The sequence below is a fragment of the Apium graveolens genome, chromosome 10 (genome assembly GCF_009905375.1).
Source record: "Apium graveolens cultivar Ventura chromosome 10, ASM990537v1, whole genome shotgun sequence".
Taxonomy (NCBI): Eukaryota; Viridiplantae; Streptophyta; class Magnoliopsida; order Apiales; family Apiaceae; genus Apium; species Apium graveolens.
Window position 1 is genome coordinate 38,807,605 of NC_133656.1, and position 72,089 is coordinate 38,879,693.

At 38.5% G+C, this 72,089-nt stretch overlaps 2 protein-coding genes across 2 annotated transcripts; both read left to right on the plus strand.

The window, feature by feature from the left end:
- Window positions 1–3,250: 3,250 nt before the first annotated feature.
- Window positions 3,251–4,435, plus strand: LOC141690526 (uncharacterized). Its single transcript, XM_074495318.1, has one exon. It carries the CDS (start codon window positions 3,251–3,253, stop codon window positions 4,433–4,435), a length of 1,185 nt encoding a protein of 394 aa, XP_074351419.1.
- A 1,752-nt stretch (window positions 4,436–6,187) lies between these two features.
- Window positions 6,188–7,563, plus strand: LOC141690527 (uncharacterized). Its single transcript, XM_074495319.1, has 2 exons — window positions 6,188–7,413; window positions 7,533–7,563. Exons 1-2 carry the CDS (start codon window positions 6,188–6,190, stop codon window positions 7,561–7,563), a joined length of 1,257 nt encoding a protein of 418 aa, XP_074351420.1.
- Window positions 7,564–72,089: the final 64,526 nt, after the last annotated feature.

Consider the following 72,089-nt stretch of genomic DNA (forward strand, 5'->3'; position numbering starts at 1 on the left):
AGACCGGACAAGCCAGCACCACCAGATCCTGGTCACCTTTGGTCCGGACTAGCGGTTCACAATAACCAAGCCCGTTGGAGTCCCAGCACGTAAGGCGTATGCCCGAGCGCGTGATAGTGACAACTGTCATTGATCAACAATGAGAATAAACAGGGCACATGTCAAAGGATCCTTAGAACATACCTCAACAATTCTCATCTAGAGACGTGTAAGGCATCCATCCCAACCAGAAGTCCTCCGCTCCTAGATCCAACGACTACGATTCAAAGATACCAACACCTAAACCCTACCCTTGGTCTATAAATAGCTGAAGTAGGAGATGTTTTGGGGTTAATCACTTTCATACACTCATATACACACACAACCATATTGCATTCATATCTCTCTTAATCTCCTTCAAAAATGAGTTCTTACTCTCACACCGGAGGCGCCGCGGGACTCAAACCTTTCTCCTGATGTTGTTTTACAGAGACCCCACAACAGCTATCCCATAACCGCTATGAAGGATTCAGGAGCGATGCCAGAGAAGCATCCCCGCACATCGGAATCATCAAAAACCAGTTCTAGCACCTCACTGTCATTTATTTTTCATGTAAAACTTTGTTTCTCTCTTTTTTGAATTATAATTTCATTGTACTATGGCTTTTGTATCCTGCTTAAAGTTTTATATACCTATTATCATCGTACAATGTGCTTTATGGTTTTTACATCTCTGCTTGTGTTCAAGATTGATTAAGGTATATCTATTGTTTTATACAATTATGTATCTAGATTTGATGGTCAAATCAGGCCATCATTTTTCTTACCTTTTCAAAGTTAGTTTACTTTTTTTAAATAAAGCATTTCATAAATAAATCAATGTGTGTTTTTGTTTATTTTATTTCAATTCCCCATAATTTAGAAAGGTTTGTTGAGGTTAAACGGAAAAATATTGATATGATGAAAGAGCCCCCAAGAGTTTTGTGGGTTTTCAGGCTAATCCCACTAATCTGGACAAAAGTTCTACTGAGGCCCAAGTATATGAAATTCCTTATGGTCCATCAAGAATAATTTGTTCTCTATATAGTCAAAAGTTTTACTGAGTTCCGGTTATGTTAAATTCCTTGTAGTCTTTGTGAAATGATTTGTTTAAAGTGTCCCCAACCGTTTTAGACTCGCTAAATAAAAGCCTCACCTTACAAGCTGCATTACTATTTCTGATATGCATTTAGCTGTTGAATTCACACAAACACGTGCGAAACATATAACCCTACGAAGCAGACCTGATCGGGAATTAGTCAATAATTCCAACTAAAAACTAGGTAACTCGTACAAACATGTGTTTGCGCGGCTAGGATTTTTTATTATAGATACCAATAAATAGACATACTTTTTATTTTAAAATACGAAACTATTTCGTTATTATAAAACCCAAATTTGCTCGTGTTGTAAATGCGAAAAACCCGAAGACATGCGAAGCCTCAAATTTTGAAAGCCCACAATTCGCAACACATAGGAGATGGACATGATGAACATAATTTGACACTACATAGATGTTGATAGTACATATAGCTCATGGGAGGACTACTCCTAGGCCTTCAACTCTATACAGCTCCTAGAAGGACTAACATGATAGTACATATAGCTCTTGGGAGGACTACTCCTAGGCCTTAAACTCCATACAGCTCCTAGAAGGACTACTCCTAAGCTCCTAACTTCGTGCAGCTCCTGGGAGGGCTACTCCTAGGCCCCTAACTTCACGCAGTTCCTGGAAGGAGTAGCCCCGCACATTACCACTCCTAACTAGCTCAGTCCCGCAAGCATAACCTTGACAAACCCCAGCACGTTAGACGTTGGCCCAGGCGCGTGACGGGGACAACTGTCACACATCAATCATGGGAATAATCAGGGCACGTGTCAGAGGATCCTTAGAACATTCCTCGGCCAGTCCCGCACTGACACGTGTATAGCATCCTCTCCCGCCAGGTGTCCTCCGCTCCCCGAACCAATGGCTACGATTCAAAGGTACCAACCCCAAAACCCTATCATTGGGCTATAAATAACCCAAGAAGGTGAGGTTTTGGGGTTAATCACTCTCTCACATACTGACATATACACAAAACCACCTCTCATTTATATTCATCTTCATCTTCCCAAAAAACCAGTTCTTACTCTCACGCTGGAGGCGCCGCGAGACTCCAACCCCCTTCCGGTGTTGTTTTGTAGGAGCCCAACCACAGCTACACCTCCACAGCGACGAAGGATCCAGGAAGCCGTCGAAGGAGCAGCCCCGCCAGCAGGAGTTATCATTTGGTGCTAGAAAGAGGGGCTCTCCATCCTTGGGTCTCGGTGCCCCTGGATTCACCTTCATCAACAAACTCTTCAGAGAGTCCATTTATTCAAACTTGTAAGAACCCCAAGCAACTAACCTTTTCCATAAGCATGAATATTATTTATTCAGCCATGTTTGTGTGTGCTTGTTATTTTAGGCCACGTTTGTGTGAGCCCGTTTTGTTTAGTTAAGTCACGTTTGTGTGAGCTATCGTTAGTTTTAATCATTATTGCTCTAGTTTGAGTATGGCAGTTGCGTTGTACTTCATCGTTGAATAGACCCATAAGATTGTTTGAACTGCTCCCAGGAAGCTATTTGTTACTTTTTGTTGATATTCTGGGTAGTTTTTGCAAATTTCATATAGCAACCATAGACTGATATTCCCGTTGGCATATTATTGTTATTTGTTGTTGGTATTGTTGAGAAATGGCAAGACCAGGAAAGAATACCTCTGGAAGACCATCTGCTAGTGCTCATGTCCAGGAGCCGGACCACTCCCAGGCCATCGACCCGGGAGCCGAGAGAGAAACATTCCAGGAGCAGCCACTACACACTCCTGTAGTGGAAAGAATTGTAAACACCAGGGATGCGAGGACCCTCATAGAGCTCAATCAGTACAAGTACACCAACGTCCCAGTAGCCGAAGATCACATGGCTAACCTTACAAGTGATGAACTAGCAGAAGCAATCAGACTATACAGACATGAGCAGACCCGGCTCCAAGAAGAAGCCGAACTAGAGGAGGAGCCGCAGGAGTCCAAGGACTCCCAGCAATCAAAGAGGTCCGTGTTCGACCGCATTGGAGCCAAAGGGAAGAAAAGCAAAAAAGATCAAGGCAAGAAAGAAGCAGAAGCTGCTAAACAGAGAAAGTTGGAAGAAGTCAGGGAGCAAATCAGGAAAGAAGAAGAAGCAAAGCTTGAGCTAAAGATCCAAAAGAGAATGCAATTAGAAGAAGAGAAGCTGTTGGCCAAGTCTAGGAGGAAAAGAACCCGGAGAGACCCTACTCTGGAGTTGATTTCTGATGATGAAGAAGAGAAGCAGAAGGACCTCAAAGACATGATCTATGAATTGCAGAGGAAGATGGACAAAGACTCAGGAGTGGAGATTGGAGAAACACTCACTCCTTTCAGCCACTCTTTGGAAGCTATCCCCCGGCAGCGGGACTTCAAACATTACAACTTTGACTCCTTTGATGGTCTAGGAGACCCGGAGGAGCACCTGAACTACTTTGAGCAGATAGCGCATATATACTACTACAACGACTTGACAAAATCAAGGTTCTTTGCTTCAACTCTTAAGGGAGGGGCCCAGAGATGGTTCAGCAGAATCCCCTCCCGCAGCATCCACTCTTGGAAGGAGTTTCGAGCCTCCTTCCTTCGGAGATTTCGGGCAAACAAAACGCACGAAATGCATATGTGTCAACTGGAGACAATCCGGCAGCATGACAACGAGTCCCTCTCTGCATACATGCGCCGGTTCCAGGAAGCAATCAATAAAGTTTCAAGTTTAGATGAGAGGGAAGCTTTAAGCATTTTCAGAAGAAACTTGGATCCAGAGCACAATGAGAGATATATAGTGGAGCTAATCAATAAAGAGCCGCAAAGCCTGGCAGCAGCTTATTCAATGGCTGCCAGATTCATTAAGGAAATAGATGTGCTCCAGGCAATGAGGATGACCCGGAATGGGGGGTCCAGGAGTAAAAACACTGATGACCGACCGAAAGGGGGTTACCATCAGGACAAGAAATTCAAGCAAAACAACCAAAGCCAAGAAAGACAAGCCAACCCAGTTTTCCAAAGACTTGGTCCTAAGAAGGAGTCGAACATCGACCCAGGACCCGTGAAGCAAGCTCGGGAGCCGAAGCAGGAGCCGGACTGGACTCCTCTCAACAGGACCCAGGAGGAAATCTTGAAAGAAGTCAAAGACAAGCCTTTCTATTATCCTCCAAAGCCAATGCAAACTCCTCCGGAGAGCAGGCCCTACAATAGGCAGTGTGATTATCACGAGACTCATGGCCACAAGACCGAGAATTGCTTATCACTCAAGTACTTCATTGAGGACCAAGTGAAGAAGGGGAACATGAACAAGTACTTAGTTCGGGACAACAGCAGAGGGGAAGCATAGAAGAAAGGAAAGAATGTAGTCAATGTGGTCCTAGGCGGATCCTACTCCTCACCCCGGAGCCCGAACTTCGGCAAAGAAGTGCTCTCAATCCAATCACTCCCTGACCTGGTGATATCCTTCGGCACCAAGGACTACGAAGGAGTCAACCCTCATCATAATGCAGTTTTGGTTGTCACTCTGGACATCTTTGATAATGAAGTGAGAAGAATGCTCATAGATAATGGTTCCTCAGTAAATATTCTCTTCAAGCACACAGTGGATAAAATGCAGTTAGGAAGCGTCCGCTCAAATGAGTGCCGGGAGGACCCACTCTATGGTTTCGGGCACAACTTAGTCCCGATCCAAGGAAATTTGTACCTGCCAGTCATTTTTGGAACTGCGCCTAACCAAGTGACTCATGTCATCAAATTTTATGTGATCAATGCTCCTTCTTCATACAACGGAATCATTGGCAGATCAGCTCTAACCATGATGCAAGCAATAACTTCAATCTCCCATCTCAAGATCAAATTCCCAACCCCGACAGGAGTCGGAGAGATTAAAGGAGATTATGGAGTTGCTGAAACATGCTACAACCAGGGGTTAATTATGGCGGAAACCCATCAAGATAACAAGAGGAAGGATACGGTCCTTCGCAAGCAACAAAGCATGAAGAAGCACCGACCCCGGACAAGGGAAGAAGCAAACAAAACAAGTCCAGAAGAACTGGCAAGCAACCAAGTCATGGTGCTAGACAAGACAAGTCAAGTCCTAGGCCAACCTTGTCCTACCATGCAAGCAACCAAAGAACCTGAACAAGCAAACAACTATCTAAAGAAGAACTCTGAAGCCCGGATTCATCAAATGATTTCAAACTAAGAACAAGCAAAAATTGAAGCCGCAATTGAAACAGAAAAAGTCCAGGTAGATGAAAGCAATTCTAGCAAAAAAGTGAAAGTTGGGTCAGGACTCGACGAGTCCTTCAAGGAAAGATTAGTATCCCTGCTCCGGGAGTACAGAGATGTTTTCGCCTGGAGTCCAAGGGATATGCCAGGACTACATGAGTCCATAACAATGCACAGCTTGGATGTCAACCCCAACAGAAAACCAGTAAAATAGAAGAGAAGAAACTTTGCTCCGGCGAGGCAAAGAGCCATTGATGAAGAAGTAGAAAAGCTACTCAAAGAAGGGATCATCAAAGAAATCAAATATCCGGAGTGGCTAGCTAATGTGGTCATGGTGAAGAAGTCCAACGACAAATGGAGAATATGTGTGGACTACACGGACCTGAATGATGCGTGCCCGAAGGACCCATACCCTCTCCCAAACATTGATCAACTGATAGATGCCACCTCAGGATATGTCATGCTAAGTTTCATGGATGCCTTCTCCGGATACAACCAGATAAAGATAAACCCAAGGGACATTCCTAAGACAGCATTCATAACTCACATAGCAGTCTACGCTTATGTGATGCTACCCTTCGGGCTTACCAGCGCATGATCCACTTACCAAAGAGCCATTAACAAGATATTCAAGTCCCAGATTGGGAGGAACTTAGAGTGCTATGTCGATGACATGATTTCTAAATCAATAACTATACCAAGGCACGTGGAAGATCTGAAGGAATGCTTTGAAAACCTAAGAAAGAATCAACTCAAGCTGAATCCGGAGAAATGCATCTTCGGAATAGGAGCACGCAAGTTCCTAGGATTCATGATCAGCAACAGAGGCATAGAAGCCAATCCGGAGAAAATAAAAGCAATCCAGGAGATGAAAGCTCCCAAGACCCAAAAAAATGTGCAGAATCTAGCAGGATCACTAGCAGCACTCAGGAGATTTGTCTCAAAGCTAGCAGAGAGGTGCCTACCATTCTTTGATTTACTCAAAGGAGCAACCAACAAGAAAGAGGTGAATTGGAGCCCTGAGTGCCAAAGGGCATTGGAAGAAATCAAGTCCTACCTCTCTCAGCCACCAGTCCTAACCAAAGCTCAGCCAGGAGAGCCTCTCTACTTATACTTGTCAGCAGGAGAACAAGCAGTAGGAGCTGCCCTAATCAGGGAGGAGAATGGAATACAACAACCAGTCTACTATGTAAGCCAAGTCTTAAAAGATGCAGAAACAAGATACCCAAGATTGGAGAAGTTTGCCTTCGCCATAGTCACAACTTCGAGGAAACTCAGGCACTACTTCCAAGGAAGGGAAATCAGAGTAGTGACTAATCAACCACTAAGGAAAATAATCCACAAGCCAGATATCTCGGGAAGACTTGTAAATTGGGCTGTGGAATTGAGTCAGTTCAACTTAAGCTTCATCCCCAGGACTGCCATCAAAGCTCAAGCACTTGCGGATTTCATAATCGAATGCAACTTCCCAGACCAAGATCCGGAACCAATGGACATGGATCAGGAGACAAAAAAGGAAATGAGTCCGGGAGCCTGGACCTTAAAGGTAGATGGTTCTTCAACAAGCGATAGGTCAGGAGCCGGACTCATACTCAAGAGTCCAGAAGGATTCAAGATTCAGACAGCTATATCTTTCAGCTTCCTAGCAACAAACAATCAAGCAGAATATGAGGCGTTGATCGTAGGATTAAAGCTTTCCCGGACTCTAAGGGTCCAGGATTTAAAAATCTACAGCGACTCCCAGATAGTGGTCAAGCAAACAAATGGAGAATACATAGCAAAGGACCCTACTCTGGCGAAGTACCAAGCACTGGTTCAGAGCTACTTAGCTTCAATTCCAAGCCACCAAGTCCTTCAGATATGCCGAGAAGAAAATGAAGAGGCGGATATCCTATCCAAATTAGTCCGGAATTCATCAGATCTGGACTGCTCAGTCTACTTCGAAGAACTCCTCAAACCATCCATTGAATTCAGAGATGTCTTGAAAATAGAAAGCACTCAAAATTGGATGACTCCCTTCATAAACTACTTGGACAAAGGGGAACTCTCAGAAGACAAAGGAAAAGCTCAAAGATTGAAAGCAAAAGCAGCCAAGTTCTTCCTCGAAGAAGGGGTACTCTACCGCAGGACCTTCTCATCTCCTATCCTGAAATGCATTGGCCCAGAAGAAGCAAAGTACTGTTTGGCAGAAGTGCATGAAGGGATATGCGTAGACCACATGTCTGCGAAGGCCCTAGCTCATAAGATTATAAGACAAGGCTACTACTGGCCAACCATTCATCAGGATATAATAGAATTCATCAAGAAGTGCAAGGAATGCCAGTTCTTCAGCAATGTATCAAGGATAAGCCCAATTCTACCATCCTCAGTCCTGTCACCTATCCCCTTCGCTGTCTGGGGTATTGACATTATGGGACCCTTCCCTCGAGCAAAAGGAGACCTCAGGTACCTACTAGTCTCTATTGACTACATGACAAAATGGGTTGAAGCAAAAGCAATGAGGACAATCAATCAGCAAGACTGCATAAAGTTTATGGACAACATTTTGATGAGGTTCGGGATACCACGAGTCCTAGTATCAGACAATGGGCCCCATTTCATTGGATCAGAGTTCGAGTCCTACCTCCAAGAGCGCAGGATCAAGCACAAAAAATCATCAGTGACATATCCCCAAGGAAATGGCCAAGTAGAAGTAACCAACAGAATCCTGTTCCGAGGTTTCGAGAAAAGACTCAAAGAAAGCAAAAGCAAGTGGCCAGAAGAACTACCAAGCGTACGTTGGTCCTACAGGACAAGCCCAAGGACAAGCACCGGAGAAACTCCATTCAAACTAGCTTATGGAACAAAAGCAATGCTTCCTGTTGAAGTGGGCTCTCCTTCTCACAGAGCAATAAACTTTGAAGAAGAAGCAAATGAAGAAGGACTCAGAACAAACATGGAGCTAATTGATGAGGTCCAGGACCAAGCTGTGGAAAGGATGGAAAAATACAAGGAGAAAACAAGAGAGCACTTCAGCAAGAAGTCAAGAGTCAAAAACTTCCAAGTTGGAGATTTAGTTCTTCGAGACACTGAAGCATCAGATCCCACAAACACTGGAAAGCTAATGGCCAAATGGAAAGGACCATACAAGATCAAAGAAGTCCTCAGGCCAGGAACCTACAAGCTCCTGAACATGGATGGCTCAGAAGTCCCAAACACTTGGCATGGACTAAGGCTAAGGAAATTCTACCAGTAGGAAAGAAAACAAAGCAACCAAAAATCTTGTAGCCAATATGGAAAGCAACCAATATGTCTCTCCTTCTATATTGTTTGAATGATTAATGAAAAGCTTTTTCCCCTTACATACTTTTTTAAAGCAAACACTAGTCCGGACAAGCTACTAGTCAGGACTAGAGCAACCGTTTTTTACTTAGAATTATTTTCTAAGCCACCACTAGTCCGGACAAGCTACAAGTCAGGACTAGAGCAACCATTTTTTACTTAGAATTAATTTTCTAAGCCACCACTAGTCCGGACAAGCTACTAGTCAGGACTAGAGCAACCATTTTAACTTAGAATTAATTTTCTAACTAAAAGCCACCACTAGTCCAGACAAGCTACTAGTCAGGACTAGAGCAACCATTTTTTACTTAGAATTATTTTCTAAGCCACCACTAGTCCTGACAAGCTACTAGTCAGGACTAGAGCAACCATTTTTTACTTAGAATTAATTTTCTAAGCCACCATTAGTCCGGACAAGCTGCTAGTCAGGACTAGAGCAACCATTTTTACTTAGAATTAATTTTCTAACTAAAAGCCACCACTAGTCCGGACAAGCTACTAGTCAGGACTAGAGCAACCATTTTTTACTTAGAATTATTTTCTAAGCCACCACTAGTCCGGACAAGCTACTAGTCAGGACTAGAGCAACCATTTTTTACTTAGAATTAATTTTCTAAGCCACCACTAGTCCGGACAAGCTGCTAGTCAGGACTAGAGCAACGATTTTTACTTAGAATTAATTTTCTAACTAAAAGCCACCACTAGTCCGGACAATCTACTAGTCAGGACTAGAGCAACCAATTTTACTTGGATTGAATTTTCTAGCTAAAAGAAAACATTAGTCTGGACAAGCTATTAGTCAGGACTAGTGCAATAAATTTTACTTAGAAAAATATTCTAAGGCAAAAAACAAGCAACAAAAATAAAGCTAAATAATAGCAAAAAATCAAGAGTTTCCGGACCCAAACGACCCCGGAGCAAAGTACATATTACAAAAACCAAATTTATCAAGTCTCAAATCAGCAGCAGAGTTATAAATCAAAATTACAAATTCAAGGCTCCGGAGCATTACGAGGTAGGAAACTAGGGCAGGGCCCGTCAAACGGCTCCGGATCCCCTAGCCCCAGCTCAAAGTCCTCCTTTGCCTTGATGAATTCAGTGACAAATCTATCCCAATCGGCCTCCGGATTGGTCTTGATGTGTCATTCAGCAACCAGCCAGCAGCGAGCTATCTCCAGAGCACCAGTATTGGCAAGGGCCCTATCGTACTCCTCAGATCTTTTAAATTCGGCTATAACTTCAGACTCCGGACGCACAGCAGACATCTGTCTCCGGAGCTCAGCTAACTCAGATTTCAAGTTAGAAACCTCCTTTTCAGCATTTTCTGCTCGGATGGTCACTTCATTCAGGTGCTTGTTCAGTCCGGACAGAGAATTGTCTTTCACAATTATCTGATCCCGGAGCCGGCTAATCTCAGCATCCTTATCGGCAACAGCAGTCCGGAATCCTTTGAGCTCATTATAGTCAAGAGAGGCTGAACCGGCCATATACCCACCAAGCTGCAAAAAACAGAGAAACTTAAAAAATTTTCTAAGGCAAATCAAAGCAACAATCAATAACCAAAAGAAGAAGTACCTGACCCCAGAGCCGGGAACACTCCTTCATAGTCGCATCGAATCCGGACTCATTCATCCTCCTCCACTCAGTTTGAGTAGGAATCCCAGCCATGAAGCGAGCTACTTTTTCCTCCAGCCCCGGACCATCTTCATCCGGACTCTCTCCTTCAACATTCTTCCCCTTGCCAGCCCCGGACCTGGAACCAGCTTTAAAGTTTTCAGCCCGGGGAGGCTTACTCCCAAGGGTACGAAGCCTCTTCCTCTTCTTCACAGATTCTCCACCCGGAGCCTCGCCTAAAGGACCAAGGTCCTCTAGGTTAGCAAACTCATCCCCAAATTCAACTTCAGCATCCAGCTCCGGACCAGCAGGATTCACAGCAACTTCAGGTTCCAGATTTGGAACCGCATTGCTCTGGGATCCCTCCTCCGCCGAGGCGTTAGATCCGGACCCAGCAGCAGCATTCTTCTTGGGCAACTTGAAAGCCTTGCCCAGACCTTTCAACGCATCGCTGTATGCGGAAGACGACATGTCCGGATTGTAATGTGGCAAACCTGCAAGAAACAAAGAAAAAAACACAAGTCAAAAACAATAAACAAAAGCAAAGGGAAGCAGATAAGAAACATATGAAAGGTCCGGACAGGAAGCAAAACTACTTACAGCCTAGCCTATGCAAAGTTCTGTGATTCATAAAAGTATCTCGGGTCATTTGGAAACCCAGAGATTCACACAATGCAAAAATTAACCGGAGGGCATAACCCCGGAGCACATCCCTACGGAAGCGAGTCCGGACTCCTTCCAAAGCGATATGGGGGAGATAATGTAGGTCTAAACCCCGGAGCATGATCAACTCCCCATTCCAATACTTTGGCGAAGATTGCTGAATAACAGGCCTGTAAGAGCCACCGTAGCCGCACTCCGGAGCCCGGAACCGAAGCTCATATAAATGAAACTGGCTGGACCGGACCAGGTGAAAGATGTGATGCCATAGCTTGAACGTGGGCTGAACTTTAAATTGATTGCAAGTAGCAATGAACCAAGTCATCCACTTTATTCCATTAGGCGTTATCTGCATTGGAGAATTCTTGTATACGTACTTACACAAATGCTTTAGAAATAGATGTCAGTGTGGATTCCATCCAGACCGGAGATGCTCCAGCCACACTGGAACGAAGCCATCAGCCGGCCTATGATGAACCCTCTCATCCGGAGTCGGCCACCTCCACTCAATCCGGCGATCCAACTGAAAAGCAGCCCAGACCGCGGAATCCTAAGCTTCATAATCTAACCCAGAATACTCATCCTTTAACTCATAGTGCTCCTTAGCCACTATGCTATTCGCAAACTTCCTATCAAACGCTTCCCTATCGTAGGGCCCCGGACCAGCATTTTGCTGCCTAGCATATCCGGACCTAATACTCCTATAATAAAAACTATCCTCAATCTCCTCACTCTTCGTAACGAAATATCCGAGATTCTCAACCCAGAGCCCCTCCGGACTACATGGTACCTTCCTGAAAGAGATCTTAGCAACCCAAAGCTTCGTTATGGCCACAGAGTCTGAAGTAGAAGCTTTCTTCCCCATCTCAACTCGTTCAGAATCACAAGAAGACTCAGACTCCGAACTAGACGGCCCCAGATAGTAGGTTATGAAGGCCTTTGCAAGAGCTTTAGTCCGGACCATAAACCTAAAACAAGCGACAAAGGTTAGTCTAAAATCCTACATGTTATTTATCTTGAAAGCTACATGGTCCGGACTACCCTATGATTCATTTTTATTACAAGTTAAAAGCAACAGTCCGGAGACCCAATGAAAAATAAAGCACTAAACAGGCACTCCGGACTGCAAAAACCCCGAAGTCAAACAACCAAACCTAGCCTACTACTCCGAACTCAAATGACACAGAAACAAAAAAACACCAACAAACTACAAACTCCAAATCCTAGACTATGAGTCCGGACTAGGTATCCAAGTCCGGACCCTAACAGAAAACCCTAATTCCAGAAACACAATTAACACAGATCAAAAACCAAAACATGCCCACAAACACATATATGTACACATACATACAACAAAACAACAACAACAAAATGCAAGAACACAGAAACACTACAACCAAACAATGAGGGTCAAGGAAGAATCAAAGTAAAGACAGAATCAGAGAAAAAGAGCAACACTTACGAGATTGATATAACGGACCGACTGGGGACAACCAAGAATCAACCACAGGCCAAGCTACAGCGACAGGAAATGACGGCAATAACAGCAAAGAAAGACCTCGAGAGAAAGAAATAAAAAGAGAAGAATTGAAGAAGCAATAAAAAGAAAATAAAGAAGGCAGCGCCTCCTTTTATAGGGGGGTTAAAAGCTAAACAGCCACGCCACGTGGCACGATCCTGGATGTCAATCATAAGCAGTAATTATTAAAGAGTAATTATTACGGCACGTCTCTCCATATCCTTACAACTGTAATAATTCAAATAATTGGGGGGAAAACCCCCAAAACCGTTTCAACTTCCAAGTCCGGACTCCTTCGCACTCAGCAATCTGGACTGGGGGCAAGAAAAGCTCAACTCCTGACAAGGACAACCAACTTAGTCCCGATTAGCCGAACTCAGCGCAATCCGGACTGGGGGGCAAGAAAAGCTCAATTCCTGACAAGGACGACCACCTTAGTCCTGATTCGCCAAACTCAACGCAATCCGGACTGGGGGCAAGAAAAGCTCAACTCTTGACAAGAACAACCACCTTAGTCCTGATTCGCTGAACTCAGCGCAATCCAGACTGGGGGGCAAAAAAACCTCATCTCCTGACAAGGACAACCACCTTAGTCCTGATTCGCCGAACTCAGCGCAATCCGGACTGGGGGCAAGAAAAGCTCAACTCCTGACAAGGACAACCACCTTAGTCCTGATTTTCCGAACTCATCGCAATCCGGACTGGGGGGCAAGAAAAGCTCAACTCCTGACAAGGACAACCACATTAGTCCTGATTTGCTGAACTCAGCGCACTCCGGACTGGGGGCAAGAAAAGCCCAACTCCTGACAAGGACAACCACCTTAGTCCTGATTCGCTGAACTCAGCGCACTCCGGACTGGGAGGCAAGAAAAGCTCAACTCCTGACAAGGACAACCACCTTAGTCCTGATTCACTGAACTCAACGCACTCCGGACTGGGGGGCAAGAAAAGCCTAACTCCTGACAAGGACAACCAACTTAGTCCTGATTCGCTGAACTCATCGCAATCCTAACTGGGGGCCAAGAAAAGCTCAACTCCTGCTAACGACAACCACCTTAGTCCTGATTCGCTGAACTCAGCGCACTCCGGACTGGGGGGCAAGAAAAAGCTCAACTCCTGCTAAGGACAACCATTTTAGTCCTGATTCGCTGAACTCATCGCAATCCGGACTGGGGGCCAAGAAAAGCTCAAATTCTTTTAACAAAACAATCAAAAGCTCATGTTCTATAAACATACCCCAATTCACTCCCCCATCCAGAAAATTTGCATAAGGGAGTGGGGGGCACATGATAGTACATATAGCTCCTGGGAGGACTACTCCTAGGCCTTCAACTCCATACAGCTCCTAGAAGGACTAACCTGATAGTACATATAGCTCCTGGGAGGACTACTCCCAGGCCTTCAACTCCATACAGCTCCTAGAAGGACTACTCCTAAGCTCCTAACTCCGTGCAGCTCCTGGGTGGGCTACTTCTAGGCCCCTAACTTCACGCAGCTCCTGGAAGGAGTAGCCCCGCACACTACCACTCCTAACTAGCTCAGTCCCGCAAGCATAACCTTGACAAACCCCAGCACGTGAGACGTTGGCCCAGGCGCGTGACGGGGACAACTGTCACACATCAATCATGGGAATAATCAGGGCACGTGTCAGAGGATCCTCAGAACATTCCTCGGCCAGTCCCGCACTGACACGTGTAAAGCATCCACTCCCGCCAGGTGTCCTCCGCTCCCAGAACCAGTGACTACGATTCAAAGGTACCAACCCCAAAACCCTATCCTTGGGCTATAAATAGCCCAAGAAGGTGAGATTTTGGGGTTAATCACTCTCTCACATACTGACATATACACATAGCCACCTCTCATTTATATTCGTCTTCATCTTCCCAAAAAACTAGTTCTTACTCTCACGCCGGAGGCGCCGCGGGACTCCAACCCCCCTTCCGGTGTTGTTTTGTAGGAGCCCAACCACAGCTCACCTCTACAGCGACGAAGGATCTAGGACGCCGTCGAACGAGCAGCCCCGCCACCAGGAGTTATCAGATGTCTTTCTCTATAAAACCATGAAAGGCTCTTTAGATATTCGACGCGGGACTTATTTATTTTCCAATTTTTCCACAACCAAAAGACCAATTATTGCATAATTATATCTTATCCATCCCACAATCATTTTGACTAATTAAATGTGCCCCTGGGAACTCTCTTGGTGAAGAATGCACTCCAAGCATCGCTGGTTACACGCACATACAATAATCATCTATTTCAAATATGGCTCAAAATTACTTAACAATACGGGACTTAAAACCCACATTTTCCACCACATTATTCCACAAATGACAGATGATTTTTGTGAGATGGAGTAGACTGATTCTATTCTGATTTGTTTCTCTCTTTTCTCAGTTATAATTTCATTGTACTTTGGCTTGTTCTATGTTCATGTTAATTACAACATTTCAGAAGTTCATTATTAAGATATACGTCATATTTGTATTTATTATTGTAGTTCTCACAATTTAGACAAGTTTGTTTGAGGAAACTTTTTATATGCCGAAAAAGCTCTAAAGAGTTTTGTGGTTTTTATAGGCCAGTTCCTATATAGACAAAAGATCTACGAAGTCCCAAGTACATTGAATTCCTTGTAGTCATTACATAATAAATTGTTCTTTATATGGTCAAAAGTTTTATGGAGTGTCGGTTATATTGAATTCCTTGTAGTCCTTGCAAAAAGGTTTTTTAAAAATCTGAACATGTTTATAGAATGATTGTTCTGCAAGAACATATGAATATAACTGAACATATTCGAAGGTTATAAGAAAATTGAGACCTGAGCTTGGCACACTAAGCTGCTGTTTCTAGCTCTACTTAAGCTCGATGAAACAAGACCAACAGATTATGTTTAATGACTTTGAATAACACATGGAGCTTAATCTTGGTTGCATTTCTAATGAAAGTCATTTTAGGCCTCTTAGGTTATTGGTATTAATCGTAACTAAAGTTAAATATAGTTTTCAGCATAGGTATTGGAGGGTATGACCATTAAAGAGGGTGTCTACAACATATTATGAGTGGTGTTATATCTCATGGTGCACATCCGACAATGTCTTCTGAGCCTGCGAGTGTTGGGAATCTAACAAATAATATTTTTCGAGGAGTTGCAAGTTTAGGAAGATGACGAGGAGGACGATTAATTTTCTTGAAGAAAACATAAAGAAGAAGTGGCTTTTAAGAACACTCGAGTAGACCAAGCTCCAAAAATGGCACTAGAGCGGATCGCAGGTTGAATACACTTATGATGCCATGGTAGTCCAGGTAAACATTCATTGCATTAAACTCTACTGCAGTACACTTGAATTTTCCTGCAATTTAAGTTCACATGCAAGTGCTATAGACCAACTTTTTTCTTGAGTTCTTGTTAACTAATGTGTAGTTGATAGCAGCTATTTCAAGAAACGGATTAAAAAGGTAAAACATGTAAACATTTGTTATATAAATTTTTAAAAGATTAAAGATACACAAAAATTTGGTTTTTGAAGTAACATCAATGAAAACTTTCTTTAGACACCACATCTGATTAATTTGTTATTTTTTATAATTTAACAAACCTAGCATGCAACCGTGAAAGTTTAGTAAACAATTTCTGAAATTAAATATATAAAAACAGTAAGATAATATCATATGAGAATTCAAACAACGGGTTTGACCTCTAATTTACATTGAGAGGAAAGGTACCTTTTTAGGAAGAATTTGGGAGATAAAAGAGTAATTGGCAGTTTGTTAACCACTTTTATTTTTATTTTTGTGATTTGGGTCTATATTATTTTTTCAGTCAATTTACACCCCATAAAATTAATTTTGCTTCTATTTGCACCCCATTGACGAATTCCCATCCAAGATGACCGTTAACTTTAACGGAAGCGGGGGCATTTCAGTAAATTACTAATTAGAACAGAAGAAAATAAGAGAGTAATTGTCACTTTGTAACCCATTTCTTTGGGAGTTTTTTCAATTCAGGTCTATATTATGTTTCTTTGCAAGTTGCATCTTTAACTTCGAATTTCCCTTTGTTTTGCACCCCCTGTACCATTTTTAACTTTTATATCAGGGGTAAATTCAGAAATTTCCGGTCTCCAAGAACAAATCGCCGGATACTTAGATTTTCCTGTCCATACCAACAAATAAATACATGAATCGATTGCAAATAGGGCTGAGCAAAAAATAAAATTATGTTCAGTCCGGTTCTTTTAAAAAATATTTCGGTCCGGACCGAATAAACCGAATAAACCAAATCACAAATACTATAACTTTATATTATATATTTTACATATATCTTAAAAATTGTAATCATAATTTTTAATTTGTAATTATATTTATACACTCTTAATGTTAGGTCACATAACACTATAGAAGGGGGTTGAATATAGTGTTGATACAATCAAATCGATTTAGAACACAAGTATGTAACAGTAATCAGGTATATTCAATATAATAAACTCTGTTACAATATAACAGTTGTTCTCTCTCAGTGATGAACAATATCACTAAGAACTGCTAGGTTACAATGAATAATGTTCTCGTGTGTATTAACATATATAGTGTAAACCCTGAGCTGTGTTTATATAGTACACAGTTACAAGATATCTTCTAATTGATATGGAATATAATTCTGTCTCCTAAAATATATCAATCAGATATTATCTTCTACAAGTTTTCTAGCTGTCCAACTCTTCATGCATATCTTCTTTTGTTTTAGTCCAGATCCTCCCCTGTAAATCAGCTGCACTCCTTATCTGAAGTACCCGCACTTAAGTCCTGATATAAATCCTAACGGCCGTAAGTTCTGATATAAGTTGTGACTTCGGTAAGTTCTGATTTCCAGTAAGTCCTGATATAAAGTTCTGAAACTAAACACTTCAGATTAGACATGACATCTCAAATATATCTAACAATCTTCACCTACTTGTAAATTATGAAAAATATACAAATTAATAAATTTGATGATGTCAAAAACATTTAAGTACAAATGCAATGAGAGTTTATTTAGACAACTAACTACAACTTACAGTCCTTGCAGCTTTTACCAATTTTACTGAGTCAATCTGAATCCAAAGTGATTCTTGACAAAGTTTGATATCAGCTCCTCTTCTTCATTCCTCGGAACTTGAGCTATTATAACCTTGACTTGCTTTATTTCTTCATCTTGACTTCCAATCTGATAGATTGCAGTCCTAAGTGCTGAGATGTGATTTCCTTCTAAGCCATCACCAAGTCTGATTACCCTTGGGTGAGATGAGTCTTCATTATAGCACAGACATTTCTCTTTCAGAATAACTTCAAGTTTAGCAGAATCCTTCTTATGGAAAATTCACTTCTATCATCTTCAACTATATTTGGAATAAATTCTCCAACCCTTGATCCATAGATTCTGGCTTTATCCCTTATGGTTTTCATGATGAAATTTGACCATCTCCTGGTAATCTCAGACTTTATCTCCAAATGATAATAAAAGAATTGAAGTTCTTTCAAAGATTTGTTCAGCACATCTGATTCTGACATTCTGTATGTTCTTCTATCTTCAAGAAACAGAATCAACTTTTCTTTGACATTACTCTTATCATGAGCATCAAGTACCACTTGAACAGATATAACCTTGTCAAGGTGTCTCTGTGTAACTTTCTCAAGTGGTTTGTCAGTTAATAAGAATGGATCTCTGGTGTTATGGATAAAAAATGTAAGGTGTATTAACTGCTATATTTATTACTAAGGTTCGAGAGCTCAAGGCCTTTTATGGCTGCTCTCGTATTTCGTAGCTTAACTCTGCCTTTACGAGATGCCTACATATCTCTTTGAATTAGAGAATCAAGCCAAAAAATGTAGTTCTGATTTGTGGGGTGAGGCCCCTTAGATAGATATGGGGAGTCCATGAATTGGACTTGGGTTAGGAGACTTGGTGGTCAAGTCTCAGAATTAGAATGGACTTTGGAGTCCTAAGAAGTAGGAAGCTGATCCCTTATCCCACCAGGTTCCTTGGAGGTCAATCTACAAGGATTTATTCCTCCACTAGGACTCATCCTATCAGCTGAATTATCCCTTATTAATTAATTATGAATTTTATTAATATTCAGGGTTTTGGGCCTTCTTTGTTCCATTAGGTCTGATCTGGTCCATCAGGCCTAATCAATGTGTTAACCTTTTTGGTCTGAATGTCATACATCTTCTTATTGGGCCATGTGGCCCAAATCATGTATAATTAATGCAATATTAATTATGTAATCAGGAATTATTTATTCCCTATCATTTGCCCCCCAACTTTTGGGAAACAGTGACTAGATTTCACATAAGTTAAGTTAATTCATTCCCTTACAGAGTATTGTTCCGCGTAATGTGTGGATCGAGCTATACATTTACAACGACTTTCCTTGTATACGGCTTCAGGGTTGTTTTAAAAACTTTCCCATTATCTTCTTACCTTTTTCCCTCTTTTTAGGAATTTTCTGGTATTTTTCAGGAATTTTCCTTTAACTTCCGGGACTTTTCCGAATTTCTGGGACTTTCCAAATTTTCTGCAATTTCTCAGAAACTTTTTCCAATTTTCAACCCTTTTTCGACCAGGATTCTAGTCAAAAATTCGACATGGATCCTAGTCGAATTTTAGGCTAGCTTTTTAATCCTGGTCAAAGAATTATGACTAGGTTCCACGACCTGGACTTCGACCAGGATCTTAGTCGAACCTTCAACCTGGATTTTGGTCGAATTTTCGGTCTTTCTTTGATTCCTGTTCGTGATGTTTTGACTAGGAATTAAGACCAGGGTTTCGACCTAAATCCTAGTCGAACCCACGACCTAAATCTTGGTCAAATTTTTGGACCTTTTTTGATTCCTGTTCGTGATGTTTCGACTAGGAATCATGACCAGGGTTTCGACCTGAATCCTAGTCGCACCCACGACCTAAATCTTGGTCAAAATTTTGGACCTTTTTTGATTCCTGTTCGTGATGTTTCGACTAGGAATCACGACCAGGGTTTCGACCTGAATCCTAGTACGACCTGGATCTTGGTCGAATTTTTTGTCCTTTTTGGACTCCTATTCGAAAAATTTCAAGCTTGATTCACGATCAGGGTTTCGACCTGAATCCTAGTCTTTTTAATGGGTGCTTTTCTGGCTTTTGCTCGAAAGAATTCGAACTGGATCCCCGACTTCAAATTCGACCTCCATCCTGGTCTTTTGAACGTGCATTTTTTAGGCGCCTGTTCGAAAGAATTCGAACAGGATTCACGACCTTAAATTCGATCTCAATCCGGATCCATAGTCTTTATTGGGCTTTTCCTAGTCCAACTTGGATTGGGCTTTTATTGGGCTTATTTTTCCAAATCCTTTTTGGATTTGGGCCTCGTTTTGTGGCTTTTCTTTCTCTAAGTCCTAATTGAATTTGAGATGGGCCTTTATTGGGCTTATTTTTCCAAATCCTTTTTGGATTTGGTCCTCGTTTTGGGGCCTTTATTTCTCTAATTCCTAATTGGATTTGAGATGGGCCTTAAGAATTATTGAAGATAGTCTGGAAGGTTCCAGAATTTAACAAGTTCACAGATATTCTGGAACATTCCAGAGTTTGGGCTTTTTCTTTGGGCCTTCCGCTTAATGGCCTTTTCTGCCCTTTCGTCTCCCCTTTTTCTGCCTATATAAAGGAATGAATGGAGTCACTCACTTTTCACTTCTCATTTCTTACCTCTTGAGCTCTCCTCTTTTCTCTCACAAAAAACCCTAGGTCTTTTTCCAGAGTTTTTTAAGATTTTGCTCGCTTTCTCTCCAGGATTTTCAAATTCTCAAGTATCTTTCTTGCATTCTCTTTTTGTCTTCTCATGCTTAGTTTTTGCATCAAATTTGTGTTAAAAGTTTACGCCCCTTTTTCAGATGGCTGATAAGAAAATGACCCGTTTGGCCAAGATGAATGTGGCCAAGAAGTCAAATGAAGTCCCCATTCGGTCAAGGTACACTTCATTGATTGACATGATCAATACTCGAGGGGATGGGTACCCATCTAACGCGCATCTGGACGCGCATGATCACATCAGTATCTTCCAGGATGCAAAGGAGTTGGACAAGATACAAACTTATTTCAAGATCAAGGAGCCCTTTAAGCTGGTTCTTGCGGGTCCGGCCGACAGGGCCTGCCAATGGAAGAAAGACTCCCTATGCGTCTTTAGGGATACTTTAAGGGCAGGTATCAGACTCCCCTTTCATCCTTTTATTCCTGTTCTGCTAGCTGATGTGGGCATCAGCCCTTGCCAACTCCCTCCAAACTCTTGGAGGCTGATTCTTTGTTACCTATCGTAATGCGCCAAGCACAACCTTCCTACTTCGGTTGCGTTGATCAGAAAAAATTTTCAGTTCAAGAACAGCCCTGACAAGAATCTGGGGTGGGTTTCTTTGAACCAGCACCCCACTGTTCCTCACATAGTGAATAGGAAGTCCATCCCTAACAATAACTTGGGGTGGAAGAAGGAGTTTCTATACGTCTTTAGGAGGGCGGCGACTGGGGCACCCTCTTTCGTTCGTCTTTTGGGCTAGCTTTGGATGGGAGCCCAAATGATATAGTTTTATCTGAGGAGGAGACCAGGGCCTTCAACCTCCATACTCAAGATAATGGGACTTCCCACTCTTGGGATCTTATCAGGGAGACCGTTCTCGTGGAACGTGGGCTTTCTTCCGTTCCTAAAAAAGGTATGTTTTCTTCCTTTTCTAGTCATCTTCGTTTCTTTACTAATTTCTCAATCCACTTCACTTATTCGTTACAGTTGCTGAGAAAATTGAAGAGGCTACTAGGCTTAAAGACCTGGAAACGACCAGGATGAAACACGCCAGGAAGGTCTTCAAGGACCCGCGCCTTGGGGATCGCTTCCCAGAGTTCCTTCTCCAGGCGAAGGAAAGAGACGAGGAGGGCCCCAGCCAACTCTTACGTACGAAACAGAAACCAGGGGCTTTCTTCTAACCTTCCTGGGGAATCCGGGGGAAGGACTCGATTGTGGGCAACACAGCACTTGCCAAGGAAAGGTCCATGCATTTCATTTCCCTTGTAGATTATCATGACCTTGTCCTTCAACAGGACTTGGAGGCCAGTGAGCTTTTCGGAGCTCAGGCCTTGGTGACGGTACATCTTTTTCTTTTGGTATCCATAGCTTTCTGTCATAATTTTTCTTTTTTCTCACTTTTCCTTTGTCTCTTGTAGGCGAACGTCCACTTTCAAGGGGCAATTTACCAAGCCAAGGCTTGGAAAGTTGGCCTAGAAAACACAAACAAGAAGCTAGAGGAGGCTAACCAGCGGATAGAGGCTCTTCAAGCCCAACTTGCCTCCTCAACTTTCGATCTTGAAACGGCCCGAGCTGAGATTGTTATTCTCAAGGCCCAAAAGGACAAGGCCTTTGATGGATGGATGGATACTCAAGAATTCAAGGACTTAATGTAGAGCACGATGCCCTCCTTCATCCAGTCAGCTATAAGGAAGGTTGGGACACTGCTATGGAGGCTATCCAGGATGAGTTTCCTGAGGTTCTTGAACAATCTTCCTTCCCTTGCCTTGTGCAAGTCCCTGCACTTGGAGGCATTGCAGATAAGCTCGCTGATCTTATTAAAGATGGAAATTCAACGTCCCCGATCAGAGCGTCATCAGGAAGCCAGGGTCAAGGCCAAAAAAGGAGGGAGCCCGAATCGAGCTCTGAAGAGGAGGAATCTTCTTCTGAGGAAGAGGCCGAGCCCCTTATTAAGAAGGCGAGGGTGGAAGAGCCTCCAAAACCAGCGTCCCCTAAGGCATCTAAGCCGTCCGAGGGTAGTTCTGAGGAGACCTCGGCGGAGACTTCTGAAGAAACTTCCGAGGGGCCAACTCAGGAGACATCCGAGGAGACTTCAGATAGCGGTTTCGAAGAATCTGAGCCATCTAAGGCCTAACTCACTTGCATTATGTACTTTTCTTTTCTTCAGTCATTTTTGAATTTTATAATCGACTTTGGATGTTTTGATTTGTTTTGTCTAAGTATTGTCATAGTTTTTCCGAACTCAAATTTATGATTTGGTTTTACCCTCATAATACAACAATTCAGCAGGCTAAATCAAACTGAATAATTTTCATTATGACTTGGTATTATCGATACATTACATGGGATGGGTTCAACCCTGATAAAACCTAAACATATCTTCTATCAAATATATAAGAATCCTAAGCAAGCAAAGCTTCAAGGTACTTTTAAACCTACTTGTCATTCCGACAAGTGAGAATCGTGCTTTAACTATTTTACACATAGTACACCTTCAGGTTTTGTGCATGCCAAGTTCTCGAGACTTCAAAACCATCCATAGTCTCAAGCTTGTAGGCTCCTCTACCCTGAACACTCTTGACCTTGTATGGCCCTTCCCAATTTGGGACAAGTGTCCCTTTCTGCCCTACACCAGAAGCTTCCACCTTCCTCAAGACTAAGTCACCCTGTTTGAAGAACCTTTCCTTAACCCTTAGGTTGTAGTAGAATGAAGCATTTTTCAGTTATTCCACTATCTTCGCATGTGCCTCATCTCGCACTTCATCAATTAGATCCAGGGCTAACCTTTTCCCTTCCTCATTTTCCTCAGCATTGAAAGCTTGAATCCTGGGGGAGGAATGTGATGTCTCTATAGGAACAACTACCTAGGCCCCATATGCTAACATGAAGAGAGTTGCTCCAGTTGTGACTCTACAGGTAGTCCTATAGGCCCATAATATTGGGTGTATTTCATCCACCCAGTTACTCCTTGACTTCTCGATCCACTTCTTTAGTCCATCCAGGATTATTCGATTCGCCACTTCCGCTTCCTATTGGCTTGCGGGTGAGCCACAGAGGTGAATCATAATTCAATTTCATTCTCCTCACAATACTTTTTGAATTCCTCATTGTTGAACTGTGTTCCATTGTCAGTGACTAGGATGCGGGGAATTCCATACCGGCACATAATATTTTCCCACAGGAATTGTGCAACCTGCTTAGTTGTGATTTTGGCCAAAGGCTTGGCTTCAATCCACTTAGTAAAATAATCAATGGCTACAATCAGAAACTTCCTTTGTGTTGTGGCCATGAGGAAAGGCCCAAGTATATCCATTCCCCACATAGTAAAGGGGATAGGTGAGTTGATGGAGGTCAGCATCTCGGGGGGTTGTCTAATGACAGGTGCATGCTTCTGACAACGGTCACACTTCTTCACATACTCTTTGGCATCAGCCATCATTTCTGGCCAATAGAAGCCTAAATGGGTTATCTTATGAGCTAGTGCTCTGCCCCCCAATTGTTTCCCATAGATACCTTCATGTACTTCTTCAAGAGCCAAGCGTGCCTCATCGGGCCTGAGACACCTTAAGTAAGGAACCACATAAGATCTTTTATACAAAATCCCATCTATCAAAGAGTTTTTTAGTGCTCGAACAACCAACTTCCGTGCTTCAGAGGCATCATTTGGCAACCAACCGGTTTGAATATGAGTCTTAATGGGATCTATCCATGACGTCCCCAGATCTATAGGAGCTATAAGCTTAACATCAATGCTCCGTGTCTTTAGAATGCAAAAGTATACACTTCCTGAACTTTCCTCTATCTCAGATAAAGCAAACTTCGATAATGCATCTGCCTTAGCATTTTCCTCCCTCGAAATGTGCTCAATATGGCATTCATCAAATTGGGTCATCACAACCCTTACTAGGCGGACATACTTAGCCATCGTATCATCCCTTGCCTCAAACTCTCCCTTAACCTGAGATATGACCAACTTCGAGTCTCCACAGACCTTCAAGTTCTTGACTCTCAGTGTCCCTACTAGGCTGAGACCAGCTATCAGAGCTTCATATTCTGCCTCATTGTTTGTGGTCGGGAAGTCTAACTTCATGGCATACTTAATCAAGAACCCTTCAGGGCTTTGTAAAACTAAACCTGCTCCACTTGAATTTGTTTTTGATGCTCCATCAAAATAGAGAACCCAATATTCTTTCTCCTTATTATCCTTTTCTTTGTCCCCCTTATCAACTTCCTTGTCTTGAGGTATGGTATCTTCCTGCCCCCAACTTCTTGGTTGGGTATGGTACATTCCACCACGAAGTCAGCTAATGCTTGGGCTTTTATTGCCGTTCATGGTTTATACTGGATGTCGAATTCTCCCAGCTCTATTGCCCACTTGATCAACCTCCCACTAGCCTTGGGACTGTGAATGATATTTCTCAGGGGTTGATTTGTTAGCACCTCAATTTTATGAGCCTGGAAGTAAGGATGCAGCTTTCTCAAAGCCATTACCAAGGCTAAAGCAAACTTCTCAATAGTTAAATAATTGAACTCAGCTCCATGCAGAATTTTACTGACATAGTACACGGGTTTCTGGATTTTCAGTTTCTCCTTAACCAATACAGCGCTCAAGGCACTCTCTGAAACGGCCAAATATAAGTATAAAACTTCATTCGAAGCTGGATTGGCCAGCAACGAGGCCTGAGCCATATATTTCTTTAATTCCTCGAATGCCTTCTGGCTCTCTTCACTCCATACAAAATCCTTAACCTTCTTTAAGGACCTGAAGAATGACAGGCACTTGTCTCCAGACTTGGAGATGAATCGTCCCAACGCAGAAATCCTTCCAGTGAGTTTTTGAACATCTTGAATAGTTTTTGGTGGCTCTATGTCCAGGATTGCCTTTATTTTATCGGGATTGGCCTCGATTCCTCTCTTGGAGACCATCAATCCCAAAAACTTTCCAAACACTACTCCGAAAGCACACTTTGTAGGATTTAACATCATCTTATGGTATCTCAGGACCTCAAAAGCTTCCCTCAAATGGGTTATATGGTCAGTCTTCACTAGACTCTTGACTAACATGTCATCAACATAGACTTCCATGGTCTTGCCAATAAGATCCTTAAAAATTTAATTTACCAACCTTTGATAGGCGGCTCCTACATTCTTAAGACCAAATGCCATAACAAGATAACAATAAACACCAAAGTCACTGATAAATGATACCTCTGGGATATCGTCCTTATGCATCTTGATCTGATTGTATCCACTAAATCCATCCATGAAGCTCAGCATCTCATGTCCAGCAGTGGCATCTATCAAAGTATCTATCCTTGGCAACGGAAAACAGTCCTTAGGGCATGCGTCATTCAGATCAGTGAAGTCCACACACATCCTCCATTTTTCATTGGCCTTCTTCACCATTACAGGTTTTGCTAACCATTCTGAAAATTGTATCTCCTTCATGAAACCAGCCTCTAAGAGCTTCTCTACTTCCTATCTTGTAGCTTCTTGCCACTCTGGGACAAAACTTCTTTTCTTTTGCTTCACCGTCTTCCGACTCGGATCCACATTCAGCTTGTGAGTAATTAGTTCCGGGTCTATGCCTGGCATATCAGCTACCAACCATAAAAATATATCACTATTTTCTTGCAAAAATTTCACCAAATTCCCTCTAAGGGGCTCCTCTAGTGTGGCTCCAATGAAAGTCACTTTCTCAGGGTCCTTGTTAGGCACAAAACACGCGCTAATAATTCACACAAGTATACGCGTTCACAAGTAATATAGAATAAATTCTAGTTCGTTCCCATAGAGACTCAGACTAATTATGTTCAATTAACACTTACTCACCAATGTATGATTACTTCTCAATGTCAAGACAATAACACTTAAATTTGATTAACTAATTATTAACTACAATTAACTACGAGAATTAAACACTTAATTGACACTTGAATTAACAATATTAAACACACATGAGATCATAACTTTATTACTACTTCCATCAATAGTTATCGTTATTACCCTTAACATGTAACGGTGATGATATTAATCGAACAACACGAAACTGATAAAAGCCAACTTTCGTTGTACTAATACCATTCTACCAAACATCCAAAATTAAGATAGAAGCTGAATATGCAACAATTATGTTGAGACCCTATATGTTTACAGAATTTGACAATATAACGATTTAAGCATAAGTTATTCTTTATGATTACACAGGGCAAGTAAAACGGTTAGAGTTACCCACTAATCATGCATACACATACATGAACCTATGCTAGCATGGCAAGTTCTAAACCTCGAGATCCACTGTCGCTTCACAAGATATTAACAGCCTATCTTATATGTTCGCGACGCACATAAGACGAATAAGCGCAACCTATACTAGATATCATACAATCATCACACACTAAGTTATTAACCAACTAACTAAAGAAATCCATAGTAAATCCGTTACGACCCCATGATCACGATTAGCCCATGATAAAACTCATCGTCACCATGGGTTCATATGAAAACATGATAATAAGACACAATATAAACTGATAAAAATACTTATTAAAACCAGAGTACGTCACAAGAGTAATAAGGTTCAAAGTAAAGAAAACTAGCATCCACTGATATAACGAATAAAAGAATCACAAGAAAACGTATGCTTTCTCTTCTTCATTGCGATGTGCTAAAACGGTCTTCTTCCTTCTCTCCCTGCTCCTTGCTTGATACCACACTTATGTGAAACGTCTCTGAGAACTACTTATATAGAAGCCCACAAGAACCAGCCGTCTCAGAAGTCCATCAGAATAAGGATTATAAAATTCAGTATTAAAATTCTCGTCCCTGAGCGGCCACCCCAGATTCCTGAGTGGGCGCCCAAGCTCCCAAGCGGCCGCCCAGTATCCTGAGCGGGCGCCCAAGCACCTTCTGGAAAATTCTGAATTCTGCTCCTAATTTTTGCTGCGTTCTGCCTCCAACTTTCCACAACCAATGCCAAGCACTTCCCTAGGCTTATTTCTGATGAATTCGTCCTACATACGCAAGTTATACCCTGAAATGCAAAAACACTAGAAAAACGCATCAAATACACAAAATACCTGATTTCAAGACATCAATTCAAGCCATTATAAGACGTTCTAAGTGGTATAAAATGCCACTTATCACACCCCCAAACTTAAATCGATGCTTGTCCTCAAGCGTCACAGACTCAAAAATAAAACAAAAATATGCATAAATGCAATCTACATGAAATACAGCGATCCCCCTCACAATGACTAAACCAACCAACTCATGATATCTCAACAAATGCAATTAGGCGAATAAAGATCAATCAAATTATGCAAACTAACATACAACCAGAAACGTGGTGTGTGCGGATGCTTAACCGATATGCTTCGAAACTAGATCAATTATCATAACTCGATTATCCTCAAGGCAATCACATGATTATACGAAGAATAAATTCTAGGCACAAAATGACTTATAACACTTCAAGATTACTGGAGCTTATTAGAGAATCATGCTTTTATTCAACACAACAACAAATGCTTATTTGACCGTGCAATGAGTGAGGTCCACAAAAGACTTATGCAATGGCATCCATTTAGCGAGCGTTAGGTTAACGGATCCCAGACTATAAAAGCCTTAGGTCACTAGGCATAAAGTCCCCTAAGAACTTAATAACTCGAATACCAAAGAGCCCACTCGTGATCAATTATGCATTAACTCTTTATTTTTTTCCTTTTTTTCTTTTTTTTTTCTATTTTTTCAAATTTCTGAGCAAGTGTGTTTCGCTCCATCTTGCTCAACCCTAGACTACTCGCATAAAAATATGAGCCGACTACTAGCCATTTGACGCCTAGCCACAATTAGCAATGAATTCTAATTTTTACTCCAATTTTTTTTTCTTTTCATGCCTTTTATCATTAAGAGCCTATCATAAATTCTAAGTACAATCAATAGATTAACCTCAAAAACCATCAAACCATGACAACAATCTAGTCCTTAAGCATACTCTAAGACTTAGTGAGATTACAAGTGTTTCTAGCATGCATGTCAACCTACAAGACTCAATCATCACTCTAACGCTATCACTACACTTGCATCAATATCATAATTCAATCGGTAAAACAACGCAAAAGGGATCATGGTATATGCATGAGCTAAATGACATGATAAATAAAGCTATAAAAAAACAAAAAAAAAACTATATATGGCAAAAATATGCAATTATATGAACTAAACTATCATGAATATGCAACTACATGACACACACACAAAAATATTCCTTAACTACCACCCCCAAACTTAAAATCTTCACTGTCCCCAGTGAAGGTAGTAGAAAGGAACACAGGGTATACCTACTCGGAGAAATCATCATCATCACCCTCAGAGGGTGGAGTGTCAAGAGGCGGATAAGCAGAGTCCTCACCAAAAATTGGCCACTGGATGTCAGATCCAAGGCCTCTGAAAGCAGTCCCAAGTGCATTCTTGAGATCAGTAGTACCAAGAGATTCAAATGGCATGCCTAGCTTTTACCTCCAAGGAGAAGCATTTAGATATTGTAGTTGCTCATTGCCATCCTCATCTTCACTGTCAAATTCCCCCACTAAGGCTTTCTCCAAGGCATCAGACATTCGCATATGATCAAGTTTTGAAGTTACCGCAAAATCAATCAAATCCACCTTTAAGCACTCTTCGTCTTCTGTAGGGAATTTCATCGCCTTGAATATATTGAATGTCACATCCTGATCCTGCACCCTCATAGTAAGTTCACCTTTCTGCACATCTATCAAGGTACAGCCTGTAGCCAAGAAAGGTCTTCCCAAGATTATGGGAATCATCTTATCTTCCTCAAAATCCAAAATGACAAAGTCTGCAGGGAAGAAGAGCTTATCCACCTTTACTAACACGTCTTCCACGATGCCTCGTGGGTATGTAATAGAACGATCAGCCAATTGTAGAGACATGTAGGTGAGCTTTGGATCGGGCAAATTCAACTTTTTGAATATAAACAATGGCATCAGATTGATGCTTGCTCCTAAATCGCACAGGTACTTGTCGAAAGACAACTTGCCAATGGTGCAAGGAATGGTGAAGCTACATGGATCTTTAAGCTTTGGAGGTAATTTTTGTTGTAGCACATCACAACACTCTTTCGTTAGAGCAACAGTCTCAAGGTCATCCAATTTCACCTTCCTTGAAAGAATACTCTTTATATGAATTTTGCATAACTAGGCATTTGCTCCAGAGCCTCAGCGAAAGGTATGTTGATGTGAAGTTTCTTGAACACCTCCAGAAACTTACCGAACTGCTTATCCAATTTTTGTTGTTGCAATCTCTTAGGGAAAGGTGGTGGATGATAAAGCTGTTTCTCCCCAATATTACCCTCAGGCAGAGTGTGTTCAACAGTAGTCTTCCTTGGTTCCACCGCTTTCTCCTTTTGCTTCTCTTCTTCATCAACAACTTCAGCTTCTCCATCTTTCACTTTTTCAGCATCAACAACTTTTCCAGACCTTAAGGTGACAACCTTTACTTTCTCCTTAGCTTCCTTCCTGCCTGGCACTTTAGTATCGCTGGGAAGTGTGACAGGTTGATGATTGAGCACAACATTGGCTAATTGACCGATTTGATTTTCCAAGGTCTTGATAGAAACAGCCTGACTTTTGCACAACAGCTTGAGCTCCTCAAAATCAGCACTACAAGGTGGAGCAACACCTCCTTGTTGAGGATATGATTGCCTTTGAGCATAATGTTGTGGTTTCTGGAATCCAGGTGGATTAAACTGCTTACTGATAGGCTGCTGATATGGTTGCTGAACAGTATTCTGATATTTGCTCCAGCTGAAATTGGGAAAATTTTTGTTGTTAGGATGATAAGTAGCTGGCACAGGCTGTTGCGGTCGCTGATAATTATTCACATACTGAACAGATTCATTAACAAGAGAACACTGATCCGTAGCATGAGAACCTGCACAAAGCTCACAGACCATAGCTATCAGATTGACTCCATAGTTGGCTAAAGAATCGACCTTCAAAGACAGCGCTTGGAGCTGCGCTGTAATAGCTGTAGCTGCATCAACTTCCAGAATACCTGCTACCTTCCCAGACATCATCCTTTGAGTTGGATTTTGATGCTCATTTGCAGCCATAGTTTCAATAAGATTATAAGCCTCAGTATAGCTTTTGGCCCACAAGGCGCCTCCAGGTGCTGCATCGAGCATGGGCCGAGATTGGGCCCCCAAACCATTATAGAAACCAGTGATCACCATCCAGTCAGGCATACCATGATGTGGACACTTTCTCAACATCTCCTTGTATCGCTCGCAAGCTTCGCACATAGATTCTCTTAGTTGCTGCGCAAACTGAGTAAGAGCACTCCTCATAGCTGTAGTCTTCGCCATTGGATAAAACTTCACCAGAAACTTTTACGCAAGATCTTTCCAAGTAGTGATGGACCCAGCTGGCTCAGAATGTAGCCAGTGCTTAGCTTTATTTCTCAGAGAGAATGGGAAAATTCTCAGCTTGATAGCCTCATCAGTCATACCATTAAATTTGAAAGTACTACAGATCTCGACAAAATTCCTAATATGCATGTTGGGGTCTTCAGTCGCAGCATCTCCGAAAGAAACGGAATTCTGCACCATCTGAATAGTGCCCGACTTGATTTCGAAAGTATTAGGCTGAATAGCCAAATAAAGGATGCTAGATTGAATGTCATCAATTTTAGGCCGAGAAAAGTCCATAAGAGCTAGATCTGCTGCTGGAACTATACGATCACCCATGATTACTGGTTCTTTATGCTCACTCTCTTTATCCGAATCCGTAAAATCTATCTTCTCCGGAATATCAAGAACTGAGTCTGTCTCCTCAGCCGTATATAGAGTTCTCTTGCGAGTGCGAGAACGTGTTTGCATAAACGCTTGCTAGAGTACCTGAAACACAACTGGAAATAATAAGTAAAACTTCTTAATCAATGAGTTCTAATGACCACTGATGGCAAGTACATAAACTAAACAATTACGCCGAGTCCCCGACAGCGATGCCAAAAACTTGTTAGGCACAAAACACGTGCTAATAATTCACGTAAGTATACGCGTTCATAAGTAATATGGAATAAATTCTAGTTCGTTCCCACAGAGACACAGACTAATTATGTTCAATTAACACTTACTCACCAATATATGATTACTTCACAATGTCAAGACAATAACACTTAAATTTTATTAACTAATTATTAACTACAATTAACAACGAGAATTAAACACTTAATTGACACTTGAATTAAAAATATTAAACACACATGAGATCATAATTTCATTACTACTTCCTTCAATAGTTATCGTTATTACCCTTAACATGTAACGGTGATGATATTAATCGAACAACACGAAACTGATAAAAGCCAACTTTCGTTGTACTAATACCATTATACCAAACATCCATAATTAATATAGAAGCTGAATATGTATCAATTATGTTGAGACCCTATATGTCTACAGAATTTGATAACATAACGATTTAAGCACAAGTTATTCTTTATGATTACACAGTGCAAGTAAAACGGTTAAAGTTACCCACTAATCATGCATACACATACATGAACCTATGCTAGCATGGCAAGTTTTAAACCTCGAGATCCACCGTCGCTTCACAAGAGATTAACAGCCTATCTTATATGTTCGCGACGCACATAAGACGAATAAGCGCAACCTATGCTAGATATCATACAATCATCACACACTAAGGTATTAAACAACTAACTAAAAAAATCCATAGTAAATCCGTTATGACCCCATGATCACGATTAGCCCATGATAAAACTCATCGTCACCATGGGTTCATATAAAAACATGATAATAACACACAATATAAACTAATAAAAATACTTATTAAAACCAGAGTACGTCACAAGAGTAATAAGGTTCAAAGTAAAGAAATCTAGCATCCACTGATACAACGAATAAAAGAATCACAAGAAAATGTATGCTTCCTCTTCTTCGTTGCGATGTGCTAAAATGGTCTTCTTTCTTCTCTCCTTGCTCCTTGCTTGATACCACACTTATGTGAAACGTCTCTGAGAACTACTTATATAGAAGCCCACAAGAACCAGCCGTCTCATAAGTCCATCAGAATAAAGATTATAAAATTCAGTATTAGAATTCTCGTCCCTGAGCGGCCGCCCCAGATTCCTGAGTGGGCGCCCAAGCTCCCAAGCGGCCGCCCAGCATCCTGAGCGGGCGCCCAAGCACCTTCTGGAAAATTCTGAAGTCTGCTCCTGATGTTTGCTGAGTTTTTCCCCCAACTTTCCACAACCAATGCCAAGCACTTCCCTAGGCTTATTTCTGATGAATTCTTCCTACATATGCAAGTTATACCCTGAAATGCATAAACACTAGAAAAACGTATCAAATATACAAAATACCTGATTTCAAACATCAATTCAAGCCATTATAAGAAATTCTAAGTGGTATAAAATGCCACTTATCAGTCCTCCGAAGCTAAAGGAATCGAAACCAATTCTTCAGCTGGCTTTCCTCTTTTCTCATCATTCTCTCGAATATCCAGATCTTCAATAGGTAGAACCTGCCCCCCAACTCCATCTGCCCTCAATGAGGCCCCATAACAACTTCTAGCCATTTTTTGATCTCCCCTCTCTTCTCCAATACCATTCCGGGTGGGAAACTGCATAACTGAATGGTAGGAAGAAAGGACTGCCTTGAAGGCATGTATCCTTGTTCTCCCCATGATTGCATTGTAAGTTGAACTAGTCTTTACCACCATAAAGTCCAACATCTGTGTTGCTTGCCTTAGTTCCTGTCCTATGGTTGTTGGTAACTTGATTATCCCTTCCACGGGGCACTCCACACCCGCAAATCCATATATTGGCATGTCGGTTGGGGTCAATTGGGAGTCATTATAACCCATCCTTAGAAAGGTGTCATGGAGCAAGATATCCACTAAAGCACCATTATCCACAAGGACCCTCTTAACCGGACTGTTTCCTATTATAGGTGTTATGACCAACGGGTTGTCATGAGGAAATTTCACACCCTCTAGGTCAGAATTATTAAAAGTCATTGTTACTCCTATCCTGGCCCTCCTCGGGGCTTCTCCAACGATATGCATAACCTCCCTGGCATATGCTTTCCTGGAGTTCTTGGATAATCCAGCAGCAGTTGGTCCTTCAAAGATTGTGTTTATCACAGGCCCTCGGGGTCGTGGTCCTCCAAAGATCGTATTTATCACCGGTCCCCTAGGCGGGGGATTCTGCCCCTGATCGTCTTGGTCCCTCCTACGATCTTCAAAGTTCTTTCTCCCATTGTTATTCCTATCTCTTCCTTCCCCAGTGTACTTGTTCAATCTTCCTTTCCGAATGAGGAACTGTATTTCATCTTTCAGTTTCCTACACTCATCGGTGTCATGACCAATATCCTTGTGAAATCTACAATATTTACTCTTGTCTAGCTTGGCAGGATCTGCCTTCAAGGGTTTAGGCCAACGAATATCTTGGTCTTTCTCGATTTCCATCAAGATCTGGCTTCTAGGAGCATTCAGCTTGGTGTATTCAGTGAACTTTTTCCCAGGTCCTCCCTTCTTAGGGGTTGAATCAGGGTTTTGCTCAGTTCTAGGATACTTGTCCTTAGCGATATATTCCAGATCAGTTTTCCGCTTCTTGCCTCCAGCGGGCTCGTTGCTCACTATGGTCTTCCTCATGCTCTCTTCCACCTTGATGTACTTCCCGGCCCTATCTTGAAGCTGCAACATGCTCTCAGGGGGGCGCTGGGCCAAGGACATCTTGAAGAACTCATCCCTAGTTCCCTGTTACAGTGCTATCATGGCTACCTTATCATCAAGGTCCGGGACTTTTAAAGCTTCCTTCGTGAAATGATTCAGGTAGTCTCTCAAGGATTCCTTCCCTCCCTGCACAATACTCATGAGGGATGCTAAACTTTTCTCATACACTCTCCCGCTGATGAATTGCTTAGTAAAAGCCTGACTTAATTCTCTGAAGGACTCAATAGAGTTCGGGGGCAAGCGACTATACCATCTTTGAGCCATACCCGACAGGGTTTGAGGAAAGGCCCGACACTTAATAGTGTCATTCACGGGCTGCAATGACAGTGCATTGGAGAAAGTCCTGACATGATTAGCGGGATCTCCCGTGCCATCATAAGCTTTAATAGTGGGCATCTTGAACTTTCTTGAGATATGGGCATTCATTATCTCTTCATTGAATTGTGGGGTAGGATTATCAGGATCTCCAAGGGGAAGAAGATTGTTTGGATCAGCTCTTGGGGCTACAGCCCTTCTTTGTGTCGGACTATCCAGGTCTATGATTGGAGGAGGATTCCCCCCTAGGTGGTAATGGGGTCCTGGGAACCTGGTGCACCTCCAAGTCGTGCTTCAGCCTTTGAATCTCATCCTCATGTGCCTTGATTCTCTCATGCACTTCTTGGGGATTCACCCCTCTGGTGCTCCTAGGATGTTGGTTACCATCAGGCACCAGCTCTTTGCCAGCAAGTCTCCTTCTCGGGGCCACTTCATCATCCGAAAATTCAGAGTCTCTCTCAGTATAAGGACCAGAAAATTCCTGATCCTCCGGGATAGGAGCCAAACCTTGTATCCAGGGGGTGATTACCCTCGTGCTTTACTCCATCCAGCATGTCCTCTTCCTTCAACCTTGAGGTAAAGGGGCATCCCAGATGGGGGGTTAGTCATCACAATAGTTGAATACTCATACCCAATGGGTCGAGAATTCACAGGTGCATGTAGTTGTTGAAGTTGGGGATTCATACCTTGAGGAACCGAGGGAATCGTCCCTTGAGGTTGAGGTTCGGTTGCCCCTATCTGGGCTCCTCCTTGAGTGACGACATAGGTTGAATATGGAGGAACCTCCACGATTAAAGAAATCGTTTGGGTTGCCCCCGCGGGTGTTCCTTCTTCAAGGACGCTGCTTGTTCTCCGTGTTCTCTCCATGGTTGTTGTTGTGCTTTGCCACAGATGGCGCCAAATGTTATGGATAAAAAACCGTAAGGTGTATTAACTACTATATATATTACTAAGGTTCGAGAGCTCAAGGCCTTTAATGGCTACTCTCGTGTTTCATAGCTTAACTCTGCTTTACGAGATGCCTACGTATCTATTTGAATTAGAGAATCAAGCCAAAGAATGTAGTTCTGATTTGTGGGGTGAGGCCCCTTATATAGATATTGGGAGTCCTTGAATTGGACTTGGGTTAAGAGACTTGGTGGTCAAGTCTCAGAATTAGAATGGACTTTGGAGTCCTAAGAAGTAGGAAGCTGATCCCTTATCCCACCAGGTTCCTTGGAGGTCAATCTACGAGAATTTACTCATCCACTAGGACTCATCCTATCAGCTGACTTATCCCTTATTAATTAATTATGAATTTAATTAATATTCAGGGTTTTAGGCCTTCTTTGTTCCATCAGGCCTGATCTGGTCCATCAGGCCTGATCAATGTGTTAACCTTTTTGGTCTGAATGTCATACGTCTTCTTATTGGGCCTTGTGGCCCAAATCATGTGTAATTAATGCAATATTAATTACGTAATCAAGACTTATTTATTCCCTATCATCTGGTAAGTACTTCAACTCCTGTTTTGATCTTGGCTTCTTGAGAACCTAATCCAGGTCTGTCTCTTGCTTCTCTGGCTTTCAATCCAACAGTCATGAAATCAGATAGCAGTTGACTTTTCTTAGGATATGATGGATTAACATTTTTCCATAGGAGTTTTCTCTTATCAGTAACTGTCATTTTGTTCAAATCAACTTGAGCTTTGTTAGAGGTTGATGTCTTGGTGACTTGATTAGAATTTGCTGTTTCATTTATACCTTGATGTTCTGAAATGTCTTCACTCTGAACAACTTGAGCTATGTCAGAGGTTGTCTTAGATTCTTCTGTTATCTTCTTTCTTTTCAGAGTTTGAACAGTTTTATCTTCTGCAGCTATATCATCAAAAACCTGAACCATTTTGCACACATATTTCATCAGGATTTGAGGAATCTTCATCTCCTGCGTCTTTGTTGGTTCATCAATATTTCCTTTCCCTTTTGCATTGGGATCAATTTCAACTTGTGATCTTGTCTTCGGCTTTGAAGCCTCAGAAGTTTCCTTGATCACAATGCCTTTTGCCTTAGGCCTTGGAGGTTTCTTTGCATTAGAAGCTTTAGACTTAAGATTTATCTTCTCAGCTATAAATCTAGCTTCTTCATCCTTGAGAGTCTCTAAATCCATACCAGGATTATGCTTGAGAAATAATCTTCTAGCAATTTCTTCATCAAGTGTCTGAATCATGGGATCTTTATAATAGACTGTAGTCTCCCTTCCCTTAAGCTTCAGAGTTTATAAAAACTTCTGAGAGTCTTGACTTCTTCCTTGAATGAGAAGATCTGAACTTGATATCAGACTTTGATCATCAGAACTTGCTTTCAGAACTTGAGCATTCACAGCTCTAGAACTTGTATTCTTCTGTGTAGAAGATTTGCTAGAAACGGAAATTAGTTTCTTTGAAGAAACTTTGTTTCTTTTCCCTTGACCTTGAACTTTGCCCTTGCTAGGGTTTCCCTGGTCATCTCCTTTATCATCCTTCTTCTTCAGTACTTGACTAGTTGAACATTTGGACTTAACTACCTTCTCCCCCATTTTGGCATCATCTGGTAGGAGTATAGAGAGAAGAAGTTTCACTGAAGATTGGATTTCATTCAGTTGAGTCTGTTGAGAGGCTTGATTCTGCAGGACCTTAGTCAGTTGGGCCTGTTGCTTTTCTTGAACTTTCTCAATAGCCTCTACTTTCTCATGAATAGGTCTGATAAACCTGTGCTTTTCTAGCTTGAGCATCAGGTCCAGCTTATCAGCATTTTCTCGTAGTTTATCAACCTTGGCATGAGTAATGGAATGTTGACCTTGAAGTCTTTTAGTACTGAGAGCTGTGACTTTAAGTTGAGCTTTGAGGTCAGAGTTTGTCAACAACTCATCAGCTTTTGCAATATGATCTGATAGAACTTTTGAGCTTGGAGTGAAGTCAGATTCATTCCACTTCTTGGTCCATTCAACTCCTCTGTGAGTTTCTTCCCATGGAACAGAAGCATCTTCTTCAACAAACTTTTTAAGCAGTGCCTCCTTTCCAAGAATTTGAGCTAGAGTATTTACTGGAGATTACTCTCCAGAACTTGCTAAAAACATCATCTTCTGACAACACAAGTGTGTGTGTGGCTGTAGGAGATTCTGGTACAACTTCATCTGTTTCCACATCAAGAATTGGAGTAGTTGGAACTTCAGCATTTAGTGGAGAAACATGTGGATTTCTCACTTGTCCTTTTGGTGCTTCCAGAAACAGGACAGATGGAATGTTCAGCCTATGAATATCAATTTCAGGACTTAATCCTGAATCTTCAACTTGAACATTTTCTTTGATAGGAGAGACATGAGGCGTGATCACTGTGTCATGAACAGTGTTTCTAGGTGCTAGAAGGTCTTCAATTACCATAGGTTCTAATGAGATCAGAGATTCCTGATTTCCTTCCTCAGAGTGAGGTTGGGCCATATGCCTTCCTACTCTCATCTTCTTTGATCTTCTGGATGGTGGAGGAGTTGCTTGAGCAGCATCAGAACTTGAAGTTATTTTCCTTTTTAAAATACCAGAACCCTCAGCTTCATTTTCCTTCTGAAGAGTTACCTCTTCAACTGCTACCTCCTTCTGAAAATTTATTTTTCAGCTTCTATTGTCACAGGTTCTGATGCATGAACCTGGACTTGCTCATCTTCATCTGATTCATCTCTAAGAATCATCCTTCTTCTCCTTGGTGGAGATTTAGGAACATATTTTGCTCTTAAATATTTTACAACTGACACCTTTTGGGAAGTACCAGAGGTTGGTTTGGTAGTAGGTGCTGATGGTTGAGGTTGAAAAGATTGTGCTGGTTGGAAATAAGTTCTGATGGTAGGCTGTGATTGTGGTTGAGTATTGGTAGTAGGTGCTGATGGTTGTGGTTGAGAAGATTGTGCAATATCAGGAAATTGGGCTATATATGTGTTGGGGTCAGAGTTTACTAAGAACTGTTTTACTTATGTAGGAATTTGAAGGGGTCTTAGTATCTCTTTCTTATTATCAGTAGATAACAAGTCTGTGAAAGCCCTTTTAGCAAGTTTAAAAGGTTGATTTGTCTCACTAAAGTTTTGAGACTTATCAGGACAACAAAAACTGTAAATGAGTTGACAAAATCTAGGAAAGTAAACAGTATTTGGGTCCTCATTTATCCTATCCCCAATAAAACCAAGAATATCAGTAGCATAATAAAAATGATTTTGATTTAGAAGTGCATACCCTATTTGCTGACTCAAAATTGGAATGAGATCAAAGTTGGAGCATTTGTTGGCAAAAGCTCTGGTGATGCAGTCAAAGAAGTAGCTCCACTCTTTTTTGATGTATGGCCTCTTCAGCTGTCCCAGCTTGGACAAACTTTTCTCATAGCCAAGATTGTCCATCATACCCTGTAGAAGTGACTCCTCAATCTGAGCATTAAAAGTGCAATTTTCTGGTAAGTGTAGAGCTTGTTGAACAGTAGACAAGGTAACCAGATGCTCATCTTCCCCTGTTGTGAAAATAATACTTGGGGACCCAGCTTCACCACCATCATCATACATTGCAGTTGGGGACGAACTTGATGAGAATAGCCATGTAGTTGTTGGGGACGAACTTGGCTCCGTTAAAGATGATGTCCTTGGGTGCCATTTCTGTAAGAAATTAAGTGAAAGTTGTGTGTACAAAAGGTGTTTGATAAAATGCCTGTAAGAGATAGCTTCATAGAATATTAGAGAGTGAGAGATAATAAGAGAGATTAGAAAATAAGAATAGTAGATAAAAGATTGTAAAATCTTTTAACTCTCTTATTTATACACTCCACGTGACAACGGCTATTTTTGTGAAGCAGAACAGACTTTTTTACACCTGGCAGCATGGAAACAGTCAAAACAGTAATGAGTGGACACGGTAAATGTGTATTAATTATTGCTCACATGTTGTTACCAAAATAAACACGCAACCCATTAACCAAATAATTATCACTGTTTTTATCTCACTTAACCATTTTCTGATAAAAATGACTGTTACAGTAAATACCAAAAATAGGTCAAGTAATTAAATAATGCCACGTAAGCATCAGAGTTTCCATCAGGATTTGCATCAGAACTTCACTATTATCAGAATTTAATGGTCATCAGAACATAGCTTCTGTACTCAAAAAGTGAATAACTGTGTCTGTGATTCTTCACACAAATACTGACTGGTTTCTTCAGAGTTTAATTTCTTCAGAGTTTAATCATCAGAACTTTCATCAAAACTTGTCCTCAAAATTTATGCAAATAATACTTAACTGTTTGTAAGAAACAACTTAATCACCACATTAATTTTCATCATTCATATGGAGTGAGAGTGTGTGCATTTGCAAATGATCAGATAAAGATTAAAGTCTGATAAACTTCAGTATATCTTAGAAATAAGTCATAACTAAGAAAAATTCTTAAAATCTATCTTTAATTTTGAAGTCTACTATAGAATAAATTTATGCAAGAGTCCACCTCAACTGTTTGTGCTCATTTTATGCATCTTTTGACATTTTTTACAGTGGTTTCTCATTGTAAATGAGTCACAACTGCTTTCAGAATTTATGCTATTATCAAAATATTTCTCCAGTAATCAGAGAATGTGAAAAGTCACCAAGAAAAATTTATTTGCTTTTCTAATGCATATAACTTCATACCAGCAATGTACTTGGGTCATCCCTTTCACATATTTACTCTAGATCTCAAAGGAGTACCTGACTTCAATTTTTCTTTTCTTTTGTTTTCTTCAGATAAGTGAGGCTTATCAAGCATGTCGTTCATCCTTAAGATTTACTGACATCGGAATTTGACATATAAGAAGCAATAATCTAGTTTGTGACTTAGTAATAAGATACACAAAGTAAATTTGACTAAGATCAAAATCAGAGTTTGCTTGTGTTATGGATTTCCACATAAATGACTAATTCAAACATACGATACACAATTTATCAAAGACTACTAAGTCAGCATCTAACAAATAATCGTCATTGGATTGAATTGTCACAGAACATTCAAAACACTATCAGAGTATATAGAATCATATCAGATAACAATCAGTATTTAATATATTACAATTTAAACACAGATTATATAGAGATAAGACAATCTGCAAAATACTGATCATAAAGTCTGATGCATGAGAATAAAAACTAAACAGATTTTGAGAAAGAACCTGAAACCATTTTAAGTTCATTTACCAGTCTTCTAAAAGTAGCTTCACATAGTGGTTTTGTGAAGATATCTGCTAGTTGTTGATCTGTTGGGACAAAATGTAATTCCACTGTACCTTCCATCACATGTTCCCTTATGAAATGGTACCTAATGCTGATGTGCTTTGTCATTGAGTGTTGAACTGGATTTCCTGTCATAGCAATAGCACTTTGATTATCACAGTAAATGGGTATTTTTGAAAATTCTAACCCATAGTCCAGTAACTGATTCTTCATCCAAAGAATCTGTGCATAACAGCTTCCTGCGGCAATATATTCAGCTTCTGCAGTTGATATGGAAATTGATTTCTGTTTCTTTCTAAACCAAGAAACCAATCGGCCTCCAAGAAATTGGTAGCTTCCACTAGTGCTTTTTCTGTCAATTTTGCATCATGCAAAATCTGCATCTGAGTAACCTATTAGCTTAAAATTTGATTCCCTAGGATACCACAATCCTAGATCAGCTATACCCTTGAGGTACTTGAAAATTCTTTTCACAACTATTAGATGAGGTTCTCTTTGATCAGCCTGAAATCTTGCACAAAGACATGTAGCATACATGATATCAGGTCTACTTGCAGTTAAATAGAGTAAAGAGCCAATTATACCTCTGTAGTTAGTAATATCTACTGATGCTCCAGTATCTTTATCTAACTTGGTTGTAGTGACCATGGGAGTGGATGCAGTTGAACTGTCTTGCATTCCAAATTTCTTGAGTAAATTTCTGGTGTACTTGGATTGATTTATGAAAGTACATTCTTCATTTTTCTTGACTTGAAGTCCCAGAAAATAGCTAAGTTCTCCCATCATACTTATTTGATATCTTGACTGCATTAGCTTTGTAAACCTTTCACATAGTTTGGCATTTGTAGAACCAAAGATGATATCATCAACATATATCTATACCAAAAGTAAGTCCTTCCATGGTTGAGGTAGAACAGAGTTTTACCAATTATGCCTCTGGTAAATCTACTTTCCAGGAGAAATTGTGCCAGAGTTTCATACCATGCTCTTGGAGCTTGCTTTAGACCATAAAGTGCTTTGTCAAACCTGTAGACATGATTTGGAAATTTTGGATTTACAAAGCCTGGAGGTTGTTCAACATATACCTTTTCTTCTAATTCTCCATTGAGAAAAGCACTTTTCACATCCATTTGAAAGACTTTAAACTTCTTGTGAGCAACATAAGCCAAAAAGATCTTTATGGCTTCCAATTTAGCAACTGGACCAAATGTTTCATCATAGTCAATACCCTCCTGTTGAGAGTAACCTTTAGCAACCACCCTTGCTTTGTTTCTTGTAATTATGCCATTACTATCAGTTTTGTTTTTGAACACCCATTTTGTGCCAACAATTGATCTGTTCTTTGGTCTTGGCACTAGGGTCCAGACTTTATTTCTTTCAAATTCATTTAACTCTTCCTGTATTACTTGCACCCAATCAGCATCTTGAAGAGCTTCTTCCACTTTCTTTGGTTCAGTCTGAGATAGAAAAGAATGACAGAGACATTTATTTGATGTTGACGCTCTAGTTCTGACACCTGCTTCAGGATCTCCAATTGTTAAGTCAGGTGTATGTGATTTAGTCCACTTCCTTACAGATGAAAGTTGATCTCTAGAACTGGATCCTCCCCCATGATCCATGTTGTCTCCATCAGCATTTTCTGATGCTCCCCATGAAGTTATACTATCTGAAATTTCAGAATTTGAGTTGGATCCTTCAGGAATTGAAGAATCAGAGTTTCCAGAATTATCAGAATTTAGCTCATCAGAACTTGATAAATCAGAACTTGAAGAGCCAGTGACAGGTTCTGATGCTTCTTAAGAGTCTTGAGATGTCGTAGGATCATTAGATTGCTCCCATTGAATATGTGCATTTTCCCTTGGAGTAGTTACCACAGTTTCAATGACATCAAAATTTAACCCGTTAGAACTTACATGATCAGGATTTAGGTCATTAGAATTTACAGAATCAGAATTTATATCTTCATTTTCAAATCTCAGCTGATCATTATCATTGAAATCTTCAAGTCCAGTTATCTTTTTATCATCAAAAGATACATTGATAGATTCCATAACAACCCTTGTTCTTAAATTGTAGACTCTGAAGGCTTTTGTGGAAAGTGGATATCCAACAAAAATTCCTTCATCAGCTTTTAGATCAAATTTTGACAGCTGTTCAGGATGAGTCTTAAGAACAAAACACTTGCATCCAAATACATGAAAGTATTTCAGATTTGGCTTCTTTTTCTTCACCATCTCATATGGTGTTTTTCCATGCTTGTTTATGAGTGTAGCATTCTGTGTAAAACAAGTAGTCTGCACAGCTTCAGCCCAAAAATAGGTTGGTAGCTTTGTTGCATCAAGCATAGTTCGTGCAGCTTCACTAAGAGTCTTGTTCTTTCTTTCTACAACACCATTCTACTGTGGAGTTCCACGTGCAGAAAATTCCTGCTTTATTCTATGCTCTTTGCAGAACTCTTCCATCATTGAATTCTTGAACTAAGTGCCATAATCACTTCTTATTATTTTAACAGAATCTTTGACCAACTTATCCAGTTGTCTGACATGATCAGTTAGAGTAGATGCAGTTTCATTCTTCTTGTGCAAGAAATACACCCAAGTGTATCTTGTGAACTCATCCACTATAACCATAGCATATTTCTTCTTTGCAATGGACATGACATTGACTGCACCAAATAGATCAAATACAGTAAGTGATAAGGCTCAAGAATTGAGGATTCAGTTTTGCTCTTGAGTGTAGATTTTTTTTGTTTTGCTTTTTGACATGAGTCACAACGACCATCAGGAGCAAATACTGATTTTGGCAGTCCTCTCACAAGATCTTTCTTTACTAGCTCATTTATGTTGTTGAAATTTAAATGAGAGAGTCTCTTGTGCCAATTCCAGCTTTCTTCAATTGATACTCTGCTTAACAGACAGATTGCAGAATCATCAGAGTTTGTTGAAAGTCTGGCTTCATATATGTTACCATGTCTATAACCTTTCAGACCCACTTTGCCTGTAAAATTACTTACAACTTCACAGTGTTCTTCAAAGAAATGCACATGATAACCTCTGTCACATATTTGACTCACACTTAGCAGATTGTGTTTAAGTCCTGAGACAAGAGCTACTGTTTCAATTATGACATTCCCAAGATTGATATTGCCATATCCCAGAGTATTTCCCATGTTGCCATCTCCATAAGAAACTCCTGGGCTAGCTTTCTCCACAAAGTCTGATAGCAGGGCTTTATTTCCAGTCATATATCCTGAACATTCACTGTCCAGAACTAGGATGTTTTTCCTGTTGCCCTGCAATCACAAAGACCACTATTGGTTAGTTTTAAGGACCCAGACTTGCTTGGATCCTTTGGCCTTTTTAAGTTTGTTAGATTTTGCAGCGGATTTAGTTTCAGAGTTTATGCTAACATGCTTTTTATCAGACTTTATATCAGACTTTGCATCAAAATTTACACTAGAAGGAATTACACTAACTTTCTTTAAAGAAGGTTTTATTTAATAATAATCATAGTACAAACTATGATATTCCTTACAAGTATAAATAGAATGCCATAAACTACCACAATGAAAACAAGGATTTTGTGGTTTAAACCTAACAGACTGACTCTTAACTCCTGATCTAGGAGGTAAAGAGTTTATATCTTTTATTTTTCCTGCAAAAAGAAGCAAGATGGTTAGAGTTTCCACAATTATAGCATTTTTTTCTAGGAGCATTAGAAATAGGCATATAATTATTTCTTTTATTCACTCCTTCCTTTCCATTCCTATTTTTCCTAGATTCCTTGACCTTGCTCACATTTCTAATCTCTTTCAGCTTATGCTTAAGCTGCTTCTTTATCATAAAACCTATGTTTACTTCAGCTGGTTTATCCTGTTTTAATTTGTCAGAAGTTGACTTTTCTTTGACTTTTGTTTTAGAGCCTATCATCTTTTCAGATTTTGACTTATCAGAATTTGACACAAACTTGACAGGATTAACTTTAGGTTTTTCTGCTTTCTTGGTAAAGTTTGGTTTAGATGACACAATTTCCTTTTCTTCTTTATCATCTAGATAACGCAGTCCTTCTTTCCAATTTCCATTTTCTAAGATTTTCTGAGTTGTTCTTCCAGAGGTAGTCCAAGTTTTGATTATCTCCTTTTCTTTTTCCAATTCATATTTAAGAGATTTGTTCAATTTTAGCACTTCATCTCCAATATACAAAGCCTCATCTCTTTCTTTTTTAGTTTGATGAAATATAACTAACTCTTTTTCTAAGTAGTCATTTCTGTTTCTAAGAGCAAGACTTTCAGATGTTAATATTTCATTTGTTAAAGTTTGATCTCTAAAACTAATGAACATGGTTTTAAGATATAATCTTAGCTAAGAAATATCATCAGTATGAAAAGCAAGAGTTGATTGAGGTACCTTTAATTCAACAGCATCAGAAGTGCTATCAGCATTTTCCATTAAGGCATAATTCACCTCATCTTCAGAATCTGAAGTATCTGCCCAGTTTTTCTTCTTTGTGATAAGTTTCTGGCCTTTATTACTTTTTCCTTTCTTGCAGTCAGGAGAGATGTGGCCTCTTTCACCACAGTTGTAGCATTTGAAATTTGAGTTATCTCCTTTGTCAGACTTTCCTCCTTTGCCATCAGACTTTCTGAACCCTTTCTTTTCAGAACTTCCACCTTTCCTGGAAAACTTCTTGCCCTTTATAAATTTCTTGTAGGCTATCTTTGTGATGCCCTTCACCATAAGAGCACACAGTTGCATCATCTCTGTATCAACATCCACTTCAGATAAATTTTCAGATTCTGAATCATCATCATCAGAATATGATGACTCTGAATCAGACTGTATGATGAGAGCCTTTTCTTTGCCCCTCTTTGAGACAACCACTTTAGGAGATTCCTCCTCAGCTTTAAGAACAACTGTCTTTGACTTTCTTCCATGCCTTTTGCTCCTTTGATCCATCTCAACTTCATGAGTCATGAGCATACCATAAATTTCATCAAGAGTAGTTTCAACAAGGTCATAGTTGTCTCTTATGGTAGTAGAATTCAAATCCCAATTTTTAGGAAGAGCTAAAAGGAATTTTAGATTTGAATCTTCAAGTTCATATTCCTTGTCCACCAGTGACAAATCATTCAAGAGTTTGGCAAACCTGTCATATAAATCAGTTAATGACTCATCAGCTTTTGAGTCAAAGTGCTCATACTCCTATGTGAGTATAGTTTTCCTGTTCCTTTTGATTGCATCAGTTCCCTGGCATCTTGTCTCCAAAGCATACCATATCTCCTTTGCAGTCTTGCATCCAATTACCCTGTTTGACATAACATTGTCAATTGCACTATGCACCAGATGCCTTACCCTTGCATCCTTGGCAATAGATGAGATGTCTCCAGTTGTGTATTCACCTTTCTCCTTTGGTATCATCTTTGCTGGTTGATCAGCAACTACAACAAAGAGCTTGGTAGGTTTATATGGTCCATCAATAATTCTATCAAGATATTCTGGATCTGTGGGTTCCAGAAACATAGCCATCTTTACCTTCCATATAGGATACTCAGATGCTCTCAGTATGGGAACCCTAATACTCTCATATCGACTGTGGGTTTGATTGTTTTGAGTATCTTAAGTTTTGGTGGGCTTAGTTGGAGTTTGTGTTTCTTCAGACATGATTGTAAACTGGATCTCACTGTTTGTATATCAACAGAGAGGCTCTGATACCACTTGTTAGGTCACACAACACTATAGAAGGGGGTTGAATATAGTGTTGATACAATCAAATTGATTTAGAACACAAGTATATAACAGTAATCAAGTATATTCAATATAATAAATTCTGTTACAATAGAACAACTGTTCTCTCTCAGTGATGAACAATATCACTAAGAGCTTCTAGGTTACAATGAATAATGTTCTCGTGTGTATTAACACATATAGTGTAAACCCTAAGCTGTGTTTATATAGTACACAGTTACAAGATATCTTCTAATTGATATGAAATATAATTTTGTCTCCTAAAATATATCAATCAGATATTATCTTCTACAAGTCTTCTAGATGATTAACTCTTCATGCATTTCTTCTTTTGTTTTAGTCCAGATCCTCTCCTGTAAATCAGCTACATTCCTTATCTGAAGTACCCGCACTTAAGTCCTGATATCAATCCGGACGACCTTAAGTTCTGATATAAGTTCTGACTTCAGTAAGTTCTGATTTCCAGTAAGTCCTGATATTAAGTTCTGAAACTAAATACAACAGATTAGACATGACATCTCAAATATATCTAACACTTAAAACCTTACATATCACCTTAATTTAATTATATTTTAGATTTCATATTTTTTGGTTTGAAATTTTTAATACAATTTTATTGTTTTAAAAAAAAGGTCCGTTCGGTCCAAAATCGGACCGAACCGAATTATTTCGGTTCAGTTTGGCCTGGTCCATAATACAATTTCGGTCCGATTCGGTCTAAGAAAAAATGATAATTCGGTTTTTTGGTCAATTCTGTTCAGTTCAGTTTTGGACCGAACCGACCGAATGCTCAGCCCCATTTGCAAATAACAAGTTAAAGCTATCTGTAATATCAAATTTCATGAAAAATGCCTGAAAATCAAACCACTAATTCAAAATAAGAATGCTAGAATCGAGTTTAATTTTTTATTTTAGCGAATATGGATCGGCCTATTAAATATTTTCTATAGTTATAATTGGATTTTTTTTATTGGATCGAATCCTGGATCGAATATTTAATAAGCCGAACCATATCCGCTAAAATAAAAATTAAACTCGTATCTAGGTTTCTTATTTCAAATTGGGGGTTTGATTTCCAGGAATTTTTATAAAATTTGATATTACATATATCATTTGCTTGTTATTTGCAATCGATTCATGTATTTATTTGTAGGTTTAAATTAAGAAATCGAAGGATCCGACGATTTTTTCTTGGAGACCAGAAATCTCCTATTTTACCCCTGATATAAAAGTTAAAAATAGTTCGGGGTGCAAAATAAATCGAAATTCAAAGTTAAAGGTGCAACTTGCAAAGAAACATAATATAGACCCGAATTGAAAAAACGCCCAAAGAAATGGGTTACAAAGTGTCAATTACTCTTATTTTCTTCTGTTTTAATTACTAATTTATTGAAATGCCCCCATTTTCGTTAAAGTTGACAGTCATCTTGGATGCAAAGTCGTCAGTGGGGGTGCAAATAGAAGCGAAATTAATTTTATGGGGTGCATGTTGACAGAAAAAATAATATAGACCCAAATCACAAAAATGAAAATAAAAGTGGGTTACAAACTGCCAATTACTCGAGATAATATTAATAAGAATCATAATTAGCCAAGGTCTGTAAAATTTTTGAGGAAAAAAGTCTATACAGATTTGTTAAGCACCATGCAAGTCCCATCTTGCCATATAATGGGCATTCCCACCTCTTCAAACATGACTAAAACTAACAGAATTAAATACTGAGATTGTTGGTCTACATATACATCTCATATATACAACGCTACACTCTAGCGTTATCCATTAAAATCCGGTAATATTCGTATACCAAAATCATTAGCATAATTCTTAAAACATCGTAATGCAACATCATGCATAATACGCAGTGTTTAAAAACAAATACAATGCAACAGTTTTAAAAGGTAGGGTTTGTAAACTTTCCTGGGATTTCGAGGTCGAGGGTGCTTGCAAGTCTGTTCGGTAATCTATAAACAAGACCATTATCGTTCCGTTAGTTCTTATTCGTACTTAACATCGCTTGTTAAATACGTAACATTTTATAATCAAATTAACGCGACTCTTCCTACTCTTATCATTTTATTAAAGAATGAATAGTCATTAATCTCGATTTATATTCTCAATCCTTACCGTCCATTTTACTTATTCGTTTTACAAGTTGGCTCCCCTCTCAACTTCTAAGGAATTCTACTCGCGTGGTCTCAGCTCCGACATTTTTATAAAATTGAAAAATTAATATTTTAACTTGAAATAATTATGGAAGCTTATTTATTCCATAAACCAATCTATGTATAATTTTCTTGATTTTTTAATAGTTTTAAGTCGGTCATTTATACTCTTAAAGTTAATATTTGGTAGCAGTTTTTGTCGCGTAAATCACGTTTACTAAAATGGACCTAAATTTTGATCCGTAAATCGAAATCAAGCGATTCAAGTGCCTAAACGATCCTTACGACAAGATATATCAATTACAAGTCTTATTTTTCAATAAAACATAGCTTAAATATCCTGTAATTCTGTAAAAAACTAAGTCGCCTTGAATCGGACATTATAATGACGTTACGTTACGATCCATGATTTTGTTTTAATCACTACAACACCCATCATCCAACATTCAATAACCAATAATTTAACTCCTCAATTATCTAAAGAACTCAAATTTTAGTGTTTATCAACATCATATTTATCAAACCAAATCACTCACAACAAATAAATTAACATAAAACTACTACAATCTTAATGAACAATCAAGATCCATGCTTTTCTTGAAAAGTTCATTATTAACAAAGTTTAAAATAGGTTTCATAAATTTATTGGGTTCTTGGAAGGTCTCTCTTGGATGGATGATCTTTGATAATTCCTTGGATGAGTTTAAGGATCCTTAACCAACCAAGAAATCAACAAAACAACTAGGGGTTACTATTTATTTGACTATTCTTCATCATCTTCAATAATTTATTTACCTAGGATAACCTTAATGAAATAAATTGGGTGATTTATTTTACCTTATTTTGGAAATATAGAAGCTTAAAAATTATTTATAGAATTAATTCATGGCTAGAGCTTGAGTTCTTAATTTTCTATTCCCCTTTTTCTTGTAAAGGCCGAATATGAGGATGAAATGATGAGAGAAAGATAGAGTCTCTTGGATGCTTGCTTGTTATTTTGGGTGTTGGTTGATTTTTATGGTTATTTAGATATGTATATTACTTATACAAGTCAAGAAACATGTTTTATTTTTCCAAGCCTACAAGCTAAGAAGTACCATATCCATCACTACTACTATTCATGTCAACCAAGTTACTATGCTTCTTGGAAATGTTACTATTTGATCCCCAATCCTTGGCTGTAATTTGTAATAATTGGTTTGCATGGATTGCATTGGGATTTGCATGGATTTATTTCATTTATTCATTCAGTTGCGTACTTACTTGGTCGCTTACTCGTAATCCTGGTAATTCCTCGTAAGTGATACGCAGGGTATCCCTTCTTATAAGTCCTCATAGTTTGTAATCTTGTACTTGGGTTTTATTTGTAGGATTTTAAATCCTTGATCATAATGTGATTCTCGTATTCCTCGATAGTTCATAAAATAAGGTCGTTTTGAAATATTGGTTTTCTTCGAGAACTAACGATTTTTACATTCACTCATTTGGTACATATAATCATAATATTAACTCGGAAACTTAATTTACATACCCTAATATAGTATGGGCTCAAAATTTTTTCCTTGATCGTCACGATTACTATTCATTCATCATTTTACAAGGTCTCAAAAATTCGGGTATTACACTTCAAGTTAGCCAAATAAGTGATGGAATCTTCATCAGTCAAACTAAGTATGTCAAAGATTTTTTGACAAAATTTGGAATGTTAGTTTGCTCTCCTGCATCTACTCTTATGTATACAGCTACCAAATTGGATGAAGACAAGAAGGGAAAAAGTGTAGACATCTCAAGTTATAGGGGAATGATTGGATCTTTACTTTATTTGACTGCTAGTTGACCATACATCATGTTTGCCACATGTCTGTGTGCTAGATTTCAAGAAAATCCTAAGGAATCACATCTAATGCCTGTCAAGAGGATTTTCATATATTTGAAGGGAACACCAAATTTGTGATTATGGTATCCTAAGGGAATTGGTTTTTAAGTTGTTGGATCCACATATGCAGATTTTGCTGGATGAAAGGTAGACAGAAAAAGTACAAGTGGAAGCTGTCAATTCCCTGGTCAAAGACTTGTATCAAGGTATAGTAAGAAACATCAATCTGTGTCAACTTCCACAGATTTCAAGAAAATCCTAAAGAATCACATCTAATGGCTGTCAACAGGCCTGAATATATAGCTTCTGGAAGTTGTTGTGCTAAAGTGATTTAGATTAGAAATCAACTAATGGATTATGACCTAGTGTTACAAAAGATTCCAATCTTGTGTGACAATATTAGTGTAATATCTATTGTTGCTAATCCAGTTAATCATTCTAGAGCTAAGCATATTATTGTAAGGTACCATTTTATCATGGAACATGCAGAAAATGGTACTATTGAGCTTATTTTTGTTCCAACAGAAAAATAGTTAGCTGATATTTTCACTAAACCTTTGGATGAACAACCTTCACTAGACTTGTAAGTGAAATTGGTATATAAACTCTTCATCTTAAAGGAAAGAACTCAGCTAATATGTTACAGCAGGTTAACTCCTGATAAATCAAAATAAATTTGATTTAATTAGGAATTAACTGGAATATGATCTATACATATTTCAGAACACTCTGTATATTAATTCTTCAAAAATAAATCTAATTTGGAACTTTTCTAATTCTAAGAAAAACTGTCCAAATGTTAGTTTACATTATCAAATGTGAAATTGATATATGACATATTTAAGAAAGTTCAAAAGTATGTAGAGAACCGAGTTCTCGATAAGTCTAACTTGACTTGTCGATAAGTCATTTTATGACTTCTTGATAGATATCTCAATAGGTCTTTTTATGACTCCTCGGAAAGTGTTGTAGAGATCTTGATATATTTTATCAATATGGAGTTCTCCAGAGTTTAAATTTTAGACTTCTCGACAAACTCAGAACTGAAACAATTTAATTCAACGAATTAATACAGTAAAATAATTTTGATATAAAATTTATTCTAATTTAATGTTGATTTCTTCAATATAAATTTGAATGATTTAGTCTAAAAAGACAAACTGGGTAATTGTACAACATCTTGATAAGTCATTATCTAGTTCTCGATAAGAGTCATGAAAGTGACATCTTGACATGAATTCTTTATAATTCATGTGACTTCTCTACAAGCAATTTTCAACTGTTCATTCTTCTCTTATCGATAAGTCACATCTCTACCCTATAAATCCCCAGACATCTTGACACAACCCCTCTTTAAGCTTTCGAGACCTCATTTGACCTAGTTTCTGTGATTTTTAACCATTCTCAAATCTTTCAAGCTTTCTCTCTCGCAAAAATACTTACCCATAAAAACCCAATCTCTAAAATAGCTGCTAACAACGTAAGGGCTGTTATTCCCATGGATGGAACCAACTTTCTTGCCTTTGTTGATCCAACTCAGGCACCAGACAATTTCCAATGTTTTGTGAAGTTCATCTCTAATTTATATCTCCCAGGTGCCCTAACTGCTAATCCATTACTCTACCAAGATGTTCTCAATGATTTCTAGAAAACTGTAGTTATCAACACCATCATCCATGAAAATAGTATAGCTGTTGAGTTCAACGCAGATGACATCAATAAGGGCTTGGGTATCTCCACTTACAGCATGGTTGAGGCTCCTACCACTTAAGAGTTGGTCGAGTTCATGGACTTATCAACTACAGTGAGAAGATAGACCCCACTAGGCTCAACAAGAAGAATATGAGAAAATAATGGTCCCTTGTTTTTGATTCAATAGTAAAGGCATTCACATGCAGGAAGATTGGTTATGATAAAATCTCCAGTGTGGTCCTAAAATTGGTGTATTCTATGGCCTCCAACAGACATCTTAATGTTGGTCACTTGATCTTCGAGGAGCTAAGCACCAAGCTCACTATACCTTTGGTAAGCAGGATAAGGAAATTTTCTTCCTAAGGTTTATTATGTCTACTTCAAATCATAAAGTTAATGATATATGTTTGCTAGAAGGTATAGATAGAAATCAAATAGGCATTTGCAAACAAGTGTCCAAAATTCTATTTGGCTGACTAATTGTACTGAATCAGGAAAAGGTCGGTCTAAATATCATTGACTCCATGTTAGACAGATTTTAGAACTTACCCTTACCCAATGCCTGATATGAGAGTTACTGCCATATCTAGTACAACTATGGCTCCTGATCCTGTAGAAAAACCCAAACAAGACAACCTATAGGGGCCTTCCACAGTTAAAAACCCTTCTTCAAAACCATTTGAGGCTAGGAAACCAACTACTTCATTCTCTCAAAAGGATGGGGTTAGTAAAAAGAAGAGGAAGCAAACCAACTTAGTGGTAGCTAGTGAAAATGGTGAGGAACAGAGTGAAACAGTGTCACCCTTGGTCAAGAAACCAAAGAATCAAAAGAAAATTGAGCTGACCACTCAAATGACCACCTCTGCATTTTCTCAAAAGGATGTAGTTGTACAAATGGGGACTAAACAGACTCTAGTGGCACCTTCTCAACATGGTGTCACTATTCAATCAAGCATTCTCCCATATGCACCTAGTACAGAGTATGCACACCCTCTTGTGCACACTCAAGAGGGTCAAAGAATCAATTTGGATGGCATACACATAACTGAGAGCACATCACTTGAAACTAGACCTGGCAATATTGGTATATGACACATGAACACGGTATGAAACAACACAAATAATTAGTGTTTGGATTCCAAAATTTGGCACACAAGCACAAAAGTACACGAACACGAAAAAACACGAATATAATTAGTGTTGGATTTGGGTTTATAGTATAGGTACACGACACGGAATGAAAGTACACGGAATAAATGAATAATTAAATTTTAAAAATATATATTATACATATATATATACTAAATACCAAATGTAAATTTACCTATTTTAAATAACATATATATAATTATAAATACAAAATATATTTTATTGTTCCTTGACTACGTGAGCGAGCAATTCACCATTTAATTATCTATTGAATGTTTTAACAGTTAATATTTTTTGTATATAATCCGTGTACTTTAGTGGACTAAAGTGGGTAAATACGAATATATTAGATCCGGGTTAGTGTCACCAAATTGGTACACGAATGCAAATCTGGGTCAGGTTCGGGTTTAAGGCTTGGTACACCAAAATTCCCTCTTCCATTCAGGGGGAGTTGCCAACACTCAAATCTGAACTCACAACCCTAATTTCACAAATTTCTTCTACTTTTAATGAAGGACTTGAATCATCTTCTCAAGTCCTGCCAAAATCAAGTGACACAGTTCTTGAAACTGTGATCACCACTCAAAATCAATCTCTAGATGGTGTGTTAGGTCCCGAAGTATCATAGAAGGGGGAGTTCAATACGATACTCACTAAGTTAAAAAATTCTTTCGAATATTTTGCGGATATATAATTTAGTGTTTAGTTAGTGGTTCCATGTTCTTGAGATGAATAGTGTTTAGAACAATAAAGTAATGGACATAAGATATTCGTGGAAGTATATATTCATATATAAATCCTCGGGGGTGTTGCTACACTCCAGTAAATAAATTAATCGGCTATGATATAAAAACTACAATGTTCTTGCTTCTACAAAGATATAAAAATTAAATCCTATACAATGATCTAACTTTTTGTTTATCTAAGGATCTAATTACCGGATAACGATTATAATACCCCCTTATAAATATACAAGAGTTAAATCGGGCATTATAACGTTTCTCCGGTGAGAAGTTTAACGGATATTAAATATGTTGAGCTTCTCTGTAAGTCTTTGTTTATTATTTTATCAACTCTCGTTTCAGAAGAAGATAAACGGAACAATTACAAGTGATTGATATCCTTCTTCTTCTGTTGTGTAGACTTTATATCAATTAGAAATATATGGCTAATTGTTTACCATACAAATTAAGAAATCAATAATGTTATGGCTGAGAGTTAACTTTTGTCCATGAGAGTCTTTCTTCATTTACTTGCACCTACTAGGAGATTAGGACACGTTTGCCTCAAAGTTTTTTTAAGTGGTGACTAGAAAGCTTCATAGATGCTTACTCGCGACCATAATTCTCCTAGTAGCTTACTTGTGCATACATGGCTGCTAGAAGGCTTTTCTATTCAAATTTTATTCCAGGTAGGTAAGTGGTGACTAGGATACACCCTTGGGAGTGCTAACTTGTGAGTAGAAGGAAGTTTGCCTTGGACGAATCATGTAACTAGTGACCATAGTACTCTTTGTAGTTCTAGGTTGCGATCAAGCTTCCCTAGGAAAGCTAACTTACGACTGGATCTTCTTGAAGGGAACTTTACCTTAGGCCAATTTTATGAGTTGTGACCTCTAGAGCACTAGTAAGGTTTCGTTGTGACCCTGGTCCTCCTTGGAAGCCTTAGTTGCGACCTAGGGACCCTTGGAGTAACCAATTATGCCTTAGATTAATTCCTGACCCCTAAGTGGTGACTAGGGTAACAAACAAGCTCACTTGAAGTTAATTTCTGCTCTAGTTTCTTCCTTGTTGCTTCTACTAGGTCACGACCAATTCCTTTACTTAGATAATTGAACTATACTTCAATGTTCTTGTTCCTACTAAGAAATAGAATGATCTCAGTGACTCATACTACAAGGTAATGATCACTTCGACTTAGTTTCTGTAGAACGCTTTAACCTTTAAACTATCCCGTCTTCAAGTCTTCTCTCGGAATCTTCGTATAAACAAAATAACTTGCATATCAGGATACGAATACTCACGTAACAATTCTTTTAATGGTAATACTTAGAATCCTTTCACGAAACACTGACGCCTAGTGCAACTGGTCTGGTTCATAGACGACTAACTTTGATTCAGGTCTTCGTATTATATCCTTGACTACATTGTTAAGCTTGCAACAATGTTATCGCTTCGAACACTAACTGTCAATAAATAATTGTACTTTCACTGGAATCTTTTCTGGTACTCAGTCAACGTCTTCAGTGTTACCATAATCTTGAATACTTCATTCACTATTCTTCACTGACGCTTGACATATAAATGAACTCCTTTCAGTGAGTATAACTTCAAGACCGAAGTTGTCTTCTTTAACCTTTGTCAATACCGTGTCTTTAATTCTTCAGATTTCTATGCTTCAAATACTGTCTATCTTCAATCAATGCTAATACACTAAAATCTTATCGTGGCACTTTTACACCGAATCTTCATCATTTCTGAAACCCTGAAAGTCATTAACCTTTATTCTTCACTGAGGCGTGAACATATTAATGAACTTTTTTCAGTGACCTGTAAACAGACTTTAAGCCTTCTTCTAATCTTTTAATTCTTTGTATTTGCCTTGACTACTTTTCTTCCTGATTTCTTGTATAGACGTAGTATTATTTACTTGTCATGTTCTAGTGTTGAGTTATCATGTATACAGTTCATACAACTACGCAGTCTCACCAACAATCTCCCCCTATTTGATTGTTAAACCTAACAAATAAATTAATAGAGAGGATAACTTAACTAACAACTAGAAAAATTAAAGTACCATAACTTGTAAATAATGCTACTGGTTTTCTCGATCAAATTCTGTATTTCTAGATTTCTTGAGTAACTGAGATGAAAAATGCTTTTTTCTCTAACACTGAACTGATCTTCAAGTAGTCTCATCTTCATTTCATCGGTTCTTCAAATTTTTTCCAGATAACTCTTCTCAGTCTTAAAGTAATCATCAACAACTTCTTTTATACAACCACATTTCCTATTGAGAAGCACATGTCTTTCTTGCTTCTCCCCCTATGAGCGTCAACTGCTTAAAGGAGATCACCTTTGTTTACCACTTCTCCTGTACAATGGTACTCCCTTTTAGGAAAACTGCTTCTCCCCTCATAAAGAACAATGATGAACCAATCCACTTCTTCTGATCACTAGGAAACCACCTTTGTGTTTTCCACCTCTCCCGTACAATAGGATCCTTAGTTTCAAATAAATGATGGTGTGGTGGTGTGATGTTCATATTGTGACGCCCTCCAAACCCGGGTTAGAAGATTGGGGATCACAACTCATATACAATATATAAACATGTATATAAAATATTATAAGCAATGACCCTTCTTACATAACCATGGATCGCAACAGGTTAATGTATAAAAACAAGCCATAACCTTAACTTATGATTACAACGTACCAAATCCCAACGGGTTTAACTTACAATTAACAATGAAATTATTCTTACATGCTTGTACACCTCAACTATTATGTAAAGCTTTCGCTGGCATGATTCAACTCATCTTGAATTCCTAGCTCGCACATTAGACTAGGAACCTTGCTATCAATCAATTCTGTTTTAACTGTAGAATACATAACAGATTCGCAAGAGTGAGTTAACTAGCTCAGCAAGTCATAGTAACAATAACTGAGGTTAAACAATGATCAAATGGGATGATTCAGAAGAATCAAGCTTCTTTTTAAACAATCATTAGAATTAGATATTCATTTTAAGTTTTAAAACCAAGGTTAGGCTGTTGATTAGTCATGCACTAACACTGAGCAAGGCACATGGCTCTGCTCTTATAAATGGATCCAAGATATACATTGGCCTAATTCGACCACGAATCTGGTCTGACCACGAATCTGGTCCACATAAAGAAAACTATCCAATTCTAAAACAGTTCAGTATGATAAACAATATAATTCAATAAAACAATATCATAATTAGTAGAGATAAAACATTTGAATAAAAGCGTAATGCAATTCATGAGTATCACCAGGGTATATTAAGGTATGTATGAGGAGTATCTTCCAGCCTGTAGGAGACTCAGGTATTAGATGAACAATGATTTCATAAGGTTTAGTCCTTTGGTGTTATAAGGTTTGATTGAGTATAAAAGTTTCTGTATGTTCAAGCAATTCTGTGCCTGTGTTTGGTGTATGGTGGATATATATTTGTGGAGTAGTATCATATTTTTATGGTTTAGTATCTAGTAAATCAACAATGGATGGTTTACAAAGAATAAGGCTTACAGCTAAAAGATCAAATGATGTGATCAGGGTTCAAGGATGAGTGATTCAAAGTACTTACAATATAAAACATAACTATTTTGAATACTAGCAATATGTCACGAGAGAGATTGGAAATATTTGCAATATATCTCGAGAAAGGTTTAGAAGTACTTGCCTTATCATAAATGATTCCAACTTCACTTGTACTTGTCTAATGATTCTATTCAACAACCACTTGGCTACTTTTCTATACCTCACTTCTATTCACTAATCACTTGCTTTATTTTCTACGCATCGATTCCATTTTCTGATCACCTGCTTCCTTTTTCTATGCCTCGCTTACTCTGCTAGGCATCATAAGTATCTATCAATATTCATCTCATATTATCTAATCATCACATAGCCGTTAAGGTTTTATCTACCCTTCATTTCACCCAAATCCGATTTACGGATTGAAAGTTACGATTGAAATAGTCAAACGATACACATATACACATATACACATATTACACATCAATTAGATCACATATAGCACATAGCATATAAGATATTCGATGAAAATACTTTTCCAAAGAAGATTTGATGTCAAAATGATTTATCGGATATTTAATACAAATTTTTAAACATTTTTCGGAATTAAAACAAGCCGTTAATTCATTTTAAAATATAAATAGAGTTCGATTGCCCGAATCTAGCTTTACAATCATTTTATAATAATTATCGAGCCTTGAAAACAATTTAAAATAATATTTTAAAGCTCAAAACTATTTTTCGGAATTTTCAAATCAAAAGAAATAATCAAATCCAATTAAATAATCAATTAAAATTAATTAATTAATAATTAAATTAATTTATGAATTAATATTTAAATTAATTGACCAATTAACTAATTAATTATTAACTAAAATTAATTAAATAAATAATTCAGATTTATTTCTAAATTTAAAATGAATTTAGGAATTAAAAATGAATTTTTAGAAATTAAATAAAGCATTTTTGAATTATTTTAAAACAGAAAATCTAGAAACATGTTTTTGGTTTTTGGAAAGCAACAGGAATGGATCAAATGACGGCTTCACAGGGGAACAGCTCGCCGGAGAGTTGAGAAGAAGACCGGCGACTCGCCGGTTTCTGGAATTTCAAGATTCCAGCCGAGTTCTGGCAGCCCCAAAACTCCCTAAAATAACTCCAACCCGACTTGTTTTCACATCAAACACTTTTAAAATGACTCCAACAATTCAGATAACACAATAATCAGAGCAAACCATATCAGAATCGTCTACTCCGATCAAAACCAAGCAAAATGACAAAGAACTCCGGCCAAACTCCGACCTCTTCAGAAACAGCACCAAAATCGACGAGTTATAGGGGGATTTAAAGCCCAAAACATTTAGAATCTAATACCCTAACTCTTAACAATCAACAATCAAGAACAAAATTAGAAATTTAAATTGAAATTTTATAAAAAAGCAAAAGTTCGGTTTTAACCAAAATAGAACCAAAATCACACAAGGTATATATGAAAATGATCCTCATGATCTCAAGAATCATATCCAATCAACAAAACATTCAAAAATTCCTCAAAATCATAAACCAAATTTAAATTTAAATAATTAAAAATTGAAAAATAAGAAATTGAAAAATAAATAACCTTATTTGAAGATTTTGATACGGATACGATCGTCTCGTCGAATGCTTCGTTTTGACTATTCATACGCTTTCATCGGATTCCAATAACATCTTCAAATCCTTGTTTGATTGAGAAGAACACGAAGAACACAGTTCATTTCTCTGGATAATTATCTATTTTTACTGTATAATAATGATTATCTGTAGATAATACAATATTGTATTGGCTATTTATATTTACGGAATATTGGTACCCCGTTGGATCATATAGGATATAAAATATAACATTTATTTGATAAAAGAGATCCAAATCGATACTGGTTTTAGGATAATTATCCAAATCTATACATTTTGTAATTACAGACTTGGTCTCAGCGCTTTGGTTACACGTATAACGAGATGATAATATAATAGTGTAATCAAAAGATCCCGTTTCTCGAAAATACAGGTTTTATAAATTTACCGAAACGAATATTGTACCGAAAATTTTGCGCCGGGACCAGTACGGGGAAAACCGTACTCTGGATCGAAAAAGTCAAAATATGGAAAACTCTCAGAATATTGCAGTTATGTTAGGAAGGAGTTTTCGGAAGAGTTTCGAGTTGTAAAAATATAAAAACGATTGAAGTCGGTTGGTTCCCGATTATATAAAATAATTTATAGATACTCGGAAAAAAATAATTTATAAAATCCATAAATCATTTATAAAACCATATAACAACATAAAATTTATAGAATAATATCACAATTATCTATATTTTATTTTGGACCTATAAAATTTAAAATACTCAAATTTTATCATATTTACAAATCCAAACACAGATGCCACTTAACAGATAATTCACCAAAAATTCATATAATAATCATAAAATAATTATTTATCAATAAAAATAATTACACGATATATCCGGATATTACATCCTTCCCCTTAATCTTTTCTAAATAATCTCGACAACTTCCTTTATCTGTTGTACCAACTCTAGTCCAAGTATTTCACGTTTCCCAACTTCGTCTCAATTTCTTCTAATAGCACAATCACATAATTTATCTCCAATTATTTAAATCATTCTTTTGCTTTGGCCGTCAGTCGGTGGATGATAAGCTGTAGTCATATTCAACTTAACTCCTTACACATTCTTGAAAACTTTTCTAGAGCCTTGAATTAAATCTTGAATCTTGGTTGAATACCATAGACATCGGAATTCCATGACGAATTACTATCTACTTCAATTACATGTGAACCAACTTGTCTAATGAAAATCTTCCATTAATAGGTAGAAAATAAGCTGACTTAGCTAGCTTGTCCACTATATCCCAATTGGCATCGTGCTTCGCTTTCGTTCTTGGTAATCTGACTATAAAATCCAGAGCAATATGCTCCCATTTTCATTCTGCATTTCTAATGGTTGCAATAATCCACTAGGTTTCTGATACATCACCTTAATTCTTCGATATGCCTAACACCTCCTAATCCATTTTGAAATTTCCTCTTCATATCTGGCTATCAATATTTTTCTTTAAATTTTTGTATATATATCTTGGCATTTCTTGAATAGATTAAATACTTGATATTGTGTCTCATTCCTTAGTTCTGTCATTTGTAGCATCCAAGTTCTGGAAGAAAATATGAGAATACCTTGATCATTCTTCGGAGTGCAAAAAGTTCCTCTTACTAAACTGATAACATCCTGATCCACTATCTCTTATTAACATCTCTTTATCCTCTCTTAACAACTCTGGCTGAAAGGTCATATTATACATCCTTGCTTATTTTGGATTATAAATTCTGAGTTCCAATTCCAACTTCTGAAATTCCATATGTAATTCTTCTGGTGCAGTCACTACATTCACTTTCTCCTTTTTGCTTATCGCGTTGCCATTACATTTGCTCTTCCTCATGAATACATACTTCAAACTCTTATGGTCCGTATAAATCTCACACCTTTCTCCATACATATAATATTTTCCAAATATTTAAAGAGAATACTATTACTTCTAGTTCTAAGTTATGAGTAGGATACTTTTGCTCATGAGATTTTGATTGTCTAGATGCATATACAATAACTTTATTGTGTTGCATCGTTACACAACCTACTCTCTTAGGAAAAACATCACTATAGATTACAAGCTCTCCTCGATCACCTTAAAGTGATGAAACAGGTGCCGTGACCATTCTCTTCTTTAACTTTGCAAAACTTTCTTCACACTTCTCCACTTCATATAAACTTCTTGCTTTTCCTAGTAAGCTTCATCAAAGGTGTCGCAACCTTCAATAAATCTTGATTTTTTTCCTGCCAATAATAAAACTTCTTACTTTTGTTGGTGCTTTTGGTTTTTCTCCATTCATAGTAGCTTTAATCGCTGCTGGATCCACTTTTGTTTCTTCCTCACTGACTATTTATGCTAAGAATTAACTTTCTACCATCAACACTCTCACTTTGAATACTTTACATACAACTTCTTTCTTCTCAGATTCCTCAAATTATCATTAAATACCTTGCATGGTCCTCCGTTAACTTTGAGTAAACCACAATATCATTAGTAAGCACAAATACAACTTATCCAGATAATCCTTAAAAGTTCTGTCCATCATGTTTACACTACTAAAATTTCATAATAACCGCACTTAGTTCTGAAAGCTGCCTTTAGCACATCCTTGGGTTCAATCTACAATTGATGATACCCAAATCTTAAACCCATTTCAAAGAATTCTTTCCGTCTTTCAACTGATCAAACAAATTCTTAATTCGATGTAACAAATACTTGTCCTTGATAGCAAGCTTGCTGAGCTTTGGCTAGTCGACACATAAACTTATGCTTCCATCTTTCTTAGTAATAAATAATACCGGTGCACCTCATGAGATACACTAGGTCTAATTGCTCTTTCTTCTAAAGTCTCTTGCAATTGCTTTGCTAACTCCTTCATTTTAACTGGTGCCATTCTGGGCGGGGCCTTGGATACTGGCTTCATTTCAGGTGCTAAGTCGATCACGGACTTAATTTCTCTATTTGGAGGAGGTCCTGGTAACTCGCCTGGAAACACGTCTAGAAACTCATTGATTACTAGGAAATCTTTAAGTTTTGCTGGCTCCTGACTTCTATTTATCACCTAATCAACAAAATGCTCACATCTTTTGCCACCGTAACCTTTTAGTTGAATCATTGTTAAAAAAGAACTTCTTTACTTGCCTTTGACCTCTAAACGTCACCCTTTCTTATCTGGTGTCTTCAGAATTATCTTCTTATCACGACGGTCTATCTGAGCATCACACTAAAATAGTTAGTCCATTTCCTAGAATAATGTCAAATTCTCCTATCTTAAATGATATCAAATACTCACAAATTTATTGCTAGAAATCTCAATTTCACCATTGGTACTCACTTATTTAATAATTATACATTCTTGATTTGCTAGCTTTATGGTCATGATTTCATTTAAAAATTCAACATGGTAATTCATCTTATCAACAAAACCTTGAGAAATCAGCGATCAAGTTGTTCCCACATCTACAATACTTTGACACATAAGGTATTCACTATAATCATTCATGCGGTCACATCCGTATTCTGAATAACCTATTTCACATACATATTGTAAACTCTCATCCTTGGAGATGTATTCCTTATCGGAGTAGATTCCCTTGATTCTTAGCGCATCCCTGACTGGAGCTGGTGATTTACAATCCTCTCCATATGCCCTGGTTTTCTTTCCATGCGTGAGAGGTAGCTGAAACTTTGTCCGCTTGAGTCATGATAGGTTGATTTTTGTTTGGAAACTTTTATAAAGAATAACAGTGCACCAAAACAACTAGAAGGATCCATAATTTAATAAACTTAGGGTTGAAAAGAAAGAAGAATTAATGATTTGAATATGAATGAGACAACCACATTAGTACTTAAGATGACCAGTCTTTCATACCATATGGCATACAACACATGATTAGGTGGCGTCCCACTGGGCTCTTCGTCATTCCGACAAAGCGTCTCACCATAACACTGCTTATCCCAATCAAAAAACAAAACTTGAGGGGAAAAATTAAACTTGAAAGGAATGCAATATTCTTCTTTTTCTTATCACCATACAAAGCTTTATTAATGAAAGAAGTTTATACATATTCATGAATCAAAAGAATATACTCCGTAGTATTGTAGAAAAGAATGATCCCATTGGTTACCATCCACATTTCACTTGTATACATCTTTCGAGCTTGTTCGATCATATCCCATTTGTTTCATATAATAACTTCAGAAATTTCGCTGAAATGCCTTCGTAAATTAAGCACTATGATAGATTCTTACTTATTAAGTCTTGTTTCTTTAGCATCGTACCTGAATGTATAATACTTTAACAATTCTATCATAATTACGCTCTGACCGGATAACTTCAAGTTTCATCTACGCAACTTAGAATAACCACTGATCATTAAACATATCGATTCCTTTATTAATAATGTTCTTCCTTTAAAAAAGTCTGGAAATTTGCTCATCCTTCTTCGATCATGCTTAGGCTTCTTTTAGATTAACGAATTCTTTAAAATCAAATAGTCTCAGGAATTGGATGAATAGTTTCTCTGTTGGGCATATGTTGTGTACTTGATGATTTCATAAACAAAACATCTAAGTAGATTTTACTTAGTGAAATAATGTAGCACTGGACGGATAAAAATTATAGTCCCGACGGATAACTCATTATAGTCCCGACGGATGATTAACTTATTATACATCGAGTGAGTAACTTATGTAATAATAAGTTTGTAGCACAGTTATGTATGCACCTTTGTATAGAATCTGTAGTAGCATATAAGTCATGTTGACTTTAACTAGATATGCATAATAGGTTGATTAATTGTACATAATTGATGTCTTGTAATTCTGCATAAGTGATATAGAGTCAAGTGCCAAAATAGCTACCGACGAATGATAAACAAAGCCATCGACGGATGATCAAATGACTATCAACGGATGTTTAATATGGTAGTCGACAGATGATCAATTAAATCATCAACGGATATTCTGAAAGTCGACGGATGATCATATGAAGAATTCAAACAGCAGTTGAACAGTGAAAGCTGACAGACAGCCGTTGAGATGTATAGAAACACACTGTGGAAGCCCATTAATTGGGTAATAGAGGACAAAAAGTAGCAAAGCTTAATACTGTTAGATTTTATATTTGTTCAGTCTTTTTGACTTTGTAATCTTGGTATTATATAAACCAAGAGAGTAGCAAATAGAAAAATAACTGAGATAGTTGAAAAACATAAAAACAGAGAAATCTTTGTAAGCAGAATCTTTAGCATTTCCTGTATTCTCTGTAGTTCCATTTGTAAGCAGCTGTGAGCATTTCTGCACACAGAGACCTCTCGATATATTATATATATCTCTGGTGGAATTGTTTAAATCCACCAGAAAGTTTTTAAAGACTCTTGTTTTTAATTACCTATGTTTTGATTCAATTAAGTTTACATTCCGCATTGTGCTAATCAAAACAAATATATCTATAATCGAGTTGAACATTTTTTATTTCAAGAAAAAGGTTCAAGAATTCCATTCAACCCCCCTTCTGTAATTCTTGCTATATTGTTAAGGGACTAACAATTGGTATCAGAGCGAGCTCTTAATCTACAAAGAGTTTAAAGATCAAAACAATTCAGCAAGATGAACAAGAAAGATGTTGGAGTCAAGATTCCTTTTCTTGATAAAGATAATTACCATCATTGGAAGGTAAAGATGCATCTTCATATGCTTTCTCAAGATGAGGCCTATGTGGACTGCATAGAAAGAGGCCCTCATGTTCCAATGAGAGCTGTAACAGGAAACGAGCCATCTGTTCCAAAGCCAAGGCATGAATGGTCTGATCCTGACATTGAACAAGTCAGGAAAGATAAAAAGGCCATGAACATTCTGTTCAATGGTGTTGATGCAGATATGTTTGATAACATCATCAACTGCAAAACTGCCAAGGAAGTTTGGGATACAATACAGATAATTTGTGATGGCACTGAGCAAGTAAGAGAAAATAAAATATAGCTCCTGATTCAGCAATATGAGCACTTTCACAATGAAGAAAGTGAGTCACTCACTGACATTTTTAGTAGATTCCAAAAACTACTAAATGCTCTTAAGTTGCATGGAAGAGTCTATCAGACTAAAGACTCCAATCTGAAATTTCTCAGATCTCTTCCAAAGGAATGGAAACCAATGACAGTCTCATTGAGAAACTCACAAGATTATAAGGAGTTTACTTTGGAGAGACTGTATGGCATTCTTAAGACCTATGAGCTTGAGATAAAGCAGGATGAAAGAATGGAGAGAGGAAAGAAGAAAGGAGGATCCATTGCACTAGTTGCTGATCTGGAAAAGGAGAAGGAAGTGAAGATGGAAGCTGTAGAATCAACTTCAAAGGTCTGTGAGAATAAGGGTACGGGGATAGCTGAAAGTGAAGATTCATTGAGCCAAGATGACATGGAGGACATTGATGAGCACCTAGCATTTCTTTCAAGAATATTTGCCAAGCTCAATAAGAACTTTGGAGCAGCCAAGCCAAATAAAAACATGGTGGATAAGTCAAAATTCAAATGTTTTAAATGTGGCTTGGCAGGGCATTTTGCAAATGAGTGTAGAAAGTCAGATTCCAGTAAGAAAAGGTTTGAGTATGTGGATTATAAGCAAAAATACTTTGATCTACTCAAACAAAAGGAAAGGGCTTTCATTACACAAGAGAATGACTGGGCAGCAGATGGTTTGGATGAAGATGAAGATGTCAGCTATGTCAATCTAGCCCTAATGGCCAAGTCTGATGAAACAGAGACAAGTTCCTCAAGCAATCAGGTAATCACTACAAACCTTGCACATTTATCTAAAGCTGAGTGTAATGATGCCATAAATGACATGTCTACAGAATTGTATCATTTGCGTGTTACACTTAAGTCTCTCACTAAAGAAAATGCTAAAATTAAAGAAAACAACTTGTTTTTAAGTGAGAGGAATAATGTGCTTGAGTCTCAGTTTGTTGAGTTTGAGAAACTAAAAATTGAGTGTAAGATTGCCAAGGAGGAATTAGCTGTAAATACTGCATGCTACACTCAGAACATTTCTCTGATTAATCAAGCAAGATGCATGACTCCTTATCAATTGTTCAAGAACAAGAAGCCAACTCTAAACTTTCTTCATGTCTTTGGCTACAAATGTTATATCCTGATAAATCAAACTGATCAAAATGGGAAGTTTGATGCTAAAGCAGATGAAGGAATTTTTGTTGGATATGTTGTTGGTAAAGCATATAGAGTCTACAATCTAAGAACCAACATTGTTGTGGAATCTATACATGTTGTGTTTGATGATAAAAAGATTGAAGGACTGAAAGATGGAGATTACCATGAGAGCCTCAAATTCGACAATATTGAGATGGTTAGTGATGAAAGTGATGATGAGAGTGATCAAGAAACAGTGTCTAAGGATAATGCGGACAAATCTACCACCAATGAAGCACAAAACTCAACATCAGTCGAGTTGCAAAATGCTTCATCCGTCGGAAGGCAATCTGTGTTATCCGTCGGTAGACAACCTGCCTCATCCGTCGGTACTTAAGATTCACCATCCGTCGGGTTATCAAAAGGAGCAGGAAATCAAGGCAGATCACCCATAGAAAGTACCCCTTTCTCAAATCAAAGATCCACAAACTCAGGGGGAGTTTCTAGCAATCAAAACTCAAGCACACATCAAAACAACATTGAGGTCTCTTCATCTAGAGCTAATCTACCTCAACCAAGGAAATGGACAAAAGATCACCCTTTTGAACTGATTATTGGTGATGTTTCTTCTAGAGTTCAAACAAGAAGAGCAACTCAGGAAGAATGTTTATATAGCAGCTTTCTGTCAAAGGAATAACCAAAGAAGGTAAAAGAAGCTTTGTTAGATCCTGATTGGATTTTAGCTATGCAGGAGGAGCTAAACCAATTTGAAAGGAATAAAGTGTGGAAGTTGGTGCCTAAGCCTAAAGGAAAGAATCCAATAGACACCAAATGGGTATTCAGAAACAAGATGGATGAAAATGGCATAGTAGTAAGGAACAAAGCCAGATTGGTTGCTAAAGGCTATTTCCAGCAAGAAGGAATATATTTTGATGAAACATTTGCTCCTGTTACAAGACTTGAAGCCATCAGAATCTTCTTAGCCTATGCAGCCCATGCTAATTTCAAGGTCTATCAAATGGATGTCAAAAGTGCCTTTCTGAATGGAGATTTGGAGGAAGAAGTGTATGTTAGTCAACCTCCTGGCTTTGAAGATCCAAATTTTCCAGAATATGTCTATTATCTATTGAAAGCACTTTATGGACTGAAGCAGGCATCTAGAGCCTGGTATGACACTTTATCAAAGTTCATTTTGGAAAATCACTTCATAAGAGGTATTGTAGATAAAACTTTATTTTTCAGAAATGTTAATGGCTCTAGCATACTTGTTCAAATTTATGTAGATGATATTATTTTTGGCTCTACAGATGAGAAACTTTGTAAAAAGTTTGCCAAACTGATGCAAAGTAAGTATGAAATGAGTATGATGGGAGAACTAACTTACTTTCTTGGTTTACAAGTTAAGCAAGTTAGTGATGGAATATTCATTAGTCAAACTAAATATATTTTTGATCTTTTAAAGAAGTTTGATCTAATGGATTGCACATCTGCAAAAACTCCCATGGCCACTGCAACTAAGCTTGAACTAAACACTACTGAAAAGTCTGTGGATATTTCAAGCTATAGAGGCATGGTTGGCTCACTTCTGTACTTAACAGCTAATAGGACAGATATAATGTTTGCTACATGTTTATGTGCTAGATTTCAGGCTGATCCTAGAGAGTCTCACTTGATAGCTATTAAGAGAATTTTCAGATATCTCAAGGGAACACCAAAACTTGGCATTTGGTATCCTAGAGATTCTGGTTTTGATCTAACTAGTTATTCAGATGCAGATTATGCAGGTTGCAGAATTGACAGAAAAAGCACAACAAGAACTTGTCAATTTCTAGGAAACAAGCTTGTGTCCTGGTTCAGTAAAAAGCAAAATTCAGTTTCTACTTCTACAGCTGAAGCTGAATATATTGCTGCTGGGAGTTGCTGTGCACATATTTTATGGATGAAAAATCAATTGCTAGACTATGGTTTGCAAGTTGAGAGGATTCCTATTTTCTGTGATAACACAAGTGCAATTGCCATCACTGAAAATCCAGTGCAACATTCAAGGACAAAGCACATAGACATCAAGTACCATTTCATAAGGGAACATGTAATGAATGGTACTATAGAGTTACATTTTCTTCCAAGTGAGAAGCAACTTGCAGATATATTTACCAAGCCACTGGATGAATCCACCTTTTCTAGGTTGGTAAGTGAGTTAGGTATGCTTAATTACTCTTGAATCTATCTGAGTTATTTTGCAAGTTGATATGTAGCCAGAAATTTAACTGATTTTTAGTCATGAGTGAAATTTTGGCTAAGTCAAAATTTACATCTCGACGGATGACCACTATCCATAGAGTTGAGTCATCCGTCGATATACTATGTGCAAATAAAAATCAATTACTTTTCTGGAATCTTTTAAAACTCGACGGATAACAGTTATTCTCATCCGTCGAAGTGTCTAAATCTTAACCGTTAATTCCCTGAACATTATCCATCGAGTATAGTTACAGTTTGTAAGCATTACACGACGGATAATGGGTGGAATTTTTACAGTTTATTTTTAAACGGCTAATTTAGGCAATTTCTATTGGGTAATTTACTTTTCTTTATTGTTTTCATCCGTTGTTTTTGAGATAGTATAAAAGCTTATTTCATTCTAATTATTTTCTTTTATCATTCTCAAATTCAACTGCTTTTATTTTATTCTCTCTCAAGCAAATATCCTCTTTCTCTTCAAGCTTTTATTCTCTAACAATGACACCTGTAGTAAAGATCATGTTTCAGTCTGGGTTTATTTATGAGAAGAACAACTTCACTGCTTTGGTCAATAAGGGTATTCAACAATCAGAAGACTATCACAAGATGATGGACTTCGTGAAGAATTGCAAGTTAAGTTATGCCATGCTTGAATCACCCACACTTTACTGTGAAGTTGTTGAAGAGATATGGACCACTGCAATCTACAACTCTACTGACAAAACCATCACTCTAACTATCAAAGGTAATGAGTTCTGTATCAATAGTGATATGATAAAAGCATGTTTCAAAATTCCTGATGATAATGTAACTTCACCACATACTGACACTGATATTATCAATATGCTTAATTCCGTGCATTATGCACTTCCTACTACTAAGCTAAGTAAGATTAGAAGATTAGGTCTTAGGAAGGAATGGAGTTTCATGTGTGATGTTGTGACTAAAGTTTTCTCTGGAAAAGTCAGTAATTTTGATTCTGTGAACATTTCCATGCTTAACATGCTATACATGCTAGTTACAGATAAATTTTACAATTTCAGTGACCTTGTCTTGTATGAGTTAGGTTTTAAACTAGGCGAGTTAGCCAAAAGGGGAAAGAATGTATATTATGCTAGATTTTTGCTAACCATCTTTGTCAAGAGATTGTACTTGAGAACTCAAACAACAAATTAGCTTGTTGGGTTCAAGAGAGAAGAATCATTGCAGATTTAAACAGAGCCAACCATCATAGGGATGTGCCAATGTTCTACTTTCCTGTAATGCAGACACCTCAGGTAAGTGAGGTAAGTTCATCCATACCCTCAACTATTCCAATCTCCTCAATTTCTTTGAGTTCAGGAGTAGCTATGGCAACTGTGACAATGACCAAACAGTTGCTTACCAAAGCTGCCAAATCAACTACAATTTCTAAATCCAAGTCAAAGAAAACCCCCTCTGGTATCTCTCAAAAGGTACCAGTTGAAAAATCTACCAAAGCCAAAGAGGGGAGTGTGAAGGAGGGTCAGTTAGGTGAGGGAAGGGGTGAACATCAAAGAAACCCCAAGGATAAGGTTGGAGAGTTGAGTGAATCCCAGCCTAGCCACACTGCAGTTTCCCAACAAACTGCAGTGCCTAAAAAGGACAAAAGCTCACTTCTAGCTACATCCTCCCAAAAGGATGTGGCTATTGAACAAAGCTCTCAGCCAAGAGCACAGGTCAAAAGGGTTAGGGACACAAGCTCACCCCAAACTTACACAAGAAAGAAGAAATCCAAAACAACTGGGGATGCACAGGGCACACACACAGTGCAAACTGGTGCTAAAGACACAGTCCCTGCACTTTCTCAAATTCAGATTGATGTGGCTCCAATAAATGTGGAGTCACAGCCAAAATCTCTTATAATAGAAGCCTCGGAAACACCATACTCACCAACAAACTCTCTCGAAGTGGATATGATAAACACTTCAATTCCTGATTCCCCTTCTTTAACTCTGTTGGGGAAGCCAAAATCTAGTGCAAGTGAGTATCATCTTTTGGATGATTTGTTGGCTCACTTGACAATTCTTTCAGATACTATTGTGACATCTGTGCCTCAAATAACTTCAATTAACACAGAGTCAACAATAGTTTCTCTTCCCACCTCATTCATTTCTACTCTCTCGATGGATATTGCTCATCCATCGAGTAGTGATTGTATCCCGACGGATAAGCTTAACATCAGTTATCCGTCGGATAGCTTTACCACTCACCCGATGGATATCTCTTATCCGTTGAGTGTCTCTGCACAACTTCAAACTTCAATCATTTCTAGTGCAGAGGATTTAGTGGTAATACAGTCACTCTTATGACTGAGAGAGGAGAGTACATTGAGTGAGAGGCTGGGTTGCTTCCAGGCAAAAGGAGAGGAAAAGAGTGAATCTCAGCAATCCATTTATTCAGGATTGGCAAAAGTAAGTGAGAGGAGTCCCACCTTAGTTGGTGAAGGTGAGGGTATGAGGGTGGGGAGCCAGGGTGAGACCCTGATGCAACAAAAGAGAGATTATGAAAGAAAGGCAAGTACAGGAGAAATAAGGGTGGATCCAGCCATTGCTAGTGAGTCAATGATTGTGGATGATGCTGAAAAGGGAAGACAATTTCAGCAACAATACAAAGCTGAAATTGATAACATTTCCTTGGATGCTGACACTTTTACTCATCCTGTGTCAGCCTATCCTTTGTTGGCTGCTCAGGGCAATGTGGAGGCAGAACAGACTTTGAATTTAGTACATACCTCAGAATCTCTTCAAAGAGATAAAGCTGATGTCAATATGATGCCTTCTCAAGCTGGTGAGCCATCTGAAGAATTTGGAGTAAATTCTAATGATGATGACTCTGTTTCTTTGGATGGAAGCATGAACTTAGGGGGAGATGAAGGCCCAAGTTCTGTTTTAAATTTACCTGGATGGGCATGGACAAAGGAATTTACACTAGGACAATTTGATGTGTCTTTGGTCAAGCAAGTGGTGGCTATTTAAAAGGCCCTTCAGGAGACTTCAGATGCTAGTGCCAAGGCTATTCTTCAAGCTCACCTAGACTCTCTACATCTCATGAAGATCCAGCACTTAAGACAAAATATGAGTGTGGATGAACTAAAAAGAGATATAGCTGACTTGAAGACATACAATTCTGAGAAGCTGGATTCAGTAATGCCATATGGTACCATACAAGATCTACTACTATGATTGAGGAGAGAATCAGACTCTGAAAAGAAGCTAGCCAAGCTGGAAAACAGAGTTCAAGTTATTGAGAATTCAGTGGCTATCCTTCTTCAAAATCAACAGACTCAGACAAATCTTCTCATGCAACTGGCTAAAGCACAAGGCCTAACTCCTCAACTTGATGATAACAAAAAGGGGGAGAGAGAATCAAGTAAGGGGGAGAAAGGACCAACTGAGGGGGAGAAACTTCAAGTACAAATCAGCAAAGTAATTGTACCTTCAATTACAATCTCCAAGCCAACAGTTGCAGATGGTATAGATCTAATTAAAGCAGCAGCAGCAAATTTGAAAGTTGCTGAAAAAGGAAAGTTGAGTTTGATCAACTGGAATAAGATTGATG

Bases quoted from the DNA above. Each gene is read 5' to 3' on its own strand.
- LOC141690526 (XM_074495318.1), top strand. From the start codon at position 3,251: ATGCAATTAGAAGAAGAGAAGCTGTTGGCCAAGTCTAGGAGGAAAAGA.
- LOC141690527 (XM_074495319.1), top strand. From the start codon at position 6,188: ATGAAAGCTCCCAAGACCCAAAAAAATGTGCAGAATCTAGCAGGATCA. The intron at 7,414-7,532 runs GTTCTTCCTCGA...GGATATGCGTAG, and splicing joins TTGAAAGCAAAAGCAGCCAA to ACCACATGTCTGCGAAGGCC.